Consider the following 72,089-nt stretch of genomic DNA (forward strand, 5'->3'; position numbering starts at 1 on the left):
TAAGATAAATATGCTATCCTATATGAACTCCTAGGTAACATATCCTCATACTCAGAAATACAAGATAGATTAATGTCACAATGGATAACTCATGTTTTTGAGTTAAAATCTGACCTCAGACACTTACCAGTTGTGTAACCCTGGGTAAATTACTTAATCCTGTTTGTTTTAAATGTTAATCTGTAAAAATTAAATGGATAAGGAAATGACAAGCCTGGTATATTTGCAAAAACAGAACAAAATAGCACCACAAAGAGTCAATCACAAATAACTCAACAACACAGATATAAACTCTAAAGTAGCATTGAAGATTTAATAAATGAGTTGTAAAACTATTATAATCATAAACAAAACTGTTGTCAACAATTATCTGGATATAACACTGAGGTCTAAAGATTTAGGAATAGTAGATCTGGCCATACTACATGTCTGTGATCTTTAATCATGTAGGGAAAAAAAGCTTTCAAAATAAAGAGACCTAGAGGAAGAAATTTATATCATATGGGATATATATCATATTTGTACCATATCTTTTAGGGCAGGGACTATATTGTTTTGTTTCTTTAATCTAGCATATTACCTAGAATACACAAAGCACAGATAAATACTCTCTTGTTGATTTCTTATAGTAGTAAAATAAACAAACAGTAAAGAAAGTTCCATTCCTTCCCCCACCCCAGGCAATTGGGGTTAAGTGACTTGCCCAGGGTCACACAGCTAGGAAGTGTTAAGTGTCCAAGACCAAATTTGAACTCAGGTCTTCCTGACTGTAGGGGTGGTGCTCTATCCACTGCACTACCTAACTGCCCCAGGGTTTTCTTTTCTTTCTTTCTTTTTTTAATACTTGTCACCAAAAAGCAAACAAAATAATAAAGATAAACCACATCTTTAAGAGAGATGCTTGTCTATTAGGCCAGTAGATTAGCTACTCACAAGGCAATAAATGGCATCTCTTGCTTTTTGATTGAAATGTCACAGGTCACCAAAGAAGAACAGATTCAAACAGCTGGGCACCATGATTTCAAGACCCCTTTGCACTAAGGGATTCTTTTGGCAAACAAGACACCTTTGTGGGTAAACATAAATTGCTGTGTCTTTGCACAATAAGCTTCATAAATGGTAGCAGGTGAAACAAGAGACTCTATAAAGATGGGTGGTCAAGTAAAAGAGGGTTAAGATTCACTCTGCTTAGTACTAGAATACAGGACTAGAAGAATGCAAAGCAAAACAAAAAAGTTTTCAACTTTATAGAAGGAAAATCTTCCTAACAATTTATCATGTTCCTGCTGTGAGAAATGAGATAAAGAATCAAATTAGGAGTAAACATATTTTTGAGATGGAGAAGATCCAAATGAGATAAGATTAGGCCTCTTTGGAGAGGGTTCATGTGTTGTAGTTGTCTGACTAAATAACAGTATTCAATAGTGGATTTGGAGGAACAGAGAATACAGATAGTGGAGATAACACGGAATTGGAGTTATGCAAACCCTGATTATGGAGAGGAAAAAAGACTAAGCATTCAAAGTTAAAAGCAGCTTATAGCTAAGAAAAAGTTCAAATTCTCAGGAGGAAAATAACAGAGAAATATGCTCAAATAAATGTGGTTTGGACTTACCAGACTGTGTGGTGAGAACAAAGAGAAAATATAAAAGAAAGAGATAGAATGATTTTAAATTGTGATCAGATGGAGAAATTTCAGGGTTCTGCACCATGATAGCAGATAGATTATGGGTGATGATGAGATCAAGGTTACAAGTGTCATCGATTATGACTGAGATGACATGAAAGTGTAGGTCATGAGAGTTGAAGCAGTTAATAAACTAGGAGACCAACTATATTAGAGGGATCATCTACAAAAATAATAAAGTCCTCCACTAATGCATCGTTGGTAGAGTTGTGAACTGATCCAATAGTTGGAGAACAATTTGGAACTATGCTCAAAAGACTATCAAAATGTGCATATCCTTTGATCTAGCAATGCCTTTATTGGGTCTGTATCATAGATCATAACAAGGGAAAAAGACTCACATGTGCAAATATATTTGTAGCAATTCTTTTCATGGAGCTAAAGAATTGGAAAATGAGTAGATGTCCATCAATCACAAAATAGCTGAATAAATTGTGGTATATGAAAATAATGGAATATTATTATTCTATAAGAAATGGTCAACCAGATGATTTCAGAAAAGCCTAGAAAAACTTACATGAACTGACACTGAATGAAGTGAGCAGAATCAAGAAAACATTGTATAAAGCAGTGGCAAGATTGTGTAATGACCAACTATGATAATCTTAACTCTTCTGAGCAATTCAGTGATTCAAGGCAATTCCAATAGAATTTGGATAGAAAATGCTATCCACATATATAGAGAAAGCTATGGATACTGAATGTGAATCAAAGTATCCTATTTTCACTTTTTTTTTCATTCTCATGATTTTTTCCTTTTCTCATTTTTCTCTTTCAACATGATTAATGTGGAAATATATAAAAAAGAATGTACATGCATAACCATATGTATATGTGTAGACACACACACACACACATACACATACATACACATATATAAACCAAAAAAAAAATCATAAAATGTTCAATCATAAGGTAAGGGATGAAATCAAATATTAATTGAGAAAGGGTTGCAACTGACCTGTGTCAGGGCTAAGAGAGAACTGTTATTAAGATGCTAGGTAAAGAGACAGAAACAGATGAAATAAACATTAAAGTAAGATTGATTGATGAGTCATGGTAGCAGAGGAAGGATTTGAAAATAGAAGTGAGTGTTATTTATCTACCCACTGTGCCTAATCCAGTGCATTTCTAAGGAATGAGAAATGGGTTATGTAGTATTAGACAAGTTGACTAGGGAAATTTTTCTTCTGAAGTCTAGAATTCTGTGACTGCAAGAAAATAGAAGTGGTATAACATAAAGGAATTGTATTTTTACAAGAAAACTGGGAGTTCCAGGGAATTGTGTGTGTGTGTGTGTGTGTGTGTGTGTGTGTGTATGTGTGTGTGTGTGTGTATTTGCTACCTAACATCATTGAAATTATTGAGGAGATGGAAATTTTTTTAATCATAGACTATAGATTTAGAATTATTTGATTGCCTCCCCCTAGTAGTCTAGTATCAAATACTTCTTGCACTGAATTGTATCCAGAATCTCTGGCTTATAGATAAAGGATGAGTCTTGATTTAGTCTTTATAAATCTGTATCATGCATAAAACATAATATTTTAAGATTTTTACATTAAATATCTTAGCAAGTCCAAACTATATTTCATATATTTAAATGTTGATAAATATCTTATAATTATATGGAACATTAAGCCTTGAATCAATTGAATTTGCCTTGATTTGGTGATTTCCTTAAATTTTCAGTTCTAAGGAATCACATATGCTTTGACTATTTTAATTCTGAAACCCTGGGAACTCATCCAAATGTAAAATGGCATATTAAGCTATATCTGCACCAAGGTTCAAAAAGAGCTTTATTAAAAATTTCTACCAGAAGCTTTCATACACACGTCTTTTTTTCTCTCTTCCCTCTCTCTTCTCTCTTTTCTATCTCTCTTATGCTCTCTTTTCTCTTATTTCACTATTATCCTGCTTTATCTCTGTTTCCTTCTGTCTCTGTCTTTGTTTTTCTATCCCTCTTTGTGTGTCTTAGTCTGTATCACTTGGTCTGTATTTGGCTGTCCCAGTCTTATTTCTCTTCTTTCCTAACCCTCTTACTATCCTTCATATTTAAATATTAGAAACTTACAGTCTATGTAGAGATGAAACTGTCTTTAATTAACCCAGTTGCAAATGCACAGTATCTCTCATAGGAGATGTAAGATCACTTATTCTTACAAAGCTTTCTGATAGACAGCACATGTGTAGAACCTGAAGTAACTAGAGAATATAGTTTCTCTTGTGATTGTAGGGCAGGACTGCAATGTTACCTTAATATAGTTTTGTTTTTATAATCATTGGAAGCATTACAGTCGATCATGTTTATGAGTACTTAGGGACTTTTAAATATGCAGATTATTTAGCTGACATGTACACAGACTAATGAAATTTTACTAAATATAGGGCAATTGTTATGCAGAACAATTTTATAACTTTTTTAGTATGCATATCCATACCATAGATTTTATGTAGTCTATTAATTATGTGTTATTAATTGTGGTTGAATGAAGTTGTTTACCTACAGTAACCTTGTAAAAGAGAGATTTTCTGACTGTATTCACTATGATAGACATAGAGATGTTTCTATTACAACATGTATTATTTCTACCTTTTAATTACAGACTTTCCTATATTTTGATTAATTTTCTTTTTTAGTTTGGGATAAATTTTTGGGATCACCTGAAGATTTTGTTATAGTTCTATATTTTTATAAGCTCATATGCTTTTTCTTTAAAATCCCACTCATCAAATAAAATACACATGAGTGAGATATATAATATCTAAATCTATCTATTTATATTTTATAAAACCCCAACAAATGCATATTACTTGAAAGAGATTGAGAACTCTTCATTGTTAGCAGAATTGTAAGCACCTTACTCATTGTAGATACTTAAGAAATGTAATAGAAGCATTTAAATGTACATATATAAAATGTATGTTATATATATATGGGTAGATATACATAGATATACATCAGAAAAGTAAGTGTCTATGATAGGCAAGATGCTGTGTTAGACTTAGAGATACAAAGATAAAATCATTTTACAGTTTTACTAGCAATGAAAAAAATCCCATGATTTCTATTCAAAATTTTATAAAATAGTAATATACATAAATAGATTCAGAAAATTGTAGCCAACTTTCCTGTGGAGGCAAGGAGACCCTTATTGAATGAAACTAAAGAACCAGGTATAAGATAAAAGAATTGTTCCAATTGCCCTGGTATTTGTGACTCTATTCTATGTGGTCCAGACCTGTGTTTGGATGAAGCAGGAGAAGTGACTTTACCCTAGCAAAGGCAAATTTCTGAAACATTTTCTGGAATCCACATAGTTTCATGCTGTGAATAGACACCTACAAAAAGCTGTTCTTGGCAGGCACAAGAAGAGAAACAGCAGTAGCCTAGAGTCATGGCATAGCAGAGAAAATTGAGAAGTAGGTTTAGAATCAGATAATTTGGGTTGAAAACAATCTATTGCTATTATCCTAGCTGGATAAGTCATTTGATCTCTATTTTACTCAATTTCCTCTTTAGTAAAATGATGATATTAAGCTAAATAGATACAGCTCTAAATTCCATTACCCTTCAGGTTTAGGGGATATTGTTCTCACAGCTTGGTCCAATATGCGAGAATGAAGATAGAAAATACCTGAAACATCTTTGACAGTCTGTTAAGACTGTTTAAAAACAAACCTACAACCAATATGTTTTCGTATGTTCAAAAGACAGAATGAGCTCAACAAACCATGAAAATATAACAACAAGATTACAAACAAACAAAAATATCTTGGAGCAGGGCATGTTAATTTGTTAAAATAATCAGATCTTTTTAGTGAATAACATGGATTAAACTGGTTATTTTACTCAGTTTATCGGAAAACCAATTTTACTGCATTAAGCCCTTATTTTATGTCATGCACTAGGCTAAATTGTGTGTATGGTAATACAAACTAAAGAAAGGCAACTCCTTCTCACAAGAGCTTACATTACAATGGAAGAAAACAACACATAAAAGAGAATTGAAAAGCAAGGACTATGTTGGCAAAATCTAGGAAGTTAGAAATAGGACCAAGCAGAGAATGAAAGATGGCTATCCTGGAAGGTTTCAAGGAACTAACTGATAAGAAAAGAGAGGTGGAAGATAGAAGGATGTTCCAGGGTGTCAGACATTGTGCTAAGTTCTGAGGATACAAAGAAAGGGCAAAAACTCTCTTCTTTCTCTTTTTTTTAAATTTTTTTTAATAACTTTATATTGATAGAACCCATGCCAGGGTAATTTTTTACAGCATTATCCTTTGCACTCACTTCTGTTCTGATTTTTCCCCTCCCTCCTTCCACCCCCTCCCCCAGATGGCAAGCAGTCCTTTACATGTTAAATAGGTTGCAGCATATCCTAGATACAATATATGTGTGCAGAACCAAACAGTTTTCTTGTTGCACAGGGAGAATTGGATTCAGAAGGAATAAATAACCCAGGAAGAAAAACAAAAATGCAAGCAGTTTATATTCATTTCCCAGTGTTCTTTCTTTGGGGGTAGCTGCTTCTGTCTATCCTTGATCAATTGAAACTGAATTAGCTCTCTTTATCGAAGAGATCCACTTCTGTCAGAATACATCCTCAAACAGTATCATTGTTGAGATATATGATGATCTCCTGGTTCTGCTCATTTCACTTAGCATCAGTTCATGTAAGTCTCACCAGTCCTCTCTGTATTCATCCTGCTGGTCATTTCTTACAGAACAATAATATTCCATAACATTCATATACCACAATTTACTCAACCATTCTCCAATTGATGGCTTCTAGCCACTACAAACAGGGCTGCCACAAACATTTTGGCACATACAGGTCCCTTTCCCTTCTTTAGTATCTCTTTGGGGTATAAGCCCAATAGAAACACTGCTGGATCAAAGGGTATGCACAGTTTGATAACTTTTTGAGCATAGTTCCAAATTGCTCTCCAGAATGACTGGATGTGTTCACAATTCCACCAACAATGTATCAGTGTCCCTGTTTTCCCACATCCCCTCCAACATTCCGCATTATCTTTCCCTGTCATTCTAGCCAATCTGACAGGTATGTAGTGGTATCTCAGAGTTATCTTAATTTGCATTTCTCTGATTAATAATGATTTGGAGCATATTTTCATATGTCTATAAATAGTTTCAATTTCTTCATCTAAGAATTGTCTGTTCATATCCTTTGACCATTTATCAATTGGAAAATGGCTTGATTTCTCATAAATTAAAGTCAATTCTCTATATATTTTGGAAATGAGGCCTTTATCAGAACCTTTGACTGTAAAAGTTTATTGTTTCCCTTCTAATCTTGTCTGCATTTGTTTTGTTTGTACAAAAACTTTTCAATTTGATGTAATCAAAATTTTCTATTTTGTGATCAATAGTGATCTCTAGTTCTTCTTTGGTCATTAATTCCTCCTTCTTCCACCTCTTCTTGCTCTTAAGGAGCTCATATTCTAATGGTAGAAAAAAACATATAAATAACTATGTCTATGCATGATATTTGTGTATACATGTGTGACATACACACACACACACAGACGACACTTGTATATATGGTCAATAATTCAGACACATGCATTTATATGTAAACATGCATAATACATACATACATATTTTTATACATACATGTGACATGGGTATGTTCATACTTCTTTAAAAGTAAATACTCATGGGCCAGCTAGTTGGTGTTATAGAGCATCAGTCCTGAAGTCAGGAGTACCTGAGTTCAAAACTGGCCTTAGACACAACACTTTCTGGCTATGTGACCCTGGGCAATTCACTTAACACTAATTGCCTCAGCAAAAAATAAAAAAGAAATTAAAAAGTAAATACTTATGTGTAACATATGTATATATGCATAATATATTTGCAGATATGTGTATTTATATATATCATGCATATACACAAATATATATATATAATAAATATAAATACATATTGTAACATATATACTATATATGTAAATACATGTGTATGTTTGTATATGTATATTACAGAAGAAATTAAGGTCTTTTTTTTCCTGGGGATGGGGGCAGGTGACAAAGAGAAGAGATGAGAAAGGCCTGCTATAATAGAAGAATATTTTTTGAGTTGAATCATGAAGAAAGCCAAGTATAGCCAAGTATACTAAGTGGAGGTGAGAAGGAAAAGCATTCAAGATTTTGAGGATGACCATAAGCACAGAATCTTAAGATGGAATGTTGGGTTCCAGGAAATGGATTGTAGAGTATGTAGAAGGAAGAAAACTATAATAAGACTGGAAAAAGCAGGAAGGACCCAAGCTGTGCAGTTTTTCCTGCCAAATAGACAGCTGTACATTTGATTCCGTCAATGATAGCAAGTCACTACAGTTTATTGAGTATGTATGGTGGGTATGTGACATGGTCAGACATTTTTTTTAGTCAAGTCATTTTGGCAGCTAAGTAAAGATGAATTGGATTGTGGATAAGAGAGTAATTAAAAGAGTATTTCTGCACATTAAAATTCTTCTAGTCACAATGGGTCAAAATTATAGTAACATAGAATTAGTTTAATCTCTTATCTGTTTTAACTCAGCTAATTGAGAATTGTTTTATTGAGCTAAAACATCCTAAATGTAGCATTATTTGAAACTGGGAAGGAGAAAAGAAAACAATAGGATTGAAAAAGAAATGTGTGTATATATACATATATATAATATGGAATGAATTGACTTAAAGGGAGTTTTTTCCTCTTTTAAAATCTTTGAAGACAGTAATTTACAGATGAATAATTTGAAAAAGTGCAAACTGAAAATGGACTCTAGGTGATAGGCTTCTGTTTTGTTTCAGAGAATTTGATATGCCCATGTCATGTTTTCCCATTGATACAGGATATTTTTGCTGTTTTGTGAAGATTTCAATAGTGGACATCCAAGTGTCTTCTGATTTTGTGATTTTTTTTATCATCTGTATCCTAATATTTGATCATTCCTAATATTACTATCTTTTATCATAATTTAAAACAATTATTAGGAATCAAATGAGGTTAGTGACTTATTCAGGGTCATATAATTAGTGAGTGTGTGAGATCAGATTTCAATGCAGGTCCTCCTGATTCCAGAGCTGGTGCTTTATCGCCTAGTTCTTTATACTTGCTAAAATTTTGATATATTAGAAAAATGCCCTGGCTTCAATAGATTTGGATTTCAAATTCTAGCTATAACACTTATTAGCTGTGTAAACTTGGGCAAATTTCTTCATCCTTCTTATTCTCAGTTTCCTCATTTAGTAGTCATTTAGTAGACCTTTAAGTAAAGGTCTAGATGTATGCTGCTACAATGCTATGATGTCTGGTGGTAGATTGTTTCTCTCCTCACACAGCCCCAGTCATTTCCATTAGGGATATATTTTTATAATTTCCTCATTGTTGTTTATATTTCCTCTAGGTACAGGTTGAGTCCTAAAAGGCAGAAGAAAACGAGAACCACAAATTAAACTTGAGGAATATCATAACTAAGAAAAACTGCTATTCTTAACTAATGAAATGTTTGAGGGATGAGGTATGCTAAGACTCTAAATGCTTCAAAGAATCTCAGAAGCTCAGGAGAAAGCTACTGACAATAGAAGGTTAACTGATACAGATGTAGCTGCTCAATGATACTTCTCCCAATAGTTCAAGCATCTATAGTTTCTTTAGCATTTCTTTAACAGTATAACTCAGAAATGTCTCCGCTAAATGTCTTAGCAAATAAATAGCCCTTGTGTGTTGTGGTGGACATTGCATTTATCACCTGAATTATCAAACTTCTGATGGTGGCAATCTCTGAACCTAGCTTATCTGTGCCTCAAACAGCAACAGGCATATGGTGTATTACTGACTGGGCCCATACTAAAGAATTTCCTACTTGGCAGGGCCTGAGAGAGTTTGTGTTACCATTGGCATAATGCCAGATTCATACAGATATCTTCAGTCTGTGATTGGGCTTCAGAGTGAGACTTTAGGAAAGAGACTCAAAAATACTGTTCAATTTTTCTTGAAGTCCTCTTTGAATTCTTAGTATGTCAAACTTAAGTAATTTGTAATAAAATAATAATTGTCCCATTTGATCCTCACCATAACACTGGGAGGTGGGCACTGTTGCTATCCCTATTTTACAGGTGAAGAAACTGAGGCAAACAGCACTTTGTAAGGATTAAATAGCAAGGAAATGTTTAAAGCAGCATTTGAACTTCAGGTCTTCCTATCTCTAGCCTTAGCACTTTATCTGCTGTACCATCTAGCTTCTCTTTGAAGGAAATTAAAAAGTCTTGACTAATTTTGCTTCCCTTCAGTTGATTTTACTAGTTCTAAATAGTAAAATAAATGATTAGTTCAAAATCTCAAAATTATCTCTTCTTGAAACAAATATTGTTAAAGTTAGCATTAAGTCCCTATTCTTTGCATATTACTTTACTAATTTAGTTTATTTCATAAAGGTCAGGAAGCTAAGCAGACATTTTAAATTATAGTTGGCAGATCATTTATGTTGCTTTACTTATGCTTTCAAACTTCATACACAAATCATCAGAAGATATATTTTAGATAAAAAAGAAATTTTTAAATAGTCTTTTATAGGTTGTAGTTATTTAACATATCTTAACAAAATTCTACAGATGAGCACCATACTCTCAGAGTTAAATAACTCACTTGTATCACATTTAGGAAATTTCATAGCTCTTTTAATGATATCAAGCTGTTTGATATTGCAAAAGGCTATCTCTTCATTGTTTCATTCTTCAAGTGATTCCTTATGTCTGTAAATCATGGAAAGGCATGTTCTCAAAACAATTAGCTTTGTTCATAACTAAAAGAACAATGTAAAGATCTATGGTGAGTGTAAGCAGCTTCTGCCCTGTTGCTAATAATGATATATGGGGAAAAACAAAACAAAATGATATTAAAAATATCAAGCACATGAATGAATGATTAAAAAAAATCATTAAGAAGTTACTATGGGCCAAATACTCTGCTAAATGCTGGAGATTAAATACAAAAGAAGAGATAATCCTTGAAATGAATTGACAATCATGGGGAAAATTGTAATTTGAGAAGTATATCTAAGGAGATAACACTTTCTTTAGTTTAGAAAGCTACAGGGTTGGAGATCAGTAAAGGGAATAGATGGGCCCACTTCTTCCTGGAACAATGGTGGAATTGATTTGCTCATAGTTCATGGTTCCAGAGCTGGAAGGTATGGCATGGGAAGAGTGTATGTATGTCCAGTTCATTGTGAGTAAAAGAGATTGCAGAGTAGGGTGCTTAGAGAAATAGTAAATTATGTTTATTTTGTTTTTTTTTTTTCATAATTTGACTAATGTGGAAATATATTTTACAAAATTACACATGCATTACCTATATCAAGTAACTTACCTTCTCAATGGGGTGGGGTGTTAGAGTTCAAATGTTGGAGTCAGTTCTTCTCGAAGGCACAGCCGGTTTAGAGGCTTGGAGCCCTTCGGATGTCTCCAAATCCAAAGGTTCTGTCCTTCAGCCTCTGCCTCTGCTTTCTTCTGCCTCCAACCAAGACAGAGATGGAAGGTCTCTCTTATCTCCTTCTGGGGAGCCCAGCCACCAACTTGCCGCGGAGAGAGGGCTTCTGGCGTAGCTCCACTGAAATCCGTCAAAATGTTCTCTGCAGCAGAGTCGTTCCTCTCGAGTCCAGCGTGATCAGCCAGCCAAGAAGAAAAAAGTGTATTCTGGAATGGCTGTCTCGCCTTATATGTGAACCTTCTGAGAGAATGGGATTATGGGTTTTCTCCCATAGTGCTCTCTGGCCCAAAGAGCTTTAAGGTGTGGACTCCCTTGAGTAAAGGTGGGAACACAAGCCTTGTCTTGATTAGTTCTACTTAGTACCTTGTTTCAGGTTCTGGCCAAAACAACTTCTTGTAAGATTAGATCAACTCTAATTACTTAGCAGTTAGTAAGGATTCCAACAGTGGGGGGGGAGAATAAAAAAGGCAAGGTTTGTGAACTGATCTAACCATTCTGTAGAGCAATATGAAAGATATATGAAATAACTACAACCTATAAAAGACTACTTAATTTTTTTTAATCTAAAATATATCTTCTGCTGATGAAGTTTGAAAGCATAAGTAAAGCAACATAAAGGATCTGCCAGCTATAATTTAAATTCAGTAGAATTAAGCCTTCATTTGGGATTTTTTTCTGCCTAGAACAAGGTCTTTTTGGCATTGAAAGCCATTGTTAGGTTGAAGTTCATAGAGCAAATGATTGGAGAAAAGAGACATGTCAATAGTCAATAAACATTTTTTATTCACCTACTATGTGCCAGAGATTTCACTCAGTGCTAGGGATATAAAATAAACAAATAAGTGAATAAATGAACAAATCAGTAAATAAAATGAATACAACACCTATCTTTGGAGAGTTTACAGTTTAATGGGGGAAGACAACATTGTTGTTGAAAGCAAGTTGAAAAGGAGATGAGGAAAAAGAACACCTCTTTAGGGATATGGTGAAGAAGCTAAAGAAATCCAAAATGAGGGGCCAGAAAAGGAGGTAGACTGTTAGAATACAGAAAATAGAAAAGTACCAAGGAAAGATCAAGTATATTGAGTATACCTTCTATAGAAAATTTATGGAAAGTCAAGAACAAGGAATAGACAAAATGGAAATCCATCGATAAGCTATGAGCTAGAAGAAGCAATACTCTTGTTAATAAAATAATTAATTCAGAGATGTATTGACATAGTACATGTAGCAAAATTGAGATGCTCAGAGACTAGGTGACTTGGACCATCTCATAAATTAAGCTAATTATAGAAACACATTTATGTTGCTTCATCCTTAGCTTATTATATTTTATCCATCCAGTTTCCTACATTGCATTAGAATATTAACATTTATTAATGCCAGATTTCAAATAAATTGTCAGATCTTCATAGACTTGGAAAGTAAGATGATGGTAATTCAGTTGAGGGATGGAGAATGGTGAGAGGAAAGTCAGACCTCAGATTTCATTGGTATAGAGAGTTCTCCATAGGAATATTGCCTTTACCAATATAAAGGGAACCTCTGTAACTAAAGAGTCTTTGAGAACAGTCTGGACAATTAAATGTGGTCCCAATGCTAATAAATTCTATTGGAATCAAGGTTTGTGAACTGATCTAACCATTCTGTAGAGCAATTTGAAAAAAAAAATGCACAAAGAGATATAAAACTAGGAATACCCTTTGACCCAACAACATCAAGACTAGGTCTCTATCCCAAACACATATTTTTAAAGGGAATAGAGGGGAAGTAAACATCCAATATATACACTAATATTTTTAGCAGCTCTTTTTGTGGTGTCAAAGTATTGAAAACTGAGGGGATGTACATCAATTGAGCTAGACAAGTTGTGTTATATTATTATGATGGGAATTATTGTATGATAAGAAATGATGAAGATGCTTTCATATATATTTGGAAAGATTTACATGAACTGATTCAAAGTAAAGTGAGTAGAATCTGGAGCACATTGTACGTAGTAATAGCAATATTGTAAAATACCCAATTGTAAATGCCATAGCTATTCTGAGCTGCACAGCAATGCAATCCTATTCTGAAAATCTTAGAATGAAAAAAAAAATGCTATCCACTTCTATAGAAAAACCTGATGGAATCTTAACGCAGATCAAGTCAGATTTTTTATTTTTACTTTTTTATTTTGTTTTCTTTCATAATTTGACTAATGTGGAAATATATTTTACAAAATTACACATGCATTACCTATATCAAGTAACTTACCTTCTCAACGGGGGGAAAGAATTAAAAAGGCTGGGAGAGAATTTGTAACTCAAATTTAAAAAAAATCTCAAATTGTTTTTATATATAATTGTAACCAAAAAAAAAGTATAAAAGAGAAAATATGTTTCTTCCTGACAGAATATGATCAAGGAGAAGCAGGAAGGTTACATGGAGATGGGTATTTGCTGATTCAATTCAGTTTTTATTATCAAGTGTTGGCTTGGGGAAAAAGTTGCTGGAAAATCACTATCAGATCATTTTTATCTCTGGGCACTCACCATTTATATTGTTTTCTAAATTTAATTCCTATTCTAGTTGTGTTACCAGATAGTCAATTTAACTGCATTAAACAAAAACACATTTATTAAATATCAGATCACACAACTAAATAAAAAGTTACCTAAACTAAATCACTCATTTACACAGATGAAGTGACTTGTCTGAGGTTGCACAAGTTATATGTGTGAATAGTGAGATTTGAACCTTAATTATCTGGCTCCAGGCCAGTCCTCTTTAATACCTACCATATGCAAGATATTCATGGCACACTCCCAGTTCTCAGTAAACTTATCATGAAATGCATATGCATGAAAATAGAAATTCCAGATCTAAGAAAATAGGTTGATAAAATAGTGGCATGAGAGATTCAAGGACAGAGAAATCACTTTTAGTTGTAAGATAAGGAAATCAACTGATATAAAATAGCATGAAATATTATTTAGCCTTTTCCTTTATCTCCAACCTTCACTTAATCGATGTTAGCAAAGAGTCTATCCTGTTCTTTAATTCTACAAGGATTATTCAATAAATCAACTCTGTTTTTTACTGAAAGATTATGATGTGCCCCTATTTAAAATTTAAGCTCCATGAGAGTAGATTCTGCTTTCTTTACCTTTTTCTTTATATCTATGAACCTTAGTACAACACCTGAAACAGTAAATTCTTAATAAATACTTGTTGTTGAACATGTGGCCATCTCTGTTTTAGTTGCTAAACAAATTCAAAACTTGGTCATCTTATAGAAGACTGAATATCTTTTACTACAAACCATCTCTACATTTTGTTTTCTCCATTAGTTGATGTGGAAGACAACTGCTTAATCCTGTTAAAATTATGTTTCTATATATTCTCATCTTTCAGCCTTTCTCTTTAACACATTAAATAATTCTAATTCATTTAATCTTCTGACATGGAAGTAATTTGCTCATTTATGTAATTACCTAATGCGACTTCCAATTTTGTTTTGCTTCATTTGCTCTATTGTTTCCCCTGTTTCATTCTGTTACAGAAGAAAATTAGATTAGTCTATCAGACATTTTTTCATCACAAAATTTTATGGATAACCACTCCATCCTCAACTGGAGATTCATAAATTCACTATTTAAAATGATTTGTTTTAAAATTTCTTTCGAGGTAAAGCAATAAAATTATCAGATTTTTAATATCCACAATCTTCTTTTTATTCCCTTTAAGAGATAAATATTATGTTTGCCCTACCATTCCTAAGTTCAAAAACTTAATTAGTTTTCTGAGAGTTTTTGGATCTTATCTAACTGTCTCAGATCCAATGACCCATGGGATAATTCATATTTTTTAATTTTAGTAGAAAAACCTTGCCTGACTGCCTCATTTACTGGAGCTATTGGACTACTGAGAATGGACAGAGCAGTGCTTTAGGAGTCATGAAGGTCTGAAGACAGATTTGTCCTCAGACACTTACCGTTGATCCTAGGTGAGTCACTTAACTCCCGTCTATGTCAGTTTATTCATCTGTAAACTTGGGATGAAAATAACACCTACCTCTCAGGCTTGTTGTGGGGAGAAATGAGATATTAGCAAGGCATTTTACAAACCTTAGAGCATTAATACAAGATAGCTATTAATTTTCTAGACAACTTTTTAAATGCAACTTGCTTAACATTTTGCTGATTTTTTGTTGTTTGTTTGATTTATGGTAGATATAGCATAAAAATGTATTTCCTGATATCAGGCATGCTTCCCAAAGATTCTAGCTTTTGGTACTAATTTAATTGTACTTGTAATAAGAAAGCTTTAATTGGTTCTATTCTGGGTGTTCATTGGGATACCATTCCAATTAGCCTCAGTTGTAAGAGTGAATAAGAGTGCCATGACAATATACCATTTTCCATTTGAATCTGTAAAAAAATAATAAAAAAAAATAGTGATAATATTCCAGGGCAATTCTTTTATCTAATTTACAATATTAAGAGAAAACATGTTGGGAGCAAACACACTAGTAATGTTTCCATTACCAGAAAATGTATGTTTAATAAATGATTTGTATTTAGTTAGACAAGTACTAAAGCCTTCTGAAAAATCCAATAAGTTGTTTGAAATTTATGCCAAAATCAGTGAACTACCTTTAAATATATTTCTAGCATTCCTCACTCCTTAAAGATCAAATCCCTTTGCCCTCACTATACTTTACTCATGTCCTCCTTCTCACCTTATTCTCAAGCAGTGATTAATGATTACCTGACAAGTATGATTCGTGATTCTAGCCTTTGATCACATTTTGGACTCTAACCTTCTTAAATGCTATATAATCCCTCTTATATTATCCGGACTTCAACCAAACTAGATGATTCTTCATTTCCTTACATGCCTTGCATTCGCCCAAGTCTAATCCATTCTATCTTTTTGTCAAATTTGTCTTTTTAAAGCTAAAAATCATCACTCTATTTGAGAAATCCTAGTAGATTCCTTATTATTTCACGTTAAATATAAACTACTTTGGTTTTACACCTTTAAATTCTGGCCTTTTTCTACCTTTCTAGCATTCTTATACTTCATTCCTCAGCAAGTATTCTGCAATTCCTCCTTGCTATTCCTTATAGAAGATTCTCTACTGGAACTTGTGGCATTTTCAATTGTTGCTGCTTTTGCCTGCAATTCTCTTTTACCATGATTTTGTCTCCTACAGTTTTTAGTTTCCTTTAAGTTTCAGTTAACTTTCCATTTTCTTTAAAAACAACAACAACAACAACAAAACCTTTTGACAGTCCTCAATTATCTTCCTTCCTTTTAAGATTACACACACTTTATTTTGTATATCTTTTTTTTTTCTACAATAATAATTATTTGTACATTGTCTCCCAATTTAGAGTTCTTGAGATCATGGACTTTATTTTCGGTTACTTTTTTTTTTTTCTATTTCCAGTATAATGTCTGCCATACATTAGTTACATAATACATGTAATCAGGTGTTTTTGTTCATTCATTTCCTATATGTATCTTGGAATGTTCCTTCCCTCATTTTTATCCTCCCCATCCTGAAAGTATTCCTGACTTTAAGATCCAAGTCTAAGTCAAATGTTATTTCCTTCAAAGAATCTTCTCCAAATGGGAACCTACTCCTCCAAATGAAAATGACTTTGTCTTCTTCCAAATTCACATTCCTTTGAGTAGACCTCTTAACTCCTTGTCTCTTGTATTATATATAGTTCTTTGTATATTTACTCTGTGGTCCACATTCCTTCTTTTTCACTGCCAGGTCTATTTAAATTATTATATTCTTGAGAGAGAAGAACTTATATCATTTTTATATCTACAATATCTAGTAATATTTTATCTAAAGCTCAGCTTTTTAAACTATATGTCACAACTCCATATGGAATCTCATACCTGAATGTGGCGGGTTACATACTTGTGATTTTTATCAGTAAATGTTTGATTTGTGTACCTATTTTATATATACAGATACTGTGAGTCATTTAATTTTTCAGGTGAAAATGAGTCATAAATAGAAAAAAAAGTAAGAAGCCCTGAGCTAGAGTATGTATTAATGAAAGTCTTATCAGTAGAGTTATTTTCTTAAGGCATGTACAGTGTGCTTTATCTGTTAGCAGTTTCAGGAGTCTGATTTTGGAAAGACTTGATATGTAATGGAAAGCCTCCATTTTGATTTGGATGATATGCAGATATTCAGTAACTAGTTCTGATCTTGTACTCACATGGTAAAGAAATGGACTTTTGTCTCATTGCTAAGCTGTAATTGGAATATATTTGGAGCAGTATTAACTAAAGTGAGTATCTTTCTCTTTTCTGTAGGCTGTGATGAAGTGAGAAGGTAAGCAGTGTTGTAAGAGTCCAGTAAGTAAAGAGAGAACAGACCTCTCCAACATATCCTCTGTAATGTGGCTTATGAACAGAAAGTTTTTTATCTTGCTTTTGTCTTTATTGTTTCCCCTCCTCCCTATTCTAAGTGAAATAACACATCAGGAGACTATGACATTAGAAACTTCAAAATGTGTAATAGCAAGCCCAAGAAATGCAGAGACTAGAATCCATTCCATAATTTGAGGGAAACTGAACATGAGTGAAGAGAAGTTGAGCTTAATAAAGCTGCAAAAGGACAGAAACAAAACAAAACAAAATATTCATTTTAATGTTGCATTTGGAAATAAACTTGATGGAGCAAAAGTGTAAGCCCATCTTTCTGAGGGAATAAGTTAAAGACTGAAAAAATGGGAACTCTTTTTCCTCCTCCCAATTCCCATTCCATTTCAGCAGAAAAGCTTTGTGTCTCCATTCCTGCTATAGTGTCATAGTACATATCCTCTTGTACAAAGTGTTGATATTAACCAGTAAGTGAAACCAGGATGCTAATCACTGCTGCTAACATTGCTGAGAACATATCATAATTAAGTCATGAACTAATGATATTAGAGAAGAATTGCCTAGAATAAGGAGTGTTTTAGAGTTATCTTGATCCAACTTACAAGAATTTAATGTATTTTCATATCTAAATTAGCAAACCCTACAAATCAAGGCTTAATTTATTGTTTTATTAATTTTATAGACCTAAGAAAATGATGGAGATATTGGTAGTAATATAAATTAAACTTAAACGTGTTTTGTGTTCATTTTTTGGTTGTTTTTGAAAACTGATTATTAAATATTTACCATCATACTTCTGTTCTGAACCTGTAAGACTTACCATAACCAATGGTATCACATATGGATAATGTGGTGCTGGCTTTTGAAGAACCTGCATTTTCCTGGTGTTAATTGTTAAACCAAAATTAGCACAAGCAGTAGAGAATTGATCCATAATTTGTAGCATTCAGAGGCTGCATTGAGTGTACAATTATCTGCAAACAAACAAGCAAAATGCACCAATGCTCCCTCCACATTAGTTTTGGTTTGTAGCCTTTACAGGTTTTGAATGCTGTCACTAGTTCTCTTACCTTGGCAGTATACTTTTCAGGGATGTCCACATTGATAATAAGATTGACACACCCACTTCCCAGAGCTAACTCAGTGTTTGAGAATCTCTGAACAAATGTGTGGGAGACGAGAGGTATTAAATTGATTATTAAACTGAAAGTTAACAGAGGCATTGTGCTGACCTCATTTTTGTATGTCAGTGGAACCTGGACAAGATATCAGTGCCATGCCAGGAAACTAAATTGTTTCCATTTGAATTGTTTTAGGAAGATTCTGAAGATTGCCTGTCAGGATAGAATACCAGACATTGAGGTCCTTTCTTGAACTCCACTGCCAAGCCTTCTAATTCCATTACAAAGAGCACAATTCTGTTGGGCTAGTCACATTATTTGAATATAAAATATATATTTGCCTATATATATATATATATATATATATATGTGTGTGTGTGTGTGTGTGTGTGTGTGTGTGTGTGTGTGTGTGTGTATGTATACATATACATATAGATGTATGTGTATATGTATGTATCTATAGCTATATACCTTGAAGAACTCACACAGAGCAAGCATTTACAAGGTGGGTAGAAAAAGTGATACAAGGACACTCTCAAGGTATTTCACAAAAACTTTAGAATCGATTGTATGACATGGGAGACACTGGCATAGGACCACCTAATCTGGCATGCCCTCATCAGAGAAGGTGCTATGATCTCTAAGGAAAGCAGAATTTAACTAGCCCAGAAAAAATACAAGATGCGCAGAATTGGAGAAACTATCCCAAATGTTAATATGGACTACTTTTGTCTGACACATGGCAAAACTTTCAGAACTTGTATTGGTCTGATTAGCCACAGTCGGACTCACTGTACACATTAACATATTGATATTATTTTGGTCCTCTTCAGTAATAAAGGGCAAAAACTATCCACCCACCAAGGATTATCTCAGAAGCCTGCGGGTAAGATTTAGCCATAATCATGCTAGGTTAGTGTGTCTAGAATCTTACTATGATGTTATTAATAAAATACTTATTGAAGTTGAATTCAAATGTAAAGAAATTTGTAAAGAAAATAAGGAAATCATCATTTCTTTCTTTACCTCGCTTTCTACCTTTTGATATGAAGTCTCTATGTCTATCTTAAATATTGCAGTTTTGAATAAAGTTTTCAAATTTTTTTCTCATGAAATTAGGTACTTGTCATTAAAATTTTTCTCCTTTTCTACTCCTGCAAACTTCTTCTTCTTTTTTTTTTTTGTCACCTCAGCCCTTCTTATTACTTCATCCCAGAGGCATTATTTATTCCTATTTAAGTTCCTTTGCCTGAGCTTATATTCCTACATTGGAATATACAGCTCCAAGATTCAGCCTTTTAATATGAATGAAAGATAGACTATGAGTTAGGAACATGTGAGTATGAATCTCACTTCAGACACTTACAATGTGATGCTGGGAATATCAGATAGTCTAGGTGAAAGTTTTTATATCCATAAAGTACAAATAATAATAACAACATCTATATTACAATTTTGGAAAGATACAATGAACTAATATATTTAAAGTGCTCTAAAATTTTAAGAAAATATTTAAATATGAGCCTGTCCAAAGATTTGAACTAATAGTTTTCAAAAAAAATTTCAAATTAACAATCCTAAGGAAGAGTACTTGAATTTACTACTAATAAAAGAACAACAAATCAAAATTATCTCCAAGGTGGCATATCACACCTTGCAAACTGAGAAAGATGACAAATTGTGGGAGTGATGAATGTTGAAGGGGTTGTGAAGAGACTGACCTTGTTTCCTATTTCTTTCTATAGAACATGTTTATTGGGAATGAGGAAGAGAGAGGGAAAAATTCTTTCCTCCTTCTAGGAGTGATTCCTTCTCAAATGCTTGAAATGTTTAGCTCCATAATTTAGAGTCTTCCCTCACTTGATTATCAGCATCAGCTGCTGCTGCTAATGTCGTTGTTTTAATGTATTTTAAAAGAAGTAATCTGCTCTCCATCAAATCACAGAATATTTCCTATGTGACAAATTGGGCCTGTTTCCAATGACCCCAATTTTCCATGACTCCTTCAAATTAAACCAGGACTCATTTAAATAGAGTTTACTTCTAATTGTTTGGTTTAATCAACACAGATGTATGGGCCTTTTATCATTAACTGGCGATGGAAAAATATCCCTATTCTAAAATAGTTTTTCTCCTGATCATCAGTAGATACAGTTTCAGAGATTAACAATGACATATCTATATTCAGTAGTTTAAAGCATGTGTAAATGTTCAAGAGTCTAAACTTAATTTTAAGGCATCTTCAATTCACATAATTTACTTTAGAAGTTTGAATACAAAACTTGTATATTTCCAGTGTAACCCAAAATATTTTTAAAGCTTAACTTTTATATTCCCAATAATCTGTATTATACACTAAACATATTTGACTATCTAGGACTAAATTGTATCAGCATAGCTAACCATTTGGATTCTCTCTAATCCAATACTCTAATAATGTCTATTTTTAATCACAATCACCATTGAAAAAAGTTTATGAATTTATATGAAATATGAATCTTTTTTGAGTAACAACTGAACAAGTAGGTATTATGTAAAATAGCATAATTTGGTGGTTTTCAAATTGAAAGACATGAAACTATGTGAGTTTATTTTTTTCCTTTTTGTAGTTTGTCTATATATTTCTTAGTAATATAGTAACAATAATAACCACTCAAATTTCAATACTACATCAAATTTCACATATTGTTTATCATTGTAAGTTAGATGTGAGTGTGCTATTTCCATTTTTCAGATGAGGAGCTTGGTGATGTAGCTCATACATAACTGTATTCTGCAGAATATGGGCCTCCTGACACTAAATTCAGTCTTGAACTATTGCGTTATATTCTGTTACTATGACAAAAGGGATAAATAGAATCCTGGAAGTATGGAAAACTTGGATTCAAATCCCAACCCTGACAATCATCAAATGTGTAACCATGAACAATTCATTTAACTTAATGAGTCTCCATTTCCTCACCTATAAAATAATAATAATTATATCTCTATAATTGGTCTTATAGGATTGTTGTGAGGCTCAAAAAGAGATAATTTATAGGAAATGCCTTGGAAACTTTAAAGCGAGTTATAAAAGTCAGCTTTCTAAAATAATAACTACTAAGTTTATCAACTATTTGATCGATAGAAATAATTTAAAATTCTAAACTATAAGCTTTTAAAAACCCAGTTCCATAAATCCTTGAATATTATCAACTACTTCAGTGATGATATCTAAATGGAGTTTGGTATAGAAAAGCTTAAGTCAATACAAATGATGAAGGGCCAGCTCGCTGTAGTGTGTGAATTTACTCTCAGTAAAGATCACATTATTGAAGATCTGGTGCAAGAAGAATCCTGTAAATATCTTGACTATCTGCCATCAAGAAAGATTAAACACATGGTAATTAAACAAAAGTTGATGAAAATATGCAACCCATGTGGGGAAAATACAAAAGACATCTATTTCAGACAAGAAGATTAAGGAAATATGTGCATTTGTGGTGCCAGTTATAAAACATGCATTTCATATTATAAACAAGTCTACTTACAGGCTAAGGAACCATTAAATGTAACTTTGGAATGGCCATGATGAAACACTTACCTCAATCCAAACAACAATTAATTATGGTCAGCATTCTATATAGTTTCAAAATAGAAAACTGTGGCGTTACTGTTACAGAAAACTCACTGTATACTTTATAGTGGTTTACATGCTGATTATCCAGATGGGTATATGCCTGTGTGTGCCTATGTGCACGCGCGCGCGCACACACACACACACACACACACACACACAAAATACAATAATAAAGTAACAAACATTTTTATCGTATTAGCAAGCACTTATCTAATGCTTTAAGATTTGTAAAGAATTTTACAAATGATATGTCATTTTATTTTTACAACAACCTTGGAAGGCAGTTGTTATTATTACCTTCATTTTATAGATGAAAAACCTGAGGTAGACAGAGATTAAACAACTTGCCTAGAATTACAAAGTTACTGTTTGAAGCTAAATTTTAACTCAGGTCTTCCTGATTTCAAGTCCAGATCTTTATGCAACTGTGAAAGATCTATGATTTTATCAGATCTATAACAAAGAACTCTTGAGGAAAATTCAGTTGAAGGCTGGCTGTTGGTAGTGGTGACTGAGAAGTAACCTGATTATGGGTATAATCATGAGATAGGGCCAGAAAATTCAGTTAGTTTCTCCCAGAAGTTTAGGATAGGGAAGATGGGTTCTCCAATGAGGGCACTAACAATAGTATATTAAAACTTTTGATTCTGGGACAATTATACTGCATGGCAGTGAGAGAAGAAAACATTGAGAAAAATCCAGATTGTCACAAAATGGGAAAAAAAAATCTCTCCATATATCAGCATGCTGTGAAAAGCTCTAGTTGTCTGTGGTAGTTATGGCTCTGGATTTCTTTGGTATTGATGCTTTCAGTACTAATGCAGTTTGATACATTTTCGTGCTCAGATTGTTTTATGAATTTCTGTGACTGTAACTTCATTAATCGATGGATCAATGTACTGATAACTGGTCTCTTAGAACTTACCTATACTAGTACTAATAAGATAGATTTTTAGTGGTTTGTTGAACTCAGACTAGAAGCAGGGCCAGTGTATTCAGCCTGTAGAATCTTACACACCACTTCAACTCTTTATGATGACAAACAGAAAAACAAACAAAAAAAGCAACAACAACAAAACCCTCAAAACTTTTAGTGAAGAAATTATTGTAATAATAACCACCACAACAAAATAAAATATAGCAATCATAGTTTTGCAAAATCATATAGATGCGTATATGTTATATAAACAAGTAAATATCATATGTAATCTTGTGTATAGTCACATGCAATACATGTATCTGTATTTCTATATCTGTGTATGATAATATATGTGTATATGTATATATACATATATGTATATGTTTGTGTAGTGAGAGACACAGAGGAACAGAGACAGAGAGAGAGACAAAAAGAGAGAAATAAAAAAGAGAGAGACAGACAGACAAACAGACAGAGGCAGGGAATATATGTATACATAAAAGCAGTTAGGTAAATCAATAGATGGAATACATTGTTTAAAACCAGGAATTCTCACATTCCTGAGTTGAAATCTGGCCTCAGACATTTATTATTTTTGTGACACTAGGCAAGTCATTTAACCCCATTTGCCTCAGTAGCTAAAGAATGAAATGGCAAAACACTCCAATATTTTGCCAAGAAAACCCCAAACAGAGGTGAGGTGCAACTGAAATAATTCAAAAACCACCACTACTACAACATAAATATACATATACACACAAATATGATATCTACAACCTTTTGAAATAAGTGGCATCATAATCCCCATTTTATAGATGGGGAAACAGAGAGTAAGAGGTTTATTAAGAGACTTTCTAGATTTATATGGGTAGATGAGTAAGTATTTAAATTCCTATGTTTTATCTCTGCTATCAGGCAGTCTTCAAAGCATGTAAGAGTCAGATACAAAAAAAGGGTTTATTTTATCTAGCCAGACACTTTTAGTTAATATTATATAACTATAATGTTCACTATATGAATAAAGATTGGCAAATTGTTAGCATTAAAAGGAACAATTTAAAATTAATTAGAACTAAAATTATAATAAACATGAAAGAACAACTGATTGAGAACATGCTTATAAGATTGTTCAATGCTTGATAAAAAACTGAACATGTAATAGTGAAGTAAATAACTTTGAAGATTGTAGGTTTTTCAGAATAATAATTTTTTAGATTGTGCATTATTTATCTATGTTGGATATGGATTAATAGGAAATGAATAGATGCAATGAAAACAAATTCAGTTTAGAATGAACTTTTGAGAAGCTATACTAGGATACAGACATAATTAAAAACAAATAAACAACAAATCCAGACCAACAATAAACTGTCCATCACAAATGCAACACTGAGACTTATTAACAAACTATCTTCCTTAGTAAACATATCAGAACTATTTGACAGAGAACATGAACAAGTATAGAGTTACATGATAATATAGGAAGCATAATAAAGTAGCCAAGGAAAACATAGAACCTAAATTAATATTTTTAAAAGCATTAGTGATAATGAGGCACAGAGTGACACATATGTAAATTAGACACATGAAACTGGCATTCTGTGAGTTTTGTATATAACTAGAATCATTACAGATTCTAGATATAGCCTGAATCAATACAAATGTAATTCAAGAGACATGCAACCAGATTTCTATCCCATAAAGATAGATTTCTAATATATTTAACCAGTGAATCCCTTAACTTTATATTAATTTTATTGCTGGATTGCCCAGGCTTTAAAATTATTGTTAATAGTCATATGAATTTTAAAATATTTCCTAATACTTTATTATCCCCAAAATGAATTATTAAAACATTTAAATATACATTTATTTTTTACTAAAATAAAAGTAATAGAAATGTTTTTCACTGTGCCAAACACATCTAGAAATTTTTATTCTCTTCAGTGGAATAGAGATCATATTCAAAGACGACCATTATAAGGGGCAGATAGATGACATAGTGGATAGAGTCCTGGACTTAAATTCAGGAGGACCTGAGTTTAATCAAGACTTAGAAACTTTATAGGATATATAATAATATATAATGGGATATATAATAATAATAAAGCGGAGAGAAGACAAATGGAATAATAGTGGAAGAGATTCTAGCTTTCAGGTAGAAATACTTAACTAGATGGTGTTAAGTTTCCTTCAAAGACTAAGACATTGCAATTATAAAACTACATTTTTAGAGAAGCCACAGCAAGGAAAATCTTGTGTTTTTAATAGGGTATTCAAAAGATGATAAATAAGTAGAAATAGATTTCAAAAATCAGATCAATAAATTGACATTATGTGTAATGGTATAACTATAAAGCATTTCTGTCCAATACTTGGAATGATAGAAGCAACATAACATAATAGATATAGAGCCAGTCTTGAGACAGGAAGACACTAGTTGGAAACCTACTTCTGATGTATAACTTGTGTGATTCTGGAAAAATCAGTCAAACTTTAAGAAACTCATGAAAAGTTTTAAAATTTTAAGCTGCAGAACAGACACTGATCTAGATTTCTAGAAGGATTGTTTTTCTTTACAAATCTCCCACATAAATAAAATCACAAGACTATTCTAAAAATTAAGTCAAACATATTAAAGAGAGTAGATAGGAGAATTTTAATTGAGTTAAACTATGGAGGGCTTACCTTGAATTTCACCAAGATGAAGAGTTTTTACTTAGCAAATTACATATGTTAACAGAGATAGGAAAAAATGATAATTAGGTAGTAAGGGAGAAATGCTGTCCATGGCCACTGAGGTGATAATCTTACTGTTTTCAGCTCTGGTCAGAGCACATCTAAAGTAGTGCTTCATTCCCAGCATGACATTTTAGAAAGGATTTTATAATGGAACATGTCAAGTCTAGATACAATGAACCACTGCATTATTTGAAGGGAATAAAAATATTTAGTCTGAAGAAGGGAAAAAACAAAAACAAAAACAACTTCACTGGGGTATGAGAACTGTCTTCAAATATTTGAAGAGCAATCATATGGAAAGAAGAATATTTGTTCTGCTTTACCCCTTAGGACATAATTAGTAATAGAAGATGATTCAAAAACGTCCAGGTTTAGACTAATTATATAGGATGTTTCCTATCAATTATGTTTGTCTAAAAATAGGTAAAATGAGCTACATTGGGAATTTACCCAAAAGTGAATGAATTAATGAAATAGCATTTATTGGAGCTTATCTTGTGCCTTCAGCATAGTCTTGTGCTATGCAGTATAGCTACAAGTTTAAAAAACAACAACAACAACAACAACAAAAACAAAAACAAATATACAATAAAGTTCTTGTTCTCAAGAAACTTACATTTTAACAAGAGAAAACAACAAATAGAAATATATTATTGGCAAGGAGGGGTGTTAGGATTTGGAAGTCACAGGAATGTTTAGTTGAATGATAGGACAACTGATTCACATGTTCCTTTTAGGAACTGTAGTATTGTTTTGATTGCTATTCCCAGAGTTAGAAGTATAATGTAAAGGGAGACTATTCATACAGTGGAATGGTATGTAAATTGCTCCAGTAATATTGTGGATCTGAGTTGGGCTCGTTTTGGAGAATAATCACTAGTCAGGAGCACAGGAGAAGAATGGAGAAGTAGAGAGGCTGGTTAGAATAGAGACAGCATAACATGAAGGTGGCCTAAAATGGAGATTAACGAACAATTGTTCATAATGTTATACAGAGGATACCACAGCAAGTGTAGTAAGGACTGTCCTCTATGTGCCACATATAGGTATTATTGTATGACTCCAAGGAAGGCGTAATAAACACCTTTACTCTTTTCTTCCTACTCTCCTCCAAAAGAAACTTTACTTCTTGCCAGAAGGGAAAAAACAAAAACAAACATAAACATAAACAAACAAACAAAAAACAGGATATTGGGGTCAGAAGTTTGCTATTTTTTTCAGAGAGAAGGACTACTAGGTTAGAATTATATCTATTTGATCTCTTAAATGATATTTGTCTGGGAGATGTGATTTTTTTTTTTTTTTTGCTTCAATCTGATTGTTTTTCCTTTTCTTTTTCCTAGTGCATTTATTTATCTATAGTACATATTATGCATCATGTTGGGAGATAAAAATCAGAGTAAGAAGCAAAAACCATGGGAGAGACAATAAAACAGGAAAAAATGTGATTTGCATTCAATCTTCTTAGTTCTTTTTCTGGATGCAGATGGCATTTTCTGTCCAAAATCTATTGGGATTGGGAACCACTGAGAAGTACCAAGTCTTTGATAGCTGATCATTGCACATTGTTGCTGTTATTGTGTACAATGTATTCTTGGTTCTGCTTGTTTCATTCAACATTAGTTTATGCAAACCTTTCCAGGCCTTTCTAAAACCAGCATATTCATAATTTCTTACAGATCAATAATATTCCATTACCTTCACATACTACAACTTGTTGAGCCATTCTCCAATTTATGAACATTGCCTCATTTTCCAATGCTTTGCTACCACAAAAAGAGCTACTATAAACATTGTTGCAATTGTGGGCTCTTTTCTCTCTTTTATGATTTCCTTTGGATAGAGATTCAGTAATTACACTGCTGGGTTTGTCATTTCTTAAATAAAGGAACAGGAAAACCCCCAAGCTTTATATTCAAGTGTTTTTCCCAATGACATTTCTATAATTAACATATATTATACTTAGCCAAACATCTCATTTATCCAAAAAGATAGAAAAATGAAAGTCAGAAAGAGGCTATATGGATCAGACATTACAGAATGAAGGAGCTTTCCCATTTAGAGAATGATAGATCATTTCAAATAAATCCTAAATTTTATCCAAGGTAAAGTCCCCTGAAGTATAGCAAGCTGGGAATAGGGACATGATAGAGAATGAAATTTTCTCTCCTGTCATGCTCTTCTCAGAGTCTTTTCCTTCAGCAACCTGAAGTGAGATTGGAATCTTCTATCTTTTTTTTCCCTCAGAGTAGGGAACCAAAAGGAATAAAGTTTTTTTTTAGAATTTGAAGAGTCTTGAAAATACTTGAAAGGGATCCTGAAGACTGAAGAACTCTTTTTTATAGTATGCTTGCCAACTCTACTTGACTCCTCACACAGGGTGTAGCATTAATCTCCCTCAATAAAGAAAGAGGCCTAAACCAATAGCCTTTGGAGCTGGGGTACACAGGTGTAGATAGCTAAAACTAAATGTCCTTTTCTATCTTTATAATTTTGTGATTTTCTTAGATAAAGCAAACAACAGAGTAAAGCATGAATAGTTGAAATAATAAGTCATTTTTGAAAACTAATTTGAGATTTATAAAAAACATTTTCCTCATAAATATACCTACTATAAGTATTTGTAGCATTTTCTCATACATAGCTCTTATATGGTAGTAGTGGGACTTAAAGCCAACTCCCCTGACTTCAAGTCCATTTTTCTTTAAGCTACACCATATAAGTCCCTCAATGTAGGTAAAGAAAACACTTCTCCTATAGAAATGCATGCTACTAGGTTTCAGAGTTTCTGAGGTCAGCTTTTAGGGCATTCTACACTACAATCATAAACAAAGATATAAACATATTTAAGAAATGCTACCCTGTGTGCTCAAAAATTTTCATGTTCCAAAAGATGAGCCTGACTGTATCTAGTAAACTTTGAAGTTTATCCCTTCTGAGAAATGCTTTTATCTTTTAAAATATCAGACACATGAGAGATGTGACTCATGTTTCCCTTCAAATTACATGTGGAAGCTTCATCGAGAGAAAGATTATATCTGTCTCAAGCTGTGAGACATTTTAAATTAGTGATTGTCATACTTTACACCTATGCAAAAGACAGGACACTGACATGGTACATAATCCATTCACTCTTCATTTCTCCTGAAGACAGATAAAGCCACAAAGTAACTTAACAAAGAGCCCTTCCATGACAGAAGTAGACAGAGTGTGGACACCTGTCTTCCCTTAGATATCATTAGGTGGGTGTGGGTTCAGAGTAAGCCAATCAATTTTTGACAGCCTGGATAAATCTTCCCATAGGTACTGGATCTAGGTTGGTTACCATTTATGTGACAGCAACATTAAATGGAAAAAACTGGATTGATTTGAGATTTGGATAATGAAAAGCCCATAAGCTGAGGATTTTTTTAAATGCTTTTTTTTTGGAAGGTGCCAGCTAATTTTGCTTGTTTTATAATGCTTTATTACCAATATTCATAAGCCAGGCAGGGCGAAATCAGCAGGAAGTGTAGCTTCAATTACTTCTCCCATGCTGGCAGGAGAATGAAATTGATGATCTAATAGATCATTCTCAACTCTAATATCTATGATTCTAAGGGTGGGGGCAAAAGGGGTTTCTCAGCATTTTGTTTTGCACACTTCCTTGCCAAGAAAAGCAACCAAACTGACTTTTGGAGAATTCCATCTTCAAACTCCTGGGATGGTTCCATATTTCCTGTGGCTGAGAATCTATCCCAAGTTTGCCAATGCTATTTCTAGCAGAAATTGGAAAGTTTGCTGGAGACTTTGTTATGGACTAGACTCAAGAACATGCAGTTTCAGTTTGTTCAATTTAATAGACTGACTTGTTCAGCACCTTAGCTAGACTTTAATTAGGTTGAAGATCATTTCCCCACTTGGTGAAAAATGGAATAAATATATGTCAATTTCATTATATTTTATCTTGACAAGATATTATTTAGTGTTTTAGTATTATAAACAACTGGCAAATGTTTAACAAAATCACAAATGCCTAGTGCTCTAGAAAGAACTCCCACTTATGTGTCCTATTTAATTTAACATATATGTTCAACACACACACACATACACATACACACACACACATGCTATACTTCAGGGGATTTTTACCTACCTCACGCATTCAAATATATAACACTTTGCAACTTCATTTTTAATGATATCATCATCCTGCCATTGATTCAGCCTCAAAATTTAAGGACTTGCTATTGTTGTTGCCGTTGTTGTTTTGACACTTCCATTTTTTCTATTCCACAGTCTAATGAACTACCAAGTACAGTCTAGTCAACAAGTATTTATTAATCACCTACTTCATGTCAGGTACTATGGTAAACACTGTCAATTGATAAAAGGGCAAAACCAATTTCTAACCTCAAGTTGCTCACAATCTATTCAGTATAATCCAGCAAGTATGTATCAAGTGCTTATTGTTTTCAAAGGCATGAATTGGTTGAATAATGAGCTGATTTTGGAGTTTGGAAGACTTGGGCTTAAAGTATTACTTCTTATAAATATGATCTGCATAATTATATTCAAATCATTTAACCTTTGTTGGCACCAGTACTTCTCCAAAAAAAATGGTTTATAAATGTGTTCTCAATATTGGAAGTGTTTTCTGTATTATTCCACTTGTCACCCACCCCAACATTAAAAATCATGGAAAGATAATGTGCTACTTGCTAAGGTGTCTATGGTTTCATGTCCAGTGAACACTCAGAACTCAAAGGCTTAGATAAACAATTATATTAATCAAAAATATACAAAAGCCTTAAGGGGCATTACAATCCATAATCCAGGAAAGTAAAAGCAGATAAAAGTCACAAACAACAGTCTTAAAAGCAGTCTTTAAGAAAGTTCTCTGGATTTTCAAGAACTTCTCAGCCACAAAAAATATTGTTGGTTTTATATTCTCCTTGTCTTACAATTGGGGCCCAGATTAACCTCTTTGTGGGCAAAGTTGGCTCAAGCAAATCCCAGGTCATCTTCACAAAGTCTTAGTTAACAATGGCTATGGTAGGCATTTTCAGAGTTTGAGAGTTAATCCAAGTCTAAGAGGCATAGTGCATAGAGCACTAGACTTGAAATCAAAAAATTATGAGTTCAAATCTAATCTCACTTACTAGCCATGTGAACCTGGACAACTCAGCCTGTGTCTCCAGCACTTTCTTCAATTTTAAGTTGGACATAAAAGCAGCACCTCTCTTCCAGGGTTGTTGAGGATGGAGTGAGATAATTTTCATAAAGTGCTTAGCAAGTGATTGACAGATAACAAGAACTGTACAAATACTTATTTTTTTCCCTTGTTCCATTTAACCTTTTCCTCCCTCCCCCCAGTGATTTCCTCTGCTCAAATCAAGGGATATAGAAAAATAATGAAAAATTATTCCTGTATTCAAGGAATTGGAATTCTACCAAATGGAAACATTTTTGCAGATTAGATTACATTACATAATTTGAACCTCCTGAAAAAGAAGACATCTTAGGGAGCTCAGGAATATTGAGCAGTCTTTATTGGAATATAGGGGTTGGAGTACTGTGCTACATTCTGTTATGTACATGAATGATGTTTGATCAGTTTCAATCCTGAGGGGCCTGGACTCAAATGAAGGATAAGAAACTCCCTTATCTTAAACTTCTGGAACACTGTTTCCCACCCCAGCATTCTTGGGTAAAACTTTACATATGGCTCATATGTAGGGTCTCTCCAAAAAGAAGGAATGAAAAGGTACAATATGTACAATAAAGGACAACTAATTAACTGCTAGACAAAAAAGGAATTCTAAATACAGGGTTTCACAATCATACATAAAAACAAACAAAATAAATCCCATATCCCAGAATTTATGAATTAACCTTTAACTACAGCTAAAACTTGCTGGGACATTGATGTTCAAATTTTTTCAGAACTTAAAACAATTTGCAAGACAGAAAATTAGGCATTTTTCATATCTAGGCATACTACTATATAAACTATTTCTAGTAATCATCTACTGAAAGAACGACAAGGCTGGACTTATCCTTTGGAGGTTAGCTTCTCAATTATAGAAGCTTTCCTTAGCACCAGTTCACTCCAATTGCTGCTTCTGTAAACAATCACTTCTCCATTGGACTCTAGGATCTTTAAAACTCATAAAGTTGCACCTAAATTTTAACATATTCATCACAAAAATACTGTTCAATCACTTATTTAGGAAAAGAATCACAGGCAAAAATACTAATGGGACCCAAATGTATGCTCTAATTGAGCCTATTCTCTGATAATGGAGTAGGTTACAAAGTTGCATCCATGGGCAGGATGATGGTGCCTTTCCGGACTTCTTGGGTTCCAACTCCCCTGCTTTCTTCCCCAGACCAGGTACATCTTCCTTTGCCTCTGCTGACGCCGCACCCTAGTGGACACAGACTCTTATAAGCTGGATGCCCTCTGTGGATAAAAGATGTATCATGAAATGAACCCTAGCAGTGGAGATGCATTTCTAGAGCAGTAGCAGGAGCAGCAGCAGCCCCAGCATCAATTCCCCCTAAGATTCTTCACAGTGGTTTTGTGGTTTCAGCTAGTGCAGGGCTTTGGCCCTGCTCAGTTTTCAGGTGAGTTTGATAATCTCCATGCTTGTGCTGACCCAGGAATCCCAGAGTATGGCTCTGGAACCCCCATTGAAAGTGTTTTCTTCAAAGACTTCCTAGCTCGATTTCACTGCCAAGAAGGAAACAAGCTTAGGGACCCACCAAGAAGACTGTATTAAACACTTGAATGGTTCATTAAGCTTCATACCAACTGAAAAACTGATGTGACTACCAGATTGCCACCTTCCCTACACTGAAGATGCTGATATTGGTAATAAGACATACAAACATGGGGACAAGTTGATAATCAGCTGTCATGGAGGATTCAAAATCAGATATCCTAACTTGTACAACATGGTGTTGACATGTTGCAATGATGGCTAAATCACTGGGGTGTAATCTTCCCATTTGTCAAGGTTGCCTGAGACCTTTGCTTTCTGCTAATGGTTGTCAACATGTCTGAGTACCAGTTCAACTTCTCTGTGGGAGCAGTGATTGCCTACCACTGCTTCCCAGGATTTGAACTAGAGGGTTCAGATATCTCGAGTGTTTTTACAATCTTATCTGGTCATATAGTTCACCCAAGTGCCTTGCTTTAGAAGTATGTCCGCTTGCACCTATCATGAATCACAGAAACTATATTTGCTAGCCAAGGCCTTGCAAGCAATTCAATCATGGGACTGTGATTGAGTTCTATTGTGATCTTGGTTACAGACTCACCAGTGACTACAAGTTCATCACCTGCCCCTACAGAGGATGGTTTCTTTTCTATCAAGTCTTCTGTATAAACTCAGAGCAAATCTGGCCCAATCCCCAAGAAACCCTACAGACAACATGAAAAATTGTGGTGTTCACCTAAACCAGTATCATCTAGTGCTTCTTTGGTAATTCTGGTCAGGATGTTCTATATCAAATTTAATATATATTTCCTCCCCGGGGCCTCTCAGCAAAGGCCAGCAGTGATCCTTACTTTCTGGTGATGGATAGGTTACCCATTATGTTGCTTATGATGGCACTGTGAACAGTAGCTTGAACACTTTAGCCCCAGGATACCTGTGTTCTGTAGACCATGCCAGCAGAAGAGCAAAGTTTACGAGTATTCTGGAACTTTTATCCAGCCATGTTAGGAAATGCTGAAATTAGGAAACACTGTGCCTGTTCCGTAGTGTATATGTGTTGGGGGTGGGGGGGAGGAAGGAGAAATGAGAGGGTGAGTATGGGGAAAGGCTAAAATGCTCTCTGCTGAGATGATCATATCACTTCCTTATTTAAAAATGATTTTCTTTTGTCTGTAGGTGAAACAAACATTCTTAACCTATCATTACAAAGAAATTGGAGCTATGAATAAGTTTAGATATCATCCTGTCTATCTCCACATATTCTATTTTGTTAAATTAAGACATAAAGAGATTGTGACTTGCTAAAAGTTCACATTTGTAGCAGAGTCAGGTGTGCTATATTTTCTCCATCTGGTCCTAGGGCATTCTGAGACATTGGGCAACCTTTTCTCTATTGTCATTGGCTCAAACACCCACAAATCAATAAAATTGTGGGAATTGAGTGAATCATACTGATGCCATCTTTGACTCAATTTTGGAACTAGCTCAGTTCCCATCTATTTAATTAAGGGCATTAATTAATTCATTTGTGTCTTATGAGGAAACTTTATACAATTATAAGAGTACTTTATTGCATTATTTGAACCTACTCTGTGTGTCTAGGAAGCTAGACTACCTCTATTTCGAAGACTCTTAACTAAGTATCTAGCTTATTCTGACCAGAAACCCAGGAAGATTTGACTATTGATGCAAGGAGTATTCTCATAATTATATATGTCAAGAAACTCAAATGTCTTATTTCATGACTGGCCCTTTACTGGTCACTATTACTTGTTTCTTGTTCATTTTATTGAATACAGACATTCGGAAGAGGGAATGGGACAATTTTTATTTTCTGATTTCATGGAATTCTACCTGTTTTCTTTTCCCTTCTCACTAAACCCAGAAAGCCCTTAATCTTTTCTTCAGTAAGAAATCAAATTACCCAGTCTTGTATCCTGCTTGATATCCTACTGATTCTTTTCTTTTATGCATAAAAAGCTGATTCCATTGTATTTGGAGACCAGTGCCAAGTGGAGGTTACCTGGTCTTTATTTGTTATGCAATTGGCATGCATTGCTTAAAAACTGCTATGTTTAGAAGCTCAAATCTTTGTTTAGTCAGTTATTTTAGATTTCACCTATCACATACCTATATTCCCCCAAGTTTTAGGAGCTCAATGATTTGCAACCTAGCTCCATTTAACCATTACATATCAGATAGTTTTTACTAAGGAATATATATTTTAAAGACATAGCAAATATAAATGTAAAGTATTTACACTCAAATACCTAGAAAATATAATTCCCCCTACATTACTTTGGTCTCTGGGATAACATTAGATGATTAGTTCAAACCTTAACTAAGTTCTTATCTAGTATTATTTACCCAAGTTCTTTCCTAGATGTGTCAGAAATGTCTAACCTATGGGTCAGAGTCCTATAGGTTCCTTCTGAAGTTCTTTCCATCAATATCCCTAGGATATTGATGCTGTGTTGAGTGTATCTTGATTTCAAATTATCAGTGACACACTCTCTGAAAGTTTGAGAAGTCATTCATTTCATGAGATTCCATGATTTAAGAAGTCGCTACGATCCTCCATCAATAAATTAGGCAGATACTGTAGCTGATGTCTGCAGGAACTTTTTGAATGATTATATTGTTAAGCAAAAACCCTCCTCTCCAATATCCTCAGAACCAATTGCAGAATATCTAAGGTACAGAGTATGTACATGTGTTCCATAATCTATCATCTCTTTAAGATGTTTTTCTTATGTATTATAACATACGGAGTTATAATCATCATAATAAAAATAATAGTTACACATATATAGCTATATCTATCAATCTATCTATATCTATAGATATGTAGATATATATTTAAATTCAGCAAAGTACTTTATAAATATTACATAATCTGAATTTTACAAGAACCATAGGAAGTAGATATTTTCATTATCATATTTTCTAGAAAAGGTAACTGAGGCCAATAAGAGTTTTTAAGTGACTTGTTCAGGGTCATATAGCTAAGAAATGTCTGAGACTACTTACATCTTTCTGTCCTTAGGCTCAGTTATTTCTATCTAACACCACCTCATCACTGGAAGGATATATAACTTGGTCAAGAAAGCAAGCTCTTCTGGAATGAGAGTTTGCTTAGTCCTTTTTAGCACTTCACATTCACATTTGGTATTTACCTATCACTTTATTCTCACAGGTGACTCCAAGAAGTTGTACCATACACAACAGCCTCACTCTAATAAACAGAATTGGCAGAAAGACTAAACCAGGTGGAGGGTAATCTATGGGTCTCAAACTTGTTGACAAATTGGAGAGTTATTTACCATAATCATATGAAGACTTTCTCCAGAGAAAAGGACAGATGAAAAGTAGTTTGTTCCAAAGATCATGAAGGTGGCTGACACAGATGCTGTGGAGCATTTAAAGCTTAAACACACATTGAAGACACTAAGGTCATCCTGCATCCCTGGTCATGGCCAGTCATCTTTTCATTTTGTATTGTCACTGTATTTCATTGACTCTTGAAGAGAGAAAGTAAGGCTGATAACTGTTTATAGTTCTGCCTCATTTAAATATAATTCATTCAGGGATTAAGACTTTAGTTTAGTAAGAAATTGGTCCTCTTCAAAAAGGACAAACAACAACAGCCATTGAAGGAAATCAGTGCATTTTTTTTTCTTTTTACACCCCCCCCCCCTCACTACTCTAATAGCTATTCTTATTCAAATACCACTTCTGTGGAGTTTCTCCTCTTTATAAGACAATTTCTTTTTTGAGTAAGGATAATGTTTGCAAAGAAGACATTTTAGTTATAGACAATATTTTATTTAGAAATTCAATCTTTTTTTTTTTTTTTTTTCAGCAAGCAAGGGAAGAAAACAGAAAGAAAGCAAATAATGGATCAGGGAAGTAATAAATGGCTTTTCCCCAAGTTCTTCAAGTATGTGATTTAATTTAACTCTTATAAAATCTTCTTTTGTTCCATTCCTTTTTTCATCACAATTGTATTTTCTTTCCTTTTAACTTAATGGAGTCATGCTTCTATGAATATTTCCAGAGATTGTGTCACTTAAATAATTGTTATAATCACAACAATAGCAAAGTAAAATTGTAGAACATTTTTAGTAAATTTTAGTATATTTAAAAAATTTTAAATTAATTTAAATTAACTAGTTAAATTAATTAAAACATTGGTTGTAATGGGCTGAGGCTTGATTTGATGCACTGAGGTCCCAAGTATGTGAGGCTAAATAGTAATTGGACCATACTCTATTAATATATATATGCTTGGAGAAAGAATGGCCCCCACCCACTCTTTGTGCAAGTCCTGATGTGTTGTATAGGAAATGACGTTTTTGGTGGATGGAGGCAGGAGAGTGGAAAGGGAAATGGAAAGAGAAACTGCTGACTGGCATCTTGTCACAGCTGCTCTCATTGCGATCGCGACTGCCCTTGACCTCTGATCCCCCTCTGCTAGCTGGTTTTCTGTCGCAGCTGCCCATATTGCTTTCCTCACCTCTACTGAGAATAAAGATTGAAGATTTTTCCCTTAACTTGAATTCCTGACTCTGGCTGATTTTAAATACGTGGTCATCACAATCGATGTTTTAATATACCAAGAAGGAATAAACTGACATAATATCCACTTCTGAATTGCTCAATAGTATCAAGGTGTTATGCAAAGGCTCCTAGACAGTGTCAGCAGATCTAAATTTATAGTGTCTGCTTTTCCTCAGTAAACTTCATGTCCTTGGGCAAGTAACAGTATTCATGATCTTCAGTTTTTTAAAGAAATAAGGGTTTTGGAATGGATGATCTCTGAGGTCATTTTCTGTTTTAAAATTTGGTGACATATTCATTTTGATTTTTATTTGGAAGGTATTGATATTAAATTGATAATATTTTTGATTTGGCTTCAAGCCAACTCTTTTTATAGATTTCTTAAATTTCTTGTGTGGTGAGGCTTCACATGTTGCCAGGATCTGTTTCTTTACATGTAGGATGAGAGTGTCTTTATGAGACTTGAAGGGAAGCGGAATACTTAATTTCTTCTGGCTCTATACTTCTTTAAGAGATACTTTACTTCTTTCCAGGAAGATAAATAGGAACTTAAGGACAGAGACAATTATGTTTTCTTTAAATAGAAGGGTACCACACCCGAATTTTATCTATTGGCTCCCTCAAGTATTATAAGTCTGGGGAATATGATCAGTTTCAAGCAAATTTCTGATAGTTATTTCATTATTGGTAGGGAGTAGGAGCCGAAGCTTTATAACCTTATCTCCTCCCACCCCTACAAATACCATATTAATAATGAATTCACATAACACTTAGACAATAAACCCATTTCCCCCCCAAATTTTGGCAAAATAGAAATCAGAGAAGGGATACACAGGAATATATGTACCATATAAAACGATATGAAAGAGCTCTCTTGTGAGCAGCAAAGTAACTCAGTTCAAGTGAGAGAGTTCTAAACTTCATCTAAGGAGAAATTCCTTAATATCAAGATATAAGCTGGGCATAGGGATGTGATAGAGACTGTCATTCCTGCTCATGTCTTCCTGGGGTCTTTTCTTTTAGTAACCTGAAGTGAGGATGGCCTCTTCAATGTTTCCATTTGAAAAATGGAAGTTAGAAACAACTGAGGCAATTGCAGGCCCATAAGTGATATTTGAAGTAGCTTGAAAAGTCCTGGAGTTCTCTATCTCACCAGTTGCACCTTACTCCTCATACAGGCCAGCACACTTTTCTCTACCAATGAGAAAAAAGTTCTATACCAGTGAGCTTGGTTACCCTTGGTACAAGGTTGAAGCATTCGTGTCTAATATTTTCCTTTTTATGTATGTGTAGAAGGGGCTATGATGGTTGCAATGTTAAAAACCATAGCAATACTCAATAGACATATAATACTTTTTCTTTTTTTCTTTTTTCTTTGTATTAAAACTATGATTTCACTGATAGCGGGAGTTCCCAGTAGGGAAACTTCCTCTATCAATGAAGTTGATTTCTGAACTAGAGCACTAAGGTTTACTGACTTTTGGAAGAAAGTCCCTAAAGCCAGCATGTATAAGAAGTAGATCTTGATTCCAGATCTTCCTGAATTCCAAATCAGACACCAGGTTTGTTTGTTTGTTTTAACAGGAAGATGTTGTAAATGAGCTTGACATTTTTGTTCATAATTTAAAAAGCAAAATAACACAAGCATTTTTTAATACAAAGTGGAATAGGAAATAAGAATTGTATATAAAAATTCCAATTTCAGTTACACATACCTTACATTTCCTTTGAAATATAAAGTAAATTCAAAATATAACTTTCGATGTTTTTATACTTTTCAAATCACTTTTATATAAGAACTTACATTTATATAGTACTTTAAAATTTATAAATTGCTTTCCCAAGGAACTAGGAAATAGAACATGACTATTCTTGTTAGCACCAAATTACAGATGATATAAATGAAGCACTACTAGGCCATAAGTGTCTTCTGAGGTAGAAGCTACAAACCGAGCATGAGCAGACCATCTTCTCTGAATATGTTTCCAATAATGAATGGTAACTGACTTTTGTTGAGGCCATTCACAAATTCTTACTCAGTATTGCTCATGATCAATAGTCCACATTTACCAAATATCCAGGCTTGGAATTCAGATCTGTGGCTTATGGAACAATAACCAAAACTGTCCTTTTTTGGGTTTGGATCTTAAACTCAACATCATAATCTCTCTGTATTTTTTTAAATCATTAAATTTTCTGATCACTATTCTAATTTGTTATGCATTTTTTGTCTGATTCGAGGGAATGGTTCAATTTGCTTACTCACAATCTGTGGTTGTTTAGCTCAGTTGGATAGATGACTGCGTTAATGAAGTTGAGTCCTTTTGTAGGCCAATTAGCTTTGCTTGGTTCCAAGACACATACTGCACCATGATCTCTAGCCAACTATCTTGTAAAGCCATGTTATTATTCACAAAGAATTCTGCAAGATAGGATGTGGAAAAAATTAATACCAACTTTTCCTACTTAAAAACAAAAACAAAAACAAGATTATTATTTGACAACAACCCTAGGCAAGATTTGACCATATTTTTATTTTTGAAAACTATGCTTCTACATATTATCATCCATCACAGTTTTTGAACCTATATGCTTAGGTGTGAAAGATGACTTATCACAAAATAAATCTCCAAATTCTATGGGGAGCCAAATTTTATCACATTTAAATATATCTTTGTAATTCAGTTCACTCAATATTTATTTGTTAAGCATGTTTTATATATACTATATTATTACTGGTGGTACAATGATCTAAAAGCAGTGATAACTGAGCCCAAAGAGATTATATTCTATAGAAGAAGATTCAACAAATATAAAGAAAAATAAATGCAAGTGTCACACAGATCCTCTTACTTTCCTGAAATTTCAGAGAATGTAAATCATAGTTTACCTAAAGTTTGAGTACTATGATAAGAAGTCATACTTCCCCTACTTCTCTTTCTAGATCTTTGTGACATGACTGGGATTATATGTCTTGTTCTGTTGGTTTTGTCCTTCTTAGCTTCAGGTATCAGTGGTGATCTCTCTACTCTGGAAATTATGGTGACCTGGGAGTTAGGATTCCAGATGAGATGATGCAAGCCAGATTTCTTTATCTTTCTCTTTTTTGTGTTTGTGTATTGGCAAATGTCTTAAAAGGTTAAAGCTAAGCAAGCAGAGATAGTTGGTAAACTTTGTAAAATGCATCTTAGTTTTTTGTCTTATTTGGAGAACTTCGTCAAATGTTCTTTGTAATGAGAATTGGCAAAATTTTGAATTTAGAGATAATTATGATTTGAATTAGAGATAATTATGATTTGAGGCTTTACTGTATGGCAGTTGGAAAGCAAAAGAAAAGACCCTGAAGATTTGTGATAATAACTTATTAAAAAATATACCCTTGATTATTTGCTGAGGATGGCACATTTTAAATGATGCAAATATATAAGCTAGGCTACTCTGGTCAAGCCCAGTTCTAACATGGAGATACCCTTGACCACATATAGTTTACCTAGCATGAAAACCTGCTGTGTCCCCTACCATGTGAATGAAAATAGCCTTGTTTGACTGGCTGCTTGTGTCTTTACAACTAGTGAGATTGAGATGTTTATTTAATTTTTTTCTTTTTTTTTCTTTGCTTTTCTGTTATGCTCTTTTCTACAACTCTTATCTACTATTTCCAGAAAGTGAAAATGAACTAAACTGGTAAGAGGAAAATGATATTGCTTTCCCTGCTTCCTCTCTTTTACCTGACTCTAAGAAATAAATGTAGGGGTATTTGTTTCTATCCTGGCATGGTGATTTTGGAGCCAGAATTCAAGGAGGAGTACTATAATCAGCCAGGGAGTCATAGAAAACCTGAGAAACTAAGATATCTGGTACTTGAGCCCAAGGCAGTTGCTGACTTGGAACTGAGATTATGCTTTGTAGAAATTAAGTGAAGATATATACTTAATCCTTTTTCTCATAAGAGGCTGAAATGAGGGGAGGAGTAATATGCCTTCTACATGTTTGGAGAGAATTTGTATACTTAAACTTTTGGAAGAAAATATTCTTTTGTGAAAGTTAATCTGACTGTTAGTGACTAAATGTATTTGAGGTGTAAGGGATTATAATAAAACATAACCCCTATATAAGAATACCATTGGTGAGAACTGGATCCATTTGCAGAAAGTCTAGAAACTTCCAATCCCTTTAATGCTACCAAAGAACCATGGAAGAGAATAGAAATCTAATATACTTAGCCTTGAGGTAGTGAGAACATAAAAGACAGAACAATGAAGAAAGGTCCCCTATATGGGATGGTATCTGAGTGGAGCTTTGAAAGAAGTTAAAAGATAGGTTCTTTAAAATGAAATTTTAAAAAGGAACATATTCTGAACTTTCTTTTTGAGTTCTAGTTGGCCATCAAAGTTCCAAACCATTTATAAGAAGTTTCTTTTCTTTCTATAAAAATATTTTTTTGTGTAAGGAAATAAAAAATAAAAGTTGCATGGATCAATAACACTGTATTATTTTTAAAACTAGCATATTCAGATATTTAAGCTTCTTTTCTACTTAAGTAAAATCAATAAGCTTGTGTGTATCATTAAAAGGTTTTTCCACATGCTCAGATTATTCAAAATAGAGGGAACTACACAGGAGATGCTAGGGAGTTGCTTCAATGATATGAGACCTGGTGCACATGTGGACATTTTTCACTTATCTATCACATTGTTGAATATTCTATCTCCATTAATTTCAGGCTATTTCTTCAAAATAGTCTTCCTAAATAGACTCATTCTCTTCTTAATGGCTTCCAATGGTAAAGGACTTCACTTTGTGAATATACCATTTGCTCCCACCCTTCTGGTTGAGAGAAATAGGCATGGAGTTTTAATATGTTTGTCTTAAAAAGGTCTCAGTAAAGGATAGTGTTGCGACATGGGTGCTTTAGCCATGGGAACCTTGGCACCCAGGATTCCAGGTATATTTCTAGCACCTAGTCAAAGAAGCACTGAGAAGTTAAAATCTGATTTTGTAAATCTTTAGATTTCAAACTTGGTAGAGTGGATGCTATATAGGAATGGAGCTAAAACGTGAAGCTAATCCCCTTCATCTCATAGAGATCAAAGGAAATTTAAGATTATCTCTGGTTACACCTTTGAAAAATATTCCTATGTAAAAGCAAATATAACTGTTAAAAAGGAATTAAACTGCTTGAACCACTACAACTGGAGGAAAACAATTAGTGAAATTTTAAGACAATGGTTAGAGCCATGACCTTCCCTCCCCAAACCTTTAATGATATTGAATAACTCTAAAAGATGGGTGAAATGTGATAGATCTGGCCTTTAGGAAATGTAGAACAGAGAATCGTTATGATATAAATTTTTATCTACTATGTGTCAGATGCTGTGCTAGGCATTGAAGAATACAAAGATACAATGTAAAACAATAAAAAATTAATATCTTACAGATCATTTTGCTATGCATGGAGGAGGGGGTGGGATTCGAAGTTTAAATGGTTTGGATATAGCCATGAAGAAATTTACAATATTTTAGTAATGTTATGATACCAGCACAGGTAGCTATGATAAACAATGATGAATGAGTGGATGAATAAATGAATAATCTTTTAAAATCTTCATTAAGTGTGCTAATAAGAACCTGTGCTAAGTGCTAGGAACAAAAATGGAAAAGGAAAACAATCTTTCATCTCAAGAAGCTTATGCTAATTCTAGGACTTCCGGTTAAGATGGCGGAGAGGAGGCTCACAGCTGCATAAGCTCCACGCTTTCTCTCACTATCCATTTCATTACAAGCCTCTGAATCAATGCTTGACTGAAAAAAACCCACAAATAGTTACCAAGAGAAGCCATCCTTGAGATCCGCCAAGAAAGGTCTGTCTTTACTGGAGGGCTGGGGCGGTTTTAGATCGGGCGCAGGCGGCGGGCAGCGGCAGTGAGGGCACAGGAGCAGACTGGAGAGGGGGTGGAGAGTGATCGTAGCTGTCTCTGCGGGGAGAGCTTCGCTACAGGTTTGGATACTTTACTCCAGCAGCAAGTCAGCAGCCCAGCAGAGAAGCTAAAAACACCGGGGCTGAAGAATACAACCCCAAACAGCTGGAGTCTCTCAGGACCTGGCCGCCCCCCCCTTCCCCCCCCTCAGTGACTCAGCACGCTTTGGGATCTCAGAGCGCAGGCGCAGCACAGTCCTGCTAGTGCCTCACTGCTGCCCCCTGCAGTCTGTAGAGGAAGCTCGATAACACACCCAGCCCCCCCCCCCCCCAAAGAAAGACTCCAGTTTTTTCTGTTTTTCTTTGGTAGTTTGTCTCTGATTAATAGACAGAATGAGCAAGAAGCTGAAGAGGACTTTAACCCTAGACAGCTTCTATACAGATAGAGAGCAGACTCTAAATCCTGAGGAGACTAAAAACAGGCAGTCCCCAGGTGAATCCCCAAAGGAGGAAATCGTCTGTTCCTCAGCACAGATGAACCTCATAGAAGTGATTAAAAAGGCTCTCACAAGGGAGCTAGAAGAAAAATGGGAAAGCAGAGTGAGGCTTGGCAAAAGGAGAGGGAAGCTTGGGAAAAGGAGAGGGAGGCTTGGCAAAAGAGCCTGGAGAAAGTTAAAGAGAGAGTGGATAAAGAAGTAAAATCCTTGAAAAATAGGATTAGTGAACTGGAAACAGAAAACAGCTCTCTAAAAAACAAAATTGGCGAAATGGAAAAAAATTCCACAGAACAAAAGAACTCAATTGGACAATTAGAAAAAGATTTTTAAAAAGTGAGTGAAGAGAATACTTCACTGAAAATCAGAATTGAACAAGTGGAATTGAATGACTCGAGGAGACAAGAAGAATCAGTCAAGCAAATCCAAAAAAATCAAACAATGGAGAAAAATGTGAAATACCTTCTGGGGAAGACAACAGACCTGGAAAACAGATCCAGGAGAGACAATCTGAGAATCATTGGACTCCCAGAAAAACATGATGAAAAAAAGAGCCTGGACACTGTCTTCCAGGAAATTATCAAAGAGAACTGCCCAGAAGTCATAGGAACAAAGGAAAAAATAAACATTGAAAGGATTCATCGATCACCCACTGAAAGGGATCCTAAAATCAAAACACCAAGGAATATAGTGGCCAAATGCCAGAACCCTCAGATGAAAGAAAAAATATTGCAAGCGGCTAGAAAAACCCAATTCAAGTATCAAGGAGCCACAATAAGGATCACCCAGGATCTGTCAGCATCCACATTAGAAGATCGAAGGGCCTGGAATATGATATTCCGAAAGGCTAAGGAACTTGGTATGCAACCAAAAATAACTTACCCAGCGAGAATGAGCATCTTTTTCCAGGGAAGAAGATGGACATTCAACGAAGTAAGCGAATTTCATCTATTTCTGATGAAAAAACCAGAACTTAACAAAAAGTTTGATCTACAAATATAGAACTCAAGAGAAATCTAAAAAGGTAAAGATTAATCTTGGGAACTATATTTTGACTATATAGATGTATAAAGAATACATGTATACCTTGTTCTAGAAATTGATGTGGAAAGGACATTGTACCAGAAAAAGGGTAAAGTGGGGGTAGTACATCTCATGAAGAGGCATAGGAAACCTATTATATCTGAGAGAAAGAATGGAGGGGGATGAATATAGTGGGTATCTTACTGCCTTCAGAATTGGCTTTAAGTGAAAAATCTTAAGACATATTCAATCTATGGTGAAACTTCTCCCATCTCATTGAAAAGTGAGAAGGGAAAAGTGGAAAGGGAAGGAATAAGCTAAGCGGAAGGGAATACGGGAACTGGGAGGGAAAGGGGTAAGATAGGGGGAGGAACTCTAAGGTGGGGGGAGGGATACTAAAAAGGGAGGGCTGTGAGAAGCAAGGGGTGCTCACAAGCTTAATACTTGGAAGGGGGGGAAAGGGGAAAGAAGGGAGGAAAGCATAAACCGGGGTTAACAAGATGGCAAGTAATACAGAATTGGTCATTCTAACCATAAACGTGAACGGGGTAAACTCCCCCATAAAGAGGAAGTGGTTAGCAGAATGGATTAAAAGCCAGAATCCTACAATATATTGTTTACAGGAAACACACCTGAAGCGGGGAGATACATGCAGGTTAAAGGTAAAAGGTTGGAGCAAAATCTACTATGCTTCAGGTGAAGTCAGAAAAGCAGGGGTAGCCATCCTGATCTCAGATCAAGCTAAAGCAAAAATTGACCTAATTAAAAGAGATAAGGAAGGACACTATATCTTGCTAAAGGGTAGCATGGATAATGAAGCACTATCTATATTAAACATATATGCACCAAGTGGGGTAGCATCTAAATTCTTAAAAGAGAAACTAAGAGAGCTGCAAGAAGAAATAGACAGTAAAACTATAATAGTGGGAGATCTTAACCTTGCACTCTCAGAATTAGATAAATCAAACCACAAAATAAATAAGAAAGAAGTCAAAGAGGTAAATAGAATACTAGAAAAGTTAGATATGATAGATCTCTGGAGAAAATGTAATGGAGACAGAAAGGAATACACTTTCTTTTCAGCAGTTCATGGAACCTATATAAAAATTGACCATATATTAGGACATAAAAACCTCAAACTCAAATGTAGTAAGGCAGAAATAGTAAATGCATCCTTTTCAGACCACGATGCAATGAAAATTACATTCAACAAAAAAGCAGGGGGAAGTAGACCAAAAAATAATTGGAAACTAAATAATCTCATACTAAAGAATGATTGGGTGAAACAGCAAATCATAGACATAATTAATAACTTCACCCAAGAAAACGATAATAATGAGACATCATACCAAAATGTATGGGATGCAGCCAAAGCGGTAATAAGGGGAAATTTCATATCTCTAGAGGCCTATTTGTATAAAATAGAGAAAGAGAAGGTCAATGAATTGGGTTTGCAATTAAAAATGCTAGAAAAGGAACAAATTAAAAACCCCCAGTCAAACACTAAACTTGAAATTCTAAAAGTAAAAGGTGAGATCAATAAAATTGAAAGTAAAAAAACTATTGAATTGATTAATAAAACTAAGAGTTGGTTCTATGAAAAAACCAACAAAATAGACAAACCCTTAGTAAATCTGATTAAAAAAGGAAAGAGGAAAATCAAATTGTTAGTCTTAAAAATGAAAAGGGAGAACTCACCACTAACGAAGAGGAAATTAGAGCAATAATTAGGAGTTACTTTGCCCAACTTTATGCCAATAAATTCGACAACTTAAATGAAATAGAAAAATACCTCTAAAAATACAGCTTGCCCAAACTAACAGAGGAAGAAGTAAATATCCTAAACAGTCCCATCTCAGAAAAAGAAATAGAACAAACTATCAATCCACTCCCTAAGAAAAAATCCCCAGGACCAGATGGATTTACATGTGAATTCTACCAAACATTTAAAGAACAATTAACTCCAATGCTATATAAACTATTTGAAAAAATAGGGATTGAAGGAGTCCTACCAAACTCCTTTTATGACACAGATATGGTACTGATACCTAAACCAGGTAGGCTGAAAACAGAGAAAGAAAATTATAGACCAATCTCCCTAATGAATATTGATGCTAAAATCTTAAATAAAATATTAGCAAAAAGATTACAGAAAATCGTCACCAGGATAATACACTATGACCAAGTAGGATTTATACCAGGAATGCAGGGCTGGTTCAATATTAGGAAAACTATTAGCATAATTGACTATATCAATAACCAAACAAACAAAAACCACATGATCATCTCAATAGATGCAGAAAAAGCATTTGATAAAATCCAACATCCATTCCTAATAAAAACACTTGAGAGCATAGGAATAAATGGACTTTTCCTTAAAATAGCCAGGAGCATATATTTAAAACCATCAGTAAGCATCATATGCAATGAGGAAAAACTGGAACCTTTCCCAGTAAGATCTGGAGTGAAGCAAGGTTGCCCACTATCACCATTATTATTTAATATCGTATTAGAAACACTAGCCTCGGCAATAAGAGTCGAGAAAGATATAAAAGGAATTAGAGTAGGCAATGAGGAAACCAAACTATCACTCTTTGCAGATGATATGATGGTATACCTAGAGAACCCCAGAGATTCTACCAAAAAGCTATTGGAAATAATTCATAATTTTAGCAAAGTAGCTGGCTACAAAATAAATCCCCATAAATCCTCAGCATTTTTATACATCACCAACAAAACCCAACAGCAAGAGATACAAAGAGAAATTCCATTCAGAATAACTGTTGATACCATAAAATATTTGGGAATCTATCTACCAAAGGAAAGTCAGGAATTATATGAGCAAAATTATAAAAAAGTCTCCACACAAATAAAGTCAGACTTAAATAATTGGAAAAATATTAAGTGCTCTTGGATCGGCCGAGCGAACATAATAAAGATGACAATACTCCCTAAACTAATCTATTTATTTAGTGCTATACCAATCAGACTTCCAAGAAAATATTTTATTGATCTAGAAAAAATAACAACAAAATTCATATGGAACAATAAAAAGTCGAGAATCTCAAGGGAATTAATGAAAAAAAAATCAAATGAAGGTGGCCTAGCTGTACCTGATCTAAAATTATATTATAAAGCAGCAGTCACCAAAACCATTTGGTATTGGCTAAGAAATAGATTAGTGGATCAGTGGAAAGGCTAGGCTCACAAGACAGAATAGTCAATTATAGCAATCTAGTGTTTGACAAACCCAAAGCCCCTAACTTCTGGGAAAAGAATTCATTATTTGATAAAAACTGCTGGGATAATTGGAAATTAGTATGGCAGAAATTAGGCATGGACCCACACTTAACACCATATACCAAGATAAGATCAACATGGGTCTATGACCTAGGCATAAAGAACGAGATTATAAATAAATTAGAGGAACATAGAATAGTTTATCTCTCAGACTTGTGGAGGAGAAAGAAATTTGTGACCAAAGATGAACTAGAGACCATTACTGATCACAAAATAGAAAATTTCGATTACATCAAATTAAAAAGCCTTTGTACAAATAAAACTAATGCAAACAAGATTAGAAGGGAAGCAACAAACTGGGAAAACATTTTCACAGTTAAAGGTTCTGATAAAGGCCTCATTTCCAAAATATATAAAGAACTGACTCAAATTTATAAGAAATCAAGCCATTCTCCAATTGATAAATGGTCAAAGGATATGAACAGACAATTTTCAGAGGATGAGATTGAAACTATTACCACTCATATGAAAGAGTGTTCCAAATCATTATTGATCAGAGAAATGCAAATTAAGACAACTCTGAGATACCACTACACACCTGTCAGATTGGCTAAGATGACAGGAAAAAATAATGATGAATGTTGGAGGGGATGCGGGAAAACTGGGACACTAATGCATTGTTGGTGGAGTTGTGAACGAATCCAACCATTCTGGAGAGCAATCTGGAATTATGCCCAAAAAATTATCAAATTGTGCATACCCTTTGATCCAGCAGTGTTTCTATTGGGCTTATATCCCAAAGAAATACTAAAGAAGGGAAAGGGACCTGTATGTGCCAAAATGTTTGTAGCAGCCCTGTTTGTAGTGGCTAGAAACTGGAAAATGAATGGATGCCCATCAATTGGAGAATGGCTGGGTAAATTGTGGTATATGAATGTTATGGAATATTATTGTTCTGTAAGAAATGACCAGCAGGATGAATACAGAGAGGACTGGCGAGACTTACATGAGCTGATGCTAAGTGAAATGAGCAGAACCAGGAGATCATTATACACTTCGACAACGATATTGTATGAGGACATATTTTGATGGAAGTGGATTTCTTTGACAAAGAGACCTGAGTTTCAATTGCTAAATGACGGACAAAAGCAGCTACACCCAAAGAAAGAACACTGGGAAACGACTGTAAACTATCTGCATTTTTGTTTTTCTTCCCGGATTATTTATACCTTCTGAATCCAATTCTCCCTAAGCAACAAGAGAACTGTTCGGTTCTGCAAACATATATTGTATCTAGGATATACTGCAACATATCCAACATATAAAGGACTGCTTGCCATCTAGGGGAGGGGGTGGAGGGAGGGATGGGAAAAAAAATCGGAACAGAAAGGAGTGTCAATTTAATGTAATTATTAAATAAAAAATTAAAAAAAAAAAAGAAGAAGCTTATGCTGTAGAAGGCGTAGTCAGTATATATTAGGAGTTTTCGCTCAAGGGCAGAGAGAAATGTAAAGAGTTCCACAAGGTGTAGAAGGATAGTCATACATTATTAGTGGCATTCCATTAATAGCAATGAATATTTCTGATATTGAACCATTCTATGATTCCCAGAAGGATTTTTTTTTTGTATGTCTAGTAGCTGTGGCTGCTAAGAAAGGAAAGCCTTACCACCTGCAGAGACTTTTGACAGGTTGAATTTTCACAGGAATTGCTTTCCTGGATGATGGCAAGGACTGAACTGGAAACAGGGCTGACAATTTAGGGGGCATGCTATTTATTGACTCATAATCACAAAAACTTGGCTTTTTTTATTACAGTATAAAGAGAAGTGATGGTCCAAGTAGTTAAAGATTTGTATTTGACTTCTTTAGCAAAAGCTAACTCTTCTCTATCCCTGAAGATGCTTCAGGACTACTAGGGTAGAAGCAGTCTTAGTGTTTAGGACAATGAGAATTGGGCGGTACAGATTGCTGTTTTTGAACTTCTTAAGCTATGGTAAAAAATTTTAGACAAGCTACTTCAAATCAGAGACGTTTTGTGTTATTTGTCTTTTTTGTCCTTGACTCATAGCATGGCACATGGCACATATTAAGCACTTGATACATGTTTGTTTAAATGAATAAAATTGCACTAATTTTTTTTTATTATTCATCATACAAATTTACAGCCCTGTTTATATGATTCTATGCAGAAAAATTTAAGAACCAGCTATTGTCTTAGAAGAATGAAATATCTATGTCTTTTAAAATTAGTTATTTTTAATATATATTGCTTTATGAATCAACTTGAGAGAGAAAAATCAAGATCAAAAGGGAAAAACCATGGGAGAGATAAAAAAAAGCAGAAAAATGAAGCAAACACAACATGTCTTGATTTATATTCAATTTTCATAGTTCTTTTTTCTGGATGCAGAGGGCATTTTCTGTCCAATCTCTATTGGGATTGCTTTGGATCACTGAACCACTGAGAAGAACCATGTCTTTCATAGTTCATTATCACAAATTCTTGCTGTAATTGTACACAATCAATTTCCAGTTCTGCTTGTTTTCCTCAGTATTAGTTCAGTAAATCTTTCCAGGCCTTTCTAAAATCAGTTTCTTTATCATTTTTTATATATCAATAATATTCCATTACCTTCATGTACCACAGCTTTTTAAGCCATTCCCCAATTGATGGGCATCTTCTCATTTTTCAAGTCTATTAGCACGAAAAGAGTTCTTGCAAACATTTTTGTACATGTGGGTCCTTTCCCCTCCTTTATGATTTCTTGGGATAGAAACCCAATAGTGGGACTGCTGAAGTCACAGAATATGCACAGTTTGATACTCCTTTAGGGATGATTCCAGATTGCTTTCCAGAATGGTTGGATCATTTCACAACTCCACCAGTAATACATTAGTGTCCCAGTTTTCCCATATACCATCCAATGCTTATCATTACCTTTTCCTATCATCTTAGTCAATCTGAAAGATGTGAGGTGGTATCTCAGAGTTGTTTTAATTTGCATTTATTTAGTCAATAGTAAATTAGAGGATTTTTTCATATAACTATAAATAGCTTTAATTTTGTTAATTGAAAAAAATGTCTGTTAATAGCCTTTGACCATTTCTCAATTGGAGATTGACGTGTATTTTTATAAATTTCACATAGTTATATAGTTATATATATATATATATATTAGAAATAAGGCCTTTATCAGGCATACTGTCTGTAAAGATTTTTTTTCTCAGCTTTGAACTTTGCTTTTAATCTTGTTTCTGTTGGGTTTGTTTATGCAAAACCGTTTTAAGTTAATGTAATCAAAGTTGTTCATTTTGGCTTTCACAATATTCCCTATTACTTTGGTTATAAATTCCTCCCTTCTTCAAAGATCTGATAGGTAAATTATGCTTTGCTCTCCTAATTTGTTTATGGTATTATCCTTTATGCTCCAATCATGTATGCATTTTGCCTATAGTTTGGTATGGAGTGTGAAAAGCAGGTCTGTGCCAAGTTTCTGACATATTACTTTCTAGTTTTCCCAGCAATTTTTGTCAGATAATAAATTCTTATTCCAGAAATTTTGAGGTTTATTAAATAGTAGATTTCTATAAGCTTTGATTATTGTGTCATGTGTATCTAATCTATTCCAGTAACCCACTATTCTATTTCTTAGCCAGTTCCAAATGGTTCTGATGACTGCTGCTTTATAATATAGTTTTAGGTTTGGTACTGCTAAGTCACCATCCTTTGTATGTTTTGTCATTAATTCCCTTGATATTCTTAACCTTTCATTCTTCCAGATGAATGTTATTATTTTTTCTAGTTGTATAAAATATTTTTGGAAGTCTGATTGGTATGGCACTGAACAAGTAGACCAATTTGAGCAGAATTGTTATTTTTGCTATATTAGCTTTACCCATGAGTAATTGATATTTTTTCAATTGTTTAAATCTGACTTTATTTGTGTGAGAAGTGTTTTATAATCATGTTCATATAAATCTTGGGTTTATCTTGGCAGGTAGACCCCCAAATATTTTAATTTGTATACACAGTTATTTTAAATGGAATTTTTCTTTCGATGTCTTGCTGATGGACTTTGTCAGGAATATATAGAAATGCTGCTGATTTGGGGGATTCATTTTATATCCTGCAACTTTGCTAAACCTGTGAATTATTTCAAGTAACTTTTTGGATGATTTTCTAGGATTTTCTAAGTATATCATTACATCATCTGCAAAGAGTGATACTTTTATTTCTTCATTGCCTATTCTAATTCCTTTAATTTCTTTTTTTCTTTGCTTATTGCCAAAGCCAACATTTCTAGTACAATGATAAATAATAGTGGTAATAATGGGCATTCTTATTTTACTCCTGATTTTGTTGGGAATATGTCCAGTTTCTCTTCATTTAAAATAATGCTTGCTGTTGGTTTTAGATAGAAGAATACATATATTCTTAGACAATATACATGTAAGAACAAATGATAAAAGTAGTTATATCTTTGAACAGGCCTTAAAACTATGATAATAAATACTTGTGATTTTCTGAAGACCTGTATGAATGAGGCAGCCTTCTAGAAGCTACCAGCTTTCAAAGATCAAACATTTACTAAGCACCTATTTTGTGCCAGGAATTTTGGTAAGAATTGGGTATACAAAAAGAGGTAAAACAGCAAAATAACAGTTTGGACATGCGTACTTATTTTGTATTTAATTTGTACTTTAATATATTTAACATGTATTGGTCATCCTGCCACCTGGGGGAGGGGGAGGGGGAAGGGAAGAGGGAAGGAGGGGAAAAATCGGAATAAAAGATTTGACAATTGTCAATGCTGTAAAATTACCCATGCATACAACTTGTAAATAAAAAGCTATTAAAAATTAAAAAAAAAAAACAACAAAAAAAGGTAAAAAACAGTTCCTGGCGTCAAGGAGTTTACTATACATACATATGTATTTATGCACACCCATATATTTATATGTATAGGTATATGTGTATATCTCTATATACATTTTTGTACATACAAAATACATTCTATATACAGAGATAATCAGACACAGAGACAAGCAGAGAAAAAAGAGAGACATAGAGATGCAGAGAAAGATAAAAAGAATAGACAAAGACAGAGAGATGGAGAGAGACAGAGACAGAAACATAGACGGGGATGGAGAGAGAGAGAGAGAGAGAGAGAGAGAGAGAGAGAGAGCAAGGGAGGGAGAGGGGGAGAATGAACATTGAGAAGGACCTAGAATTAAGGGAATTGGGGAAAGTTTCCTGTAAAGATAGTTGGGATTAAAGCTGAACTGATAAATTAAGAATACAGAGACTCTGCATCATTTTTTTGTGCTTCAAACCACTTTGCCAACTCCATTGTAGGAAGTTCAAGCCAACCAGCAGATCTGTGATTCCAATCCCAGTTATAAGGAGCCCTTCCTTCCTTCTTCTTCATCCAAACGTCCTCCCTATCCTTCAAAAAAAAAAAAAAGACACTGATTCTACCCAGATAACTAAGAAGGAAAACATCTGGGGGGGGGGGTCAGGGTAGAGGAAGATATGATTTATTTGAATCTGTAGCTGTCTAATTTATAAGAATACAAGTCATTATGCAATTCATATGAACAGACAACTTTCAGATGATGAAATTAAAGTCATCTATAATTATATAAAAAATACTCTATAAAACTATTGATTAGAGAAATGCAAATTAAAACACTCTGAGGGACCACCTCACACCTCTCAGATTGGCTAAGATGACAGGAAAAATAATGATAAATGTTGGAGGGATGGAGAATAATCTGAAACTATGCCCAAAGGGTCATACAGCTATATATACTCTTTGACTCTGCAAAGCCATTACTGCCTCTGCATCCCAAGGAAATCATAAAGGAGGGAAAAGGACTTTCATGTGCACAAATGTTTGAATTAGCACTTTTTGTGGAAGCAAAAAGTTGGAAAATCAGTGCATGCCCATCAACTGGGGAATGGCTCAACAACTTGTGGTATGTGAAGATAATGACACATTACTGTTTTTCAAAAATGATGAAGAAACTGATTTTAGAAAGGCCTGGAAATATTCAGGTAAACTGATGCTGAGTGAAACAAGCAGAACTAGGAATACATTGTACATAATAAGGAGAATGTGTGATGATCAATTGTGAATATTTGGTTCTTCTCAGTAGTTCAGTGATCCAAAGCAACTTAATGCACTTTGTACAGAAAATGCCATTTGTATTCAGAAAAGTAATTGGGGAGACTTAATGTAGATCAACATATGTTGTGTTCATTTCTTTTGTCTGTTTTTTTTTTTTTTTTGTCTCTGCCAGAGTTTTTCACTTTTGTTCTGATTTTTCTCCCTCAGCATGATTCATAAATATCTATTAAATGTGCCATTAAATATGTATTAAAATAAATAAATTTATTATAAAAGAATATAACCCATAAAAGTAACATCTGATCTTGTTGTCTAATGAATTTTTCAAAACTTTCTTGAATTGGGTACTTGAACTGCACTTCTGACTGCTTTCTATCTGTTTCTTCGTGGTCTTAAAGGATATAGACTTGGTGATCTACAACATGCTAGATTTTTTTCATTTGGTGATACATTAACTTTCCTGCCCTGCAGGATTCCCACCTAGATAACCAGTGGCACTGAGTGACCAAGAATGATATTCAACCTGATGTTTGACAGGGTGACATAACCATGATCCCTTCTCTATGCTGCTTTGAAAACCTCTACAAAATTGGATTTCATGAATATTATTTTCACTTACTATAGGAGCTATATCTCCAAATCTGCTCTATGAATTTTTCATTGGACATAGCTCTCAAGTAGTCCACAGGAGACAACTTTTTCAAGTTCTTATCCCCTAGGGACTACCTGTAGTTCTTTTTATAATTTGAGAAGGTTTTCTAATATGAGAACTTGCATATTTTCCAATAAATGTTCTTCTGTTTATTATGATTATAAATGGTCAACCCCTGGCAGAGAGTAACAATTAAAAATACAAAATTTCAGTACTGGTAACAGTAGATGATGATGAGGAAACCCTTAAATATTATTTTGATGACATTGAATGATTTAATTTATGGTTTACATAATCTGACAAAGAAGATAGTCAAAGGACATATGTGCGATACATTTTAGGAAGTATTCTCAATAAAATCAATTGATTATGTTTTCAAATATAAATGGCATTTGTATCTCAGAAATATGAAAAATATTATATTTAATGATGTCAGATAAAGGAAATGTTATTAAAATGTATATTTTTGCTTATATATGTCTATAGATATTATTGGTATTTGGTTCTGAGAGGTTCCAACTGGGTATCACAAATATTCTTGTTCCTTACCATGGAGTATGATATGTTTTGTTTTTTTTTATTATTTTGGCTTACAAAACTCCAGAATTGGGGTTAATTCATGCATTGGTGATGCCAGACTTCTAGCCCTACCTACCACAGCTCTCATCAGTTACAGCCATTGGGTTCGGCTACTTTCCCTAGCCTGCTGCTTAAACAGATGCTAATGGGTGAATGAATAACAGCAGGAGAGCAAGCTGGGGTGATCTTCATTCATTAGCAGCTGCTTAAACAGCAGGCTGAGGGGGCTCTGCAGCTGCTGAAGGAAATACTGGGATGGGGGTTGACCTATGCAATGATTTTGACCAAAACCTAAAATTTTACACAGAAAAGTTCATGTTGGCTTATTGTGAGGTTGACCAGTGTTGAACCATATATGGTTGATTTAAACTATTGTTTCATTCAACTCTTTCTTATGGATGTATTGTAAGGAATTCGATTTTATTTCATTAGGCTAAAACTGAAACTTTTAACTCCAAATGAGTTAAAAGCCAAGAGCTGTGTCTAAAGATCTGGTTCCAAATAGCTAAGTGATTAATGATGGGCTCAGATTTACTGAAGGAAGTCCAGTTTGGGAACAATCCCAAATCAATTCTACCTAGTGACTATACAACCACATTTATATCATCTTTGCTGCACTCTTATACAAAGTAATCATGTATTATGGTTCAAAAAGGAAAATGTAGGTAAAATGAATCACAAAACCTAAATTTTTAAATAAAAGCAAGCTATTATAATTACTTTGTTATTAATATTATCACCATTATCATTATCATCTCATACTTTTCTAGATTAAATATAGATTTCAATGGGCCTGGGATTATGGTTATCATTTGACTATTATTTTTGCATATATTTGTTATTCTACTGATTACTGCACACATAGTTAAAATAAAGGAGTTATATTTTTTATAATTTGTTAAAAAGTATTGGGATATGAACTCATCTTCTGCAAACAGACTGAAAACATCTTTGGGACAATTCCAGAAGTAGATAGTATGATTCAGATGTTATGTAGTTCATCATGCTACCACATGGTTTTGACTTCTTCCATTATGTTTATATATTTTTAAAAATTTTAGATTTCATATAGCTTAGAGATTAGAAATATTTGCTATTTTTTTATTGAATAATTTTTCAGCCTTATTCAACTCTTCATGACCCCATTTGGGATTTTCCAGGCAAAGATACTTGAGTAGTTTTCCCTTATTCTTTTCCAGTGCATTTTATAGGTGAGGAAACTGAGACAAACAAGATTAAGTGACTTTTCCAGGACCACATAGCTAGTCTGAAGTTAGATTTGAACTCATGAAGAGTCACCTTCCTGACTCCAAGCCTGGCACTTTATCTACTGTGTCAATAGTCGCAAAACTACAACTTTAAAAAAATGATATATGGGCACCACTAGGAAAAGAACCTACAGCTTAATTTGAGTTATCATGGAAACCTTCACAAAGTCCAAATATAGAAAGAATTAACACATTAAAAGTTCTTTCTCAATGTGCATGGTGATACATGGCTGTTCTTGGTTGCTGGAGTGATTTGTCTCGTTAATTCAGATGATAAATATTTGCTATGCCAAGATTTTAAAAGGAGTTTTCCATTGTTTTTATGAATCTTGGGAACTATGGGCAAAAGCTTTGTTAAATTTATAAAACAGGAAGGTTCTGATGTATGGCTCTAGTTATTAAGTTATATCTTTCTAAATATTCCAAAATTATTTAGTTTTTAGAAGTTGTAGTGACATAATGTACTATTTCTACCATTTCCTTGCAAAATCTTTATTGATCAATATAGTAATAGTAGTAATAGTCATTTCATTATTTTTTAGATCTAAAGTCCTGAGAAATTTTTTTGTATTATAACTATCTGACTAGAAGAAATCCCTTCTTTAACCTTCTGAAAAATTGTCATCTATATTTTATATGAATACTCCCTTTGATGAAGGGTTTATCTACAACTTGTGAATGCCTTTAATAATTAGAAAGACACTATCTTTGTCTTAAGTGCCTACTATATGCTAAATCTATTGTTAAGAATGACATAGTAAAATTAAACCCTGCTCTCAAAGTAGCTCACAGTTTAATAGAGAAGACAACATGCAAAGAATTATGTGTGTGTGTGTGTGTGTGTGTGTGTGTGTGTGTGTGTGTACAGGATAAGAGGAATAATTTCAGAGGAAAGGCACTAAGAAAGTTTTAAGAAATCAGAACACTGCAGCACTGGTAAAGATCATGTGATGATGGTTGGGTATTTGTGGAGACCTTCTCTTTACAACTTAGAATTATTCATTATTCTAGATGCCAAAACTAACCAGATATATTTCTTGACTCTCAATTTTTCATTTTTAAAAAGAAAATTTATTATTAGTCCATCTAAAGGAGATTTTTAGATCCTTTTCTCTCTCAAAAGTATTTTTGTATTCACATAAACACACATGTATCCCCACATGTGTTTTTTGAGGTTTGGGTGATTTTACCCTAAATATAATAGGGTATTTTCAACTTTCAAAAAATATCAGTTGATGTTGTAAGTATATTTACCAGATTTATTTTTTGTTAGTTGTCCACTGTTTCATAGTGAGGAGTTATTTTATAGGAAATTCATGCCTACTATTGCCATGTATTGTATCTTTTTTTTTTTTTTTTCTTTCTTTCAACACTGGAAATCCTTAAAGGAAATTGTCATCTGTTTTTAAATTTTTTCTTGGTGCATTTGGATGATGAAGAAAATAGGCTCACTGTGTATTCCTTATCCACCACTGGGAGTATAGCTTAAACATTTAAAATTCACGTATTGTACTCTGACTGTCCCCAGGAGACTCTGGCTGCTTTACCTTGCTTCTGTAATGAGAATATACTGACACATTTTCATTATTAGATCAAAGGAGAAGGGCATTACATGAAGCCACTTGCAAATGAAATATCAAAATTGGCTGGAGTATACACTTTCATTCTAATCAAATATCATTCTCTTCTCCCAAAATCAATAGCGGAAACCAAAGAAAGGAGACACGAGGTCTGAAATTAATATAGCCGGTGAAATCAGCCTTAAAGTGGGTTCATTTATTCACTGTTGACTGGAATAACTGAAACATGGATTTTATAATTAGAATGCCTTTTAGAAAAATCTACTTAATTTATAGAACACACAAAAGTAGAACTTGGGCTTTCAAGGGTTGGGTATTAAGTTGAACTCTGTTTTCATTTTTTTGTACAAAAATCAAGCATTCATAATTTTAAATTACATGTTATATTTAAAAGATTGAAACATGTTTTGTCTTAAGAACAGAAGCTTAGGTTTGTTATTTTGTTAAATCTAATAGTTATTTTCCCAATGTTTCTGTATGTTAAGGGAGTATATCTCATAGACAACTAACTAAATTAGTGCTCATTACTTTTTTCACAGGCTCATTACTACTGTCACAGGTTATGACATACAGATTAATCTCTTTATCAGAGACCAGCAGGAAGTCAAAGTGCAAAAGTATTCTGTGTCAATAAGAATTTATCAACCTTTAGAAACTCCCCTGTCAACTCCTCAGTATTTTCAGGTCATGTTCTCTGAAAAACTGCTTACATGGCAGCAATTTGAAGAAAGCCTAATTTGAGTAAGTGCTCTAATTTGCCCATGATCAGAATCAAGATGATCCTGAAAATATATGCTGAGATTTATGTGAGAATGCTCTACTGTATTTTTGCAGATTGCTAGAGACCTCCTGTTTTATCTCTTTGACAAGATTCTTTTACCAGCATACTCAGATGAGTATACTCTGGGTGTATTAATTATGTATCTTCATGTGAAAGTGTTATAATAGAAGGCAACTGGACTAGGGTAATAAGGGAAATGTGATTTCTCTTTTCAAAACATTACTCAACATCTGTGTGTAAGTCATGTTATTGTGCTTCATTTTTTCCAGATGTCAAATAAGGTAATTGGATTAGGCTATTCTTGAGAGTTTTTTTCAGCTGCATGATTCATCATTTCACATATGTGTATGTATATGTGTATCTATATCTATATTCACATAATTATCTCTATCATCTATCTATCTATCTATCTACATAGATCACACAAAAGATTTAAACCAAGTTCTTCCTCACCCTGAGGGCTACCCAGTTTCCATGATATTATATTGTTTCCTTTGTCAAACCTATTGACTCTTTATCTTCTCTTGAATTCTCTTTTACTTAAAGTAAGTTTTTTTCATCTACCTCCCCCTCTATTTTTTATTTTATATCCTTTTTCCTCTCTCTATTTTTAATTCCCCTCTTTTTTCTTTTTCTCAATTATTTCAAACACCTGTATGATAAAAGATTTAGGAATTATATATATATATACGTGGAGGGTTATATGTGTAAAACATACACATAAAGACATGTGCTCAAATGCCCTCATAGTTTTCTCTGACTAACTGCTTAGTTAAAATAGACTCTGAATATGATAGTCTAGAAGGATTTTTGGTGAATCACAGGCCCTTCACTCACTAGCGTCATTAGCTTTCCAAATTCAAAATCAATCAAGAGAAATTTGTGTTCAGTAGATGGGAGCACTCTGCCAGTTCCACATCTTGCCAAGGTATTGCTATAGTCACCAGATCTGAACAAAATTATAAACAAAATAGAAGCCTGGCAACTCAGAATTTCTTTTCTGATTATCATTTTATTAGCAGGTTTTCTTTCAGAAATAAAGGTTCCATAATGTCAATGCAAATTGTCTCTGTTTATTTTCTTTGAGTAGGAGCAAAGTCTTTCTCATACCTTTCTTTCTCCCAATGGTGGGATCCTTATGCAATTTATGTCTGCATAGATTGGAAACAATGGAAAAGGGCAAAGACTTACTGGCAATGCCTACAACTTGGCCTTGTATTCCAACCATCTCACTTGAACTCTAATTGCATCCAAACTAGTAAATCTGTGCTTTCAAGATTGAGTCAAGACTTGATAATCATTCTGTGCATAATCAGTTTTCCATGCAGTCTTGAAAGAAATGTTTATCAACTGTTCCTTTAAAGCATATCAAGAAACAAAAGTATACTAGTCCCTAAGGAAAATATTGGGTTTATTTTTTAAAAGGAAGAAGAAACCAAAAATAAATTATCATCAAACTCTTATCAAAGAAAGGATGAAGAACAAAAAATAGATTTTTAGATCCATCCCAGAGCCCAACCCAGTTTGCATTCTTAAAAATAAAATATTAGTTGGTTATGCTAGGATTCTATACCTCAGTGAAAATCATCCCAAATTATGGCCCTCAAATAACATGACAAAGACATTGCTGCTTATAAAATTCTATTAGAGAACATTTACCCCTGTAGGCAATCACTAAAAACTGGGGAAGATAATAGCTGTTCAGCTACTCTGAAATAATTTGCTTATAAAATAATATTAATTAAAGGAATATTAAAGGGTCTATTTTCAGTATGGTATGAAGGGATTTAGCCACATGATTCCAATAACTCTTAATAGGAATAGCATGGTTTAAACCATGTAACCTGCAATGAATAAATTTACCCAAGAGTTTGGCAATATCCTTAGAATCAAAACAGTGAAGATCAAGGCTAAAGATGATTGTGCCTCATTTCTACTAATTTAAAGAATTTGATATCCAGATGTAATAATCAATCATACTGTATCTAACATGTCCATAATATTTAACAATTTAGATTCTCTCAGAACCTCAGTAAAGCATTGAAGGGCAACAAAAAAGTATACCAGATTTGGAATCAGAATAATTATGTATAAGCCCAGATTATACTATTTATTCTTTATGTGATCTTACACAAATCACTTAAATTTTCTGGGCCTCAGTTAGTTAACTTACAAAATGAGGTAATTAGACTATATGACCACAAAGACCACAAAGCTTTAAACCTAAGTTTTTATGATGCAAAAATGGATGCTCTTAAAAACTGATTTTTCTTTTATTTAATTATTCAATAGCTATTTATTAATTGGTTTCTGTATAGAGTATGGTTCTGGGTTCTAGGAAAAAATGTTGCTTAGTCATTGTCATGTCTGATTCTTTGTGACCCCATGGACTGTGCATATACCAGCCTTAGTCTATCCAAAATCATGTTAATTGTTTCCATGATATTATCTATCCATCTCATCTTTACCCCTTCCACTTTTTCCTTCAGGTTCAATAAAGAGTGAAGGAAGAAAGTCTCTTGTCAAAAGGAGTTAGAAGAAGCTCAAAAAAGCATCATTCAAATTAGTAGCACAGGAATTTTGACTAAATAGCTTCTTATCTTTAGTCTATGTCTCTCTAAATAGTTTATGAAAGAGAAGCAATGAGATGCTGATTTTAACTATATCTGTCCACCTTCTCCACTGCCTCTTTCAGATCAGGACTCAAATCTACTATAGAGCTCAACAAATTTATGTCTACTGTATTAATGACTCACACTTTCTTTATCCTATACACAATGAATACTCTTCTTACTCAGAATCCTCACCCTCTTTTCAAATCTCTAGAATCTAACAAATCCTTCTCTCCATTGTTCAGTAACTCTTCCTGTTCTCTTTTAAATGTGCTTCCTTCTTAGCATTAACTCAACATGAATGTCAGCTAGCTCTTCAGTAATAAATATATGTTAAACATTTGCAATTCTTTTATAAATATTTCCATAATTATCATGCTGCACAAGAAAAATCAGATCAAAAAGAAAAAAATTAATAAAGAAAACAAAATGCAAATGAACAAAAACAAACAAAAAAAAAAGTGAAAATATTATGTTGTGATCCACACTCAGTCCCCACAGTCCTCTATCTGGGGGTAGATGGCTCTCTTCATCACAAGACAATCAGAAGTGGCCTGAATGATCTAATTATTGAAAAGAGTCATGCCCATCAGAATTTATCACTATATAATTTTGCTATTTCTATGTAAGATTATCTGCTGGTTCTATTCACTTCCCTTAGCATCAGTTCATGTAAGTCTCTCTAGGCCTCTCGAAAGTCATTCTGCTGATCATTTATTATAAAAATAATATTTGATAACATTCATATATAGTAACTTATTCAGCCATTCTCCAACTGATGGGTACCCATTCAGTTTCCAGTTTCTTACCTCTACAAAAAGGGCTGCCACAGACATTTTTGCACATATGAGTCTCTTGATGATCTCTTTGGGATACAAAGATAGTGCTGGATCAAACAGTATATACAGTTTGATAGCCCTTTGGGCATAGTGCCAAATTGCTCTCCAGAATAGTTGAATCATTTCACAATTCCACCAACAATGTATTGATGTCCCATTATTATTATTATTATTTTTTACCACATCATCTCAAACATTTATCATTATCTTTTTATGTTATCTTAGTCAACCTGAGAGGTGTATAGTGGTACATCCCAAGTTGTCTTAATTTGCATTTCTTTTATCAATAGTGATTTAGAGCACCTTTTCTTATGACTAGAAATGGTTTCAATTTCTTCATCTGAAAATTGTATGTTTATATTCTTTGACCATTTATCAATTGGAGGATGCTTTGGATTCTTACAAATTCACTACATATTATCAGAACCCTTAAATGTAAAAAAAAATCTCAGTTTATGGCTTCCCTTCTAATTTTGTCTGCATTACACATTATAGTTTTTAACCTCTAAAAGAAATGATATCAGACATTAAGCTATTTTCTTATTTCTTTAAATAAGCCCAAGGAATATATGACCAGTGCAGGGCCTTTAACCTTAGGGTCATAATTGTTTTTCTTTTGTCATTCAGTGCTTTATTCTCTTCATCTTCAACACCTGGCGAAATATAGCTTTGATCTTGTGAAGAACAAAGAGATAGCTAGAAGTCTAAGGATCTATTCCCTGGGGTTTGTCCAGTAGTTTAGGTCAAAATCATACTAGACTTATAGAAGTTTTGGCATCTAGAGAACATTTCTTGCATTTATATGAGTCATTGGGGTTGTAGGGCATGGCAGATTGTCCCAAGTCATTCTACAATCCCGGAGAAAGACTGGGAAAATTGGATGAGCTTCACAGTGTATGTCTGGGGTCAGTAGAATGAAATGTACCTTCAAATAATATTAAAAGACAAATTAAATCAGAGGTTGGGATGAGGGAGAGGGATCTTGGGACACAGAGCTGAAGGATTATAAGTGCTGTCAGTTCTCTGTGAATTTCAGTGGTTGGGAGGAAACTGAACATCAGATAATCAAAGTTATGGCTCTTAGAAAGCTCACAGTGTAGTATGTGGTACTTTTAATGTTCAATTCTTTTTTTTTTTTTTTTTTTTTGATTCATATATTTATTTGACATCTTTCTTTTTTTATTTTTATTTATTTATTTAATTTTATTATAGCTTTTTATTTACAAGATATATGCATCGGTAATTTTTCAGCATTTGAAATTGTAAAACCTTTTGTTCCAACTTTCCCCCTCCTCTCCCCGACCTCTTCCCCCAGATAGCAGGTTGACCAAAACATGTTAAATATGTTAAAGTATAAGTTAAATATGATATATGTATACATGTCCATACAGTTATTTTGTTGTATAGAAATAATCGGACTTTGACATAGTGTACAATTAGCCTGTGAAGGAAATCAAAAATGCAGGAGGACAAAAATAGAGGGATTGGGAATTCTATGTAGTGGTTCATACTCATCTCTCAGAGTTCTTTTGCTGGATGTAGCTGATTCAATTCATTACTGCTCTATTGGAACTGATTTGGTTCATCTCATTGTTAAAGAGGGCCACATCCATCAGAATTGATCATCATATACTATTGTTGTCGAAGTATATAATGATTTCTTGGTCCTGCTCGTATCACTCAGCATCAGTTCATGTAAGTCTCTCCAGGCCTTTCTGAAATCATCCTGCTGGTCATTTATTACAGAACAATAATATTCCGTAATATTCAGATACCACAATTTATTCAGCCATTCTCCAATTGCTGGGCATCCATTCATTTTCCAGTTTCAGGCCACTACACAGAGGGCTGCCACAAACATTCTTACACATACAGGTCCCTTTCCCTTCTTTAAATCTCTTTGGAATATAAGCCCAGTAGGAATACTGCTGGATCAAAGGGTATGCACAGTTTGATAACTTTTTGAGCATAGCTCCGAATCACTCTCCAGAATGGCAGGATGTATTCACAGTTCCACCAACAATGTATCAGTGTCCCAGTTTTCCCACATCCCCTCCAACATTCCACATGATCTTTCCCTGTCATTCTAGCCAATCTGACAGGTGTGTAGTGGTATCTCAGAGTTGTCTTAATGTGCATTTCTCTGATTAATAATGACTTGGAGCATCTTTTTATATGGCTAGAAATAGTTTCAATTTCTTTGTCTGAGAATTGTCTGTTCATATCCTGTGACCATTTATCAATTGGAGAATGGCTTGATTTCTTTTTTTTTTTTTTAATAACTTTTTATTGGGTCTTCCAGTTAAGATGGCGGAGAGGAGGCACACAGCTGTGTAGCTCCACGCTTTCTTTCACTATCCATTTCATTACAAGCCTCTGAATTAATGCTTGACTGAAAAAAAAACCCACAAATAGTTACAAAGAGAAGCCATCCTTGAAAATTCACCAAGAAAGGTCTGTCTTTACTGGAGGGCTGGGACGGTTTTAGATCGGGCGCAGGCGGCGGGCAGTGGCAGTGAGAGCACGGGAGCAGACTGGAGGGGGGTGGGGAGTGATCATAGCCGTCTCTACAGGGAGAGCTTCGCTACAGGACTGGATACTTTGCTCCGGCAGCAAGTCAGCAGCCCAGCAGAGAAGCTAAAAACACCGGGACTGAAGAATACAATCCCAAACAGCTGGAGTCTCTCGGGACCTGGCCGCCCCCTCTTCCCCCTCCCCCGCCCCCCCAGTAACTCAGCATGCTCAGGGATCTCAGAGTGCAGGCGCAGCACAGTCGAGCTAGTGCCTCACTGCTGCCCCCCGCAGTCTGTAGAGGAAGATCGGTAACACCACCCAGCCCCTCCCCCAAAGAAAGACTCCAGTTTTTTCTGTTTTTCTTTGCTAGTTTGTCTCTGATTATTAGACAGAATGAGCAAGAAACTGAAGAGGACTTTAGCCCTTGACAGCTTATATACAGATAGAGAGCAGACTCTAAATCCTGAAGAGACTAAAAACAGACTGTCTCCAGGTGAATCCCCAAAGGAGGAGATCATTTGTTCCTCAGCACAGATGAACCTCATAGAAGTAATTAAAAAGGCTCTCACAAGGGAGCTAGAAGAAAAATGGGAAAAGCAGAGTGAGGCTTGGCAAAAGGAGAGGGAAGCTTGGGAAAAGGAGAGGGAGGCTTGGCAAAAGAGCCTGGAGAAGTCAGTTAAAGAGAGAGTGGATAAAGAAGTAAAATCCTTGAAAAATAGGATTGGTGAACTGGAAAACAAAATTGGCGAAATGGAAAAAAATTCCACAGAACAAAAGAACTCAATGGGACAATTAGAAAAAGATTTTTAAAAAGTGAGTGAAGAAAATACTTCACTGAAAATCAGAATTGAACAATTGGAATTGAATGACTCGAGGAGACAAGAAGAATCAGTCAAGCAAATCCCCAAAAATCAAACAATGGAAAAGAATGTGAAATACCTTCTGGGGAAGACAACAGACCTGGAAAACAGATCCAGGAGAGACAATCTGAGAATCATTGGACTCCCAGAAAAGAATGATGAAAAAAAGAGACTGGACACTATTTTCCAGGAAATTATCAAAGAGAACTGCCCAGAAGTCATAGGAACAGAGGAAAAAATAAACATTGAAAGGATTCATCGATCACCCACTGAAAGGGATCCTAAAATCAAAACACCAAGAAATACAGTGGCCAAATGCCAGAACCCTCAGACGAAGGAAAAAATATTGCAAGTGGCTAGAAAAACCCAATTCAAGTATCAAGGAGCCACAATAAGGATCACCCAGGATCTGGCAGCATCCACATTAAAAGATCGAAGGGCCTGGAATATGATATTCCGAAAGGCTAAGGAACTTGGTATGCAACCAAAAATAACTTACCCAGTGAGAATGAGCATCTTTTTCAAGGGAAGAAAAATGGACATTCAACGAAGTAAGCGAATTTCATCTATTTCTGATGAAAAAGCCAGAACTTAACAAAAAGTTTGATCTACAAATATAGAACTCAAGAGAAATCTAAAAAGGTAAAGATTAATCTTGGGAACTATATTTTGACTATATAGATGTATAAAGAATACATGTATACCTTGTTCTAGAAATTGATGTGGAAAGGACATTGTATCAGAAAAAGGGTAAAGTGGGGGTAGTGTATCTCATGAAGAGGCATAGGAAACCTATTATATCTGAGAGAAAGAATGGAGGGGGATGAATATAGTGGGTATCTTACTGCCTTCAGAATTGGCTTTAAGTGAAAAATCTTAAGACATATTCAATCTATGGTGAAACTTCTCCCACCTCATTGAAAAGTGAGAAGGGAAAAGTGAAAAGGGAAGGAATAAGCTAAGAGGAAGGGAATACAGAAACTGGGAGGGAAAGGGGTAAGATAGGAGGAGGAACTCTAAGGCAGGGGGAGGGATACTAAAAAGGGAAGGCTGTGAGAAGCAAGTGGTGCTCACAAGCTTAATACTGGAAAGGGGGGAAAGGGGAAAGAAGGGGGGAAAGGGGAAAGAAGGGAGAAAAGCATAAACCGGTGTTAACAAGATGGCAAGTAATACAGAATTGGTCATTCTAGCCATAAATGTGAACAGGGTAAACTCCCCCATAAAGAGGAAGCGGTTAGCAGAATGGATTAAAAGCCAGAATCCTACAATATGTTGTTTACAGGAAACACACCTGAAGCGGGGAGATACATGCAGGTTAAAGGTAAAAGGTTGGAGCAAAATCTACTATGCTTCAGATGAAGTCAAAAAAGCAGGGGTAGCCATCCTGATCTCAGATCAAGCTAAAGCAAAAAATGATCTAATTAAAAGAGATAAGGAAGGGCACTATATCTTGCTAAAGGGTAGCATGGATAATGAAGAACTATCTATATTAAACATATATGCACCAAGTGGTGTAGCATCTAAATTCTTAAAAGAGAAATTAAAAGAGCTGCAAGAAGAAATAGACAGTAAAACTATAATAGTGGGAGATCTTAACCTTGCACTCTCAGAATTAGATAAATCAAACCACAAAATAAATAAGAAAGAAGTCAAAGAGGTAAATAGAATACTAGAAAAGTTAGATATGATAGATCTCTGGAGAAAATGTAATGGAGACAGAAAGGAATACACTTTCTTTTCAGCAGTTCATGGAACCTATACAAAAATTGACCATATATTAGGACATAAAAACCTCAAACTCAAATGCAGGAAGGCAGAAATAGTAAACGCATCCTTTTCAGACCACGATGCAATGAAAATTACATTCAACAAAAACCAAGGGGGAAGTAGACCAAAAAATAATTGGAAACTAAATAAGTTCATACTAAAGAATGATTGGGTGAAACAGCAAATCAGAGACATAATTAATAACTTCACCCAAGAAAACGATAATAATGAGACATTATACCAAAATGTATGGGATGCAGCCAAAGCGGTAATAAGGGGGAATTTCATATCTCTAGAGGCCTATTTGTATAAAATAGAGAAAGAGAAGGTCAATGAATTGGGTTTACAACTAAAAATGCTAGAAAAGGAACAAATTAAAAACCCCCAGTCAAACACTAAACTTGAAATTCTAAAAATAAAAGGAGAGATCAATAAAATTGAAAGTAAAAAAAAAAACTATTGAATTGATTAATAAAACTAAGAGTTGGTTCTATGAAAAAAACCAACAAAATAGACAAACCTTTAGTAAATCTGATTAAAAAAAGGAAAGAGGAAAATCAAATTGTTAGTCTTAAAAATGAAAAGGGAGAACTCGCCACTAATGAAGAGGAAATTAGAGCAATAATTAGGAGTTACTTTGCCCAACTTTATGCCAATAAATTCGACAACTTAAATGAAATAGAAAAATACCTCCAAAAATATAGCTTGCCCAAACCAACAGAGGAAGAAGTAAATATCCTAAACAGTCTCAACTCGGAAAAAGAAATAGAACAAACTATCAATCAACTCCCTAAGAAAAAATCCCCAGAACCAGATGGATTTCCATGTGAATTCTACCAAACATTTAAAGAACAATTATCTCCAATGCTAAATAAACTATTTGAAAAAATAGGGATTGAAGGAGTCCTACCAAACTCCTTTTATGACACAGACATGGTACTGATACCTAAACCAGATAGGCTGAAAACAGAGAAAGAAAATTATAGACCAATCTCCCTAATGAATATTGATGCTAAAATCTTAAATAAAATATTAGCAAAAAGATTACAAAAAATCGTCACCAGGATAATACACTATGACCAAGTAGGATTTATACCAGGAATGCAGGGCTGGTTCAATATTAGGAAAACTATTAGCATAATTGACTATATCAATAACCAAACAAACAAAAACCATATGATCATCTCAATAGATGCAGAAAAAGCATTTGATAAAATCCAACATCCATTCCTAATAAAAACACTTGAGAGCATAGGAATAAATGGACTTTTCCTTAAAATAGTCAGGAGCATATATTTAAAACCATCAGTAAGCATCATATGCAATGGGGAAAAACTGGAACCTTTCCCAGTAAGATCTGGAGTGAAGCAAGGTTACCCACTATCACCATTATTATTTAATATCGTATTAGAAACACTAGCCTCGGCAATAAGAGTCGAGAAAGATATTAAAGGAATCAGAGTAGGCAATGAGGAAACCAAACTATCACTCTTTGCAGATGATATGATGGTATACCTAGAGAACCCCAGAGATTCTACTAAAAAGCTATTGGAAATAATTCATAATTTTAGCAAAGTAGCTGGCTACAAAATAAATCCCCATAAATCCTCAGCATTTTTATACATCACCAACAAAACCCAACAGCAAGAGATACAAAGAGAAATTCCATTCAGAATAACTGTTGATACCATAAAATATTTGGGAATCTATCTACCAAAGGAAAGTCAGGAATTATATGAGCAAAATTATAAAAAAGTCTCCACACAAATAAAGTCAGACTTAAATAATTGGAAAAATATTAAGTGCTCTTGGATCGGCCGAGCGAACATAATAAAGATGACAATACTCCCTAAACTAATCTATTTATTTAGTGCTATACCAATCAGACTTCCAAGAAAATATTTTAATGATCTAGAAAAAATAACAACAAAATTCATATGGAACAATAAAAAGTCGAGAATCTCAAGGGAATTAATGAAAAAAAAATCAAATGAAGGTGGCCTAGCTGTACCTGATCTAAAATTATATTATAAAGCAGCAGTCACCAAAACCATTTGGTATTGGCTAAGAAATAGATTAGTGGATCAGTGGGAAAGGTTAGGTTCACAAGACAGAATAGTCAACTATAGCAATCTAGTGTTTGACAAACCCAAAGCCCCTAACTTCTGGGAAAAGAATTCATTATTTGATAAAAACTGCTGGGATAATTGGAAATTAGTATGGCAGAAATTAGGCATGGACCCACACTTAACACCATACACCAAGATAAGATCAAAATGGGTCCATGACCTAGGCATAAAGAACGAGATTATAAATAAATTAGAGGAACATAGAATAGTTTATCTCTCAGACTTGTGGAGGAGAAAGAAATTTGTGACCAAAGATGAACTAGAGACCATTACTGATCACAAAATAGAAAATTTTGATTACATCAAATTAAAAAAGCCTTTGTACAAACAAAACTAATGCAAGCAAGATTGGAAGGGAAGCAACAAACTGGGAAAACATCTTCAAAGTTAAAGGTTCTGATAAAGGCCTCATTTCCAAAATATATAGAGAACTGACTCAAATTTATAAGAAATCAAGCCATTCTCCAATTGATAAATGGTCAAAGGATATGAACAGACAATTTTCAGAGGATGAGATTGAAACTATTACCACTCATATGAAAGAGTGTTCCAAATCATTATTGATCAGAGAAATGCTAATTAAGACAACTCTGAGATACCACTACACACCTGTCAGATTGGCTAAGATGACAGGAAAAAATAATGATGAATGTTGGAGGGGATGCCGGAAAACTGGGACACTAATGCATTGTTGGTGGAGTTGTGAACAAATCCAACCATTCTGGAGAGCAATCTGGAATTATGCCCCAAAAATTATCAAATTGTGCATACCCTTTGATCCAGCAGTGTTTCTATTGGGCTTATATCCCAAAGAAATACTAAAGAAGGGAAAGGGACCTGTATGTGCCAAAATGTTTGTAGCAGCCCTATTTGTAGTGGCTAGAAACTGGAAAATGAATGGATGCCCATCAATTGGAGAATGGCTGGGCAAATTGTGGTATATGAATGTTATGGAATATTATTGTTCTGTAAGAAATGACCAGCAGGATGAATACAGAGAGGACTGGCGAGACTTATATGAACTGATGCTAAGTGAAATGAGCAGAACCAGGAAATCATTATACACTTCGACAATGATATTGTATGAGGACATATTTTGATGGAAGTGGATTTCTTTGACAAAGAGACCTAACTGAGTTTCAATTGATAAATGACGGACAAAAGCAGCTACACTCAAAGAAAGAACACTGGGAAACGAATGTGAACTATCTGCATTTTTGTTTTTCTTCCCGGGTTATTTATACCTTTGGAATCCAATTCTCCCTATGCAACAAGAGAACTGTTCGGTTCTGCAAACATATATTGTATCTAGGATATACTGCAACATGTCCAACATATAAAGGACTGCTTGCCATCTAGGGGAGGGGGAGGCGGGAGGGAGGGGAATAAAATCGGAACAGAAATGAGTGCAAGGGATAATGTTGTAAAAAAAATTACCCTGGCATGGATTCTGTTAATATAAAGTAATTATTAAATAAAAATAAAAAAAAATAACTTTTTATTGATAGAACACATGCCAGGGTAATTTTTTACAGTATCATCCCTTGCATTCACTTCTGTTCCGATTTTTCCCCTCCCTCCCTCCACCCCTTCCCCCAGATGTCAAGCAGTCCTTTACATGTTGAATGGGTTGCAGTATATCCTAGATACAATATATGTGTGTGGAACCGAACAGTTTTCTTGTTGCACAGGGAGAATTGAATTCAGAAGGTATAATAAATAACCTGGGAAGAAAAACAAAAATGCAAGCAGTTTATATTCATTTCCCAGTGTTCTTTCTCTGGGTGTAGCTGCTTCTGTCCATCTTTGATCAATTAAGGCTCTCTTTATCGAAGAGATCCACTTCCTTTAGAATACATCCTCAAACAGTATCATTGTTGAGATATATAATGATCTCCTGGTTCTGCTCATTTCACTCAGCATCAGTTCATGTAAGTCTCGCCATTCCTCTCTGTATTCACCCTGCTGGTCATTCCTTACAGAACAATAATATTCCATAACGTTCATATACCACAATTTACTCAACCATTCTCCAATTGATGGACATCCATTCATTTTCCAGTTTCAGGCCACTACAAAGAGGTCTGCCACAAACATTCTTACACATACAGGTCCCTTTCCCTTCTTTAAATCTCTTTGGGATATAAGTCCAGTAGTAACACTGCTGAATCAAAGGGTATGCACAGTTTGATAACTTTTTGAGCATAGTTCCAAATCACTCTCCAGAATGGCAGGATGTATTCATAGTTCCACCAATAATGTATCAGTGTCCCAGTTTTCCCACATCCCCTCCAACATTCTGCATTATCTTTCTCTGTCATTCTAGCCAATCTGACAGGTGTGTAGTGGTATCTCAGAGTTGTCTTAATTTGCATTTCTCTGATTAATAATGACTTGGAGCATCTTTTTATATGGCTAGAAATAGTTTCAATTTCTTTGTCTGAG

At 34.2% G+C, this 72,089-nt stretch overlaps 1 pseudogene; it reads left to right on the forward strand.

The window, feature by feature from the left end:
• Window positions 1-32,450: 32,450 nt before the first annotated feature.
• On the forward strand, window positions 32,451-33,714 carry LOC127544289 (sushi domain-containing protein 4-like; annotated as a pseudogene).
• Window positions 33,715-72,089: the final 38,375 nt, after the last annotated feature.

Source organism: Antechinus flavipes, chromosome 1 (assembly GCF_016432865.1).
Source record: "Antechinus flavipes isolate AdamAnt ecotype Samford, QLD, Australia chromosome 1, AdamAnt_v2, whole genome shotgun sequence".
NCBI classification, from domain to species: domain Eukaryota; kingdom Metazoa; phylum Chordata; class Mammalia; order Dasyuromorphia; family Dasyuridae; genus Antechinus; species Antechinus flavipes.